Below are 72089 nucleotides of genomic sequence, written 5' to 3'. Positions count from 1 at the left end.
CCGCAAGGTGGCGGTGTTTCAGATTCGAATAATGACTGACAATGCAAACACAACCAAGCGTCGGGAGAAGTTTTTTTGAAAACCGTACCCAAACAAGATCATCATTGACCGTCAAACTTCGTATCAACGTGAATGACAAACCCTGGATACCAGAAATTGCTCCATATCCAGATATGACTCAATACATTTCCTTTACTGAGTAGTAGTATTGAGAAGTATTTAACACCAACTAGTTCAGGTGATGGAGAAACCCTCTGATAGAGATGGCGTATAGACACAGATAACAGAAACCGAAAGGCTAACTTATATTCTTTGTGCAGTGACCAAAAATAGGTTGTCTCTTACTAAAACTCCCACCACCTTTGTCACCCCTAATGGGAGGTCCATGATAAGTTAACAGAAGGTAAATACACAAGCGATGAAGATAAAGTGATCGGGCGGTTGCTACTGAATGTCTAGTGGAGGTTCATGACATGTGTCATCGTGTGTCATCTTTGCAATGGACCATCAGTTCGAATTGGTTTAATAACCACGTCATAGTGATAATGCGTTTAGGTGCTTGTCCAAGGCGGCTGAAATGATCTTTATTTGGTCATGTGACTCCTGATGTGTCGGGGTATATACAGCTTTTGAGGCGAATATGAGACACATACAGACCCATGCACGGTTCAAGTGGGAAAAGTATACATGTTCACGCCATCTCTGTTTCCTTTGTCTTGCCCAGATCATGGAAAGGACAATACGAGTCAATACGCTAGAGACGTCGTACTCATACCCCTACAATTACCACTATAGACGTTTGACAAGACTGCTCTCCAAGTCAGCACTAGGTCACAGCTACTTAGTGTACAGAGCTGAGATCCAAAGGTCACGCCAAGCAATATTAATATCATCAAATGAAATGGTCCGTGTTTTCCTCACAAATGCAAAGACCATCTAACAGAACCTCAGACTTGTGTATGTGATATAACTCGCTGTGCATCAGTAAAGTAAAGTAAAGTAAAGGTCACCAGAACAAGAGACATCGACTGTGTGACGTCAACAGTAACGTCATTCATCACCACTTGCCTCCTTTCCGCAGCCTTCAAGAAGACTCGACCCTCTATCTATCAAGGTTATGTACGAAAATACAACAAATCAGAATTCGCGTAAGGATTCGGGTACGCTGATAAAAATGATACAGGGTGCTTGAATCAATTATGGAAATAAGTGATGAATCAAAACATCGTGAAATTTGTGTAACGTCATACACCGAACTGTATTATATGAATCATAGTTGTTGATAGAAATAGAGTTATCGTTCTTGTTGAAAGTAGTTCTCTTACTAGAAGGGTAAGAGTCGCCATTCGGCTTGTCCCAGAATGGCAAAGGGCTGGTTGTGAATACATTGATAATGTCATATTGAACTGTAACGTTTCAAAAAGTTGCCATGACATTAGCTACTGGAACTGATGCTATACGTCACTCATGTGTGGTCCATCCCCATTCCACACCACGCTAATATCCCCGGGGCGGACCTACATATTGCTAATTTTATATTCCTCAACAAGCCTATTATTTCTCTGAGAGTTTCTTAAAGCTGTCGTATTGTCACGTGATGAAATCAACACCCAGATCTTCTAGTCACAATTGGCTTTGATGGTGAGCATTGGCATTTACTTTTTGGTGGCGTTCCCAGAATCTCAGCAGGAGAGGGAAGGCCTGTGTCAATTAGATAGAGTACGAGGCTCCGGGCGATACTCCATGGTCGGCGCTCTCGGCTCCGTTAATCCTGTCAACGACCTTGAAGGCGTCGAGACCGCCTCGGTCTCAAGTAAATGCTTCATTAGATCAACAGTTCAACTCAACTGTTCGGAAGCAATGTTATCGATTTGAAATGTCCCCTTGAATTCTCAAACCGACTCCATTTACAAGAACCGATTGAAATTCTGTTCTAAGCGAACGCTTTCGAGTTTTCCTTGACGTTTTGGGCCCCGACGGGTGAGCTGTCATGAAAAGTAAAGCTTTAAGCCCAAAGAACGTATCTTGAAGGGAGTAGAGCCACATCCTTTGTTTGACATGACATGAAGATACACAAGCAATGTCGTGACCTCACACCTAAACATGACATGCTCGACTATCAGCACACTGATCACACTGAACCAGGACGCGGCACTGAGCATGCCGCGCATCCACGACAACACCAAGTGATGTCATGACTGAAAGTACCGTGGAACTTACTACCTTAACGTGTGTGTGTGTGTGTGTGTGTGTGTGTGTCCGTTACAGAGGACATAAATCTAACAGTAGAGTATTCACAATCCGTTCCAGAGGACATGAATCTAACAGTAGAGTATTCACAATTCGTTACAGAGGACATGAATCTAACAGTAGAGTATACACTATCCGTTACAGAGGACATGAATCTAACAGTAGAATATTCACTATCCATTCCAGAGGACATGAATCTAACAGTAGAGTATTCACTATCCATTCCAGAGGACATGAATCTAACAGTAGAGTATTCACAATTCGTTTCAGAGGACATGAATCTAACAGTAGAGTATTCACTATCCGTTACAGAGGACATGAATCTAACAGTAGAATATTCACTATCCATTCCAGAGGACATGAATCTAACAGTAGAGTATTCACAAATTCGTTACAGAGGACATACATCTAACAGTAGAATATTCACTATCCATTTCAGATTACGTGAATCTAACAGTAGAGTATTCACTATCCGTTCCAGAGGACATGAATCTAACAGTAGAGTATTCACAAATTCGTTACAGAGGACATAAATCTAACAGTAGAATATTCACTATCCATTTCAGAGGACATGAATCTAACAGTAGAGTATTCACTATCCGTTCCAGAGGATATGAATCTCACAGTAGAGTATTCACTATCCGTTACAGGGGACACGGATGTCACAGTAGAGTATTCACAATCCGTTCCAGAGGACATGAATCTAACAGTAAAGTATTCACAATTCGTTTCAGAGGACATTAATCTAACAGTAGAGTATACACTATCCGTTACAGAGGACACGAATCTCACAGTACAGTATTCACTATCTGTACTAGAGGACATGTAACTCACAGTAGAGTATTCACTATCAGTTACAGGTGAGGTGAGATGAAATGGGGTTTAACGTTGTACTCAAGACTATTGCATTTACATGTACATAGCGACGTGCATGCGCGTGTGTGTATTTTTATACTAGTCCGGATTAATGCCAGTGTTATTGTGCTAGGCCACTGTCGCAGTTTAACATGGATTCTCTGAGCCAATCAGTCCATGTTTATCCCCTTTATGCCGAACGCCAGGCAGGGTAACAACAAGTAACACCTTTTAACGTCTGTTAAAAATACTGCTCCCTTGAGGTTGAATTTCGCTTGATATGAAAGAATTTTGTTGACAATTGTTTCGCCCTTTTTCACCACCTACTTACAATGGCCTTTAGCCACCAGAATGGCAGAAATGTTTCTTGATCAATGATCCAATTAGAAAGTGTTAGATTTTGCGCGTTATATCTACTTAGTTAACCAAACTTGAAAAACTTAAACGCAATTCCTTCGTGTTAGCACCAATTTGTCCAATTTCAATGGGTTGTCGACCTGAATTAAGGAAACATCGATTGCGTTTAAACGAGATCGTGGGCTGTTTCTGCTCAAAGAATACTTTTTTAATCAAACCAGATATTCAAAGCATATAGCACTATTACGAAGCGGGCTCCTCTAACGTTCGACGGCTGATTGACATGCTTTGAACCTCACATAGAAAGACTTGAGTTAATGATATTAATATGATTTCAACACAATCCCCTTTCACATTGATACACTTTTGCCAGAGATGTTGAAGGGATTTCATCCCAGTTTGGTAGGAGTCCTTCTCATGGCTGTCCAAAATGTCCTCAACAGTTGCAATGACATCATCGGGCGAGTCGCAGTGGGTCGCCGGCTAGATCTTCCCTAATGTTTGGGAACTTATAGATGTCTGATCCAACTCGATCAGGAGAGTAAGGTGCTGAAGTAGTCCGAAGCCACCCTCGTGGATTATAGGCATGGCAATGACTGATTTATGTTCTGGCGCATTGTCTCAGCTTCATAGTTTCATCCAGTAATTGCCTGAAAGGTACAGCATAATAGGCTCCGTTTATTGGCTGGCCTTTTGGGCGATAGTCCACCATGATGATACTCTCGGCACCCCAGAACACAGAGGCCATAACCTTTCCAGCTGATGTGACAGTTCCTGTCTTCTTTGGTGGTGGTGATGTCAAATGATTCCACTGTTTACATTGTCGTAGTGAAGCTAGATTTCATCCATAGTCACAAATCATTGCAAGAACGCTTCTGGCTCAGCTTCGAACAGAACTATGATATCATCGTGGTACATCGTGTGCCTGGTGCGTTTTTAATCAGTTGTCAGAAGCTTTGGAACCCAACGAGCTGATACTTTCTTCATTCGCGAAGATTCTGTGATGTTGGAATTTACTCTCTCTCAATAAATGTCAACAGTTACTGATCTAGCAACATGACGCGGATTCGGGAGATTCTCTGGATAATTTCTGATGTTGTTGACATGATAGGCCTTCCAGGACTGGGTCGTCTTCAAGGCTCCACCTGCCACACTTTAACTCTGCTGTCCACCTCTTTACGGTGACATAGGAAGGGGCATGATTCCCTAGTGTACTCATATCTTCATGGATGGCTTTTGGTGTTTAGCCCAAGTTTGTTTATTTTCCAAAGGTCACAGACGCCTACTTATTTTAGTGCCTTGTCACAGCGAACTAATTAGCTCAACGTTCCTTATGAGGTTCAGCACTTTTCCACCAACGCCGTAAATGTAACTTGTGAATGTATATGTGACGTTGTATAGAATAACGCAAAATGTCAAGCTCTCTGTTGTCTCTATTACTTGAAGTACACCCTCTTAATCAAAGTGTATAATGTTTTGTTACAAAGCGTATTACCACACATTCCAAAACAATGTACTTGTTACCCAGCTCGGCATTAGGGAGATGAAACAAGGACTGTTCGGCTTGGAGTCAGTATATTGTGTTCGATGGTTTTGATGTTACACTGCGACATCTCACATAAACTGCTATCTACATAATTATAATAAATGACATTCTTATTTCAAAATACCTTCCGAAAATGAGAGAATAAAGAACTTTACTATAAATATTGACCTATGTGGTGATGTGGCCGTGAAGTCAGCTATTTCAATCAGAAGTGTTTAATGTGATTTGGAAAAAAAATATTGACCAATCACAATAGAGACTTTTCAAATTCCTGGTAGAATCCCGGTGACGTCTGGCAATGTGTGCGTTCAGGATTACATATTATGTACATGTTATAACAAAATCAGCTTCGTACATCATGTTGTATGATCTCTAACAAACGTTGAGTAGCATAATATAGCTGGGGTGTTATATGATCGGACCTACTTGACTTAATGTGTGTGAGATAGTGGCAGCAGACTCCTCACCATACAAGGGACTGTATGTGTGTGATGGTGTGTGTGTTGGTGTGTGATTGTGTATGTGTATGTGTGTGATTGTATGTGTGTAAGTATGTATGTATGTATGTATGTATGTATATATGTGTGTGTATGTATGTATGTATGTATGTATGTATGTATGTATGTATGTATGTGTGTGTGTGTGTGTGTGTGTGTGTGTGTGTGTGTGTGTGTGTGTGTGTGTGTGTGTGTGTGTGTGTGTGTGTGTGTGTGTGCATTATACCTAGTTGAGGTATACTAACGTTTGTCGTCTGCCTAGGTCATGATATATACCTTCTTCATTGTACCACATTGTATCCAGTTGAGGCTCCATGCGTCATCTTCTTGAAACACACTATGCTATTGATCGAGCTCTGTATTCTATTTACATGTTCTCTGCTTTTATATACTGTAGTGCTATTCCAGCTCCATTTCACTGTATTTGCAATAAGCAATCATATATGATGGATAATAAAGGAACGCCGTCCATTCGGGGGATTCAAAAACAGTAAACTACGGTTATAACGAACTCAAATGGGCCACACTAATTTGAGTTCGTTATAAGCATATGTACGGCATATACGCAGTAAATGGTCGGGACCAAACAAATAAGGTCGTCATATCCGTCTGTTCGTTATAAGCATGTTCGTTATGAACGTGGTTTACTGTACATGGAAATCAGCACATGGCTTTGTTGGTCCATTCTGTTGTTCTTGTAAATCAACAAAGGAACATTTCTGTTCAGTTAATACTAATCTACAAGAAACCATTAAATTCATACATGGTTATGCGAAGCAAACTGGTAATTGGGATGGGGACGGTAATCGATAAGCTCCCTTTAACTGTTTCAGCCTATGGAATTGGCTTCTGGTGTGGTAAATTGCTGGTCGGTTAATGTGGTGTTTCGGTGTTCGTGAACACAGCTACTTAGGTCACGTTGCTGCCCCTCTAGCTGAAACACATTCATCGAAAAGGAATCAGTTAAAGCTTACAGTATCGACCGATTCAAACTTGCTCGCAGGATATTAGGTTTGATTGAGACCAGATTTCACCGGTAAATGTTAACGTTTTTATCAGCCTTGCTGTTTTCGGATGTCATACATCTACTCGAGCCCTGTGCTAAACGTGAACTTAAATAATCAAGCGTTTGATGATAACAGTGTGACTGTTGTTTTACGTCGCAATTAATATTGTTCCAAGAGAACCATAACCATGACTGTGTGCTATTGAGCCCATACCACACAACCTGTGGTTCAGGTCATGAGAAGCATCCTATGTCGATGACCCTAAACAATGAAACAGCTGTCTGCCACATATTGTATGGGTGTTATTGTGTACGTCGTAATATGATATTCAAACATCTGGTTCAAATGGTTCATAGAATGATAAACGAACTTTCTGGGTACGATCTCATATAAAGAACACAGTTTCAGGGCCTCACAACCCGATCCCCATTGTAGTTGTTTTTTACCAGGTCATGAGATGCTGGGGGTTAATTGGGTGTCTGTCTCATAGAATAATGAACAATCACTGGATTGCCTTGTCCAGATTCGATTATTTACAGACCGCCGTCATATGGCTGGAATATTGCTGAGTGGGGCGTTAACAACAAAAGAAACCAACCAAAAAACAGAACCCGGTCTTCAGCGAGGTCTACGATGGTTTACAGTGCCCTTTTACAAGAGAGAGATGCATCTACAAGTACATCTACGTCACCATCACACGGTACATAGATGAACGACGTGTTGCCTTCTTCTTGATGATGATAAATGGCGTTAACAACAAACAAACAAAATCGACGAGGGAAATGGCATAACGAATATTTACGGTATGCAATGGTTGACATTGTTTGTGACGGCTGCTACGGGGAGGCAGGATACACTCAACCGTTCGCGAACACGTGGTATCATCACTATTTCATAGTGATTCATAAACACATGTTTATGATAACAGTCGGAATAGTAAAATCGGGATTGCGTATGAATATGGAAAAGGTTCTGTCGCTTTTATATACATTTATACAAATATATTAAAAGAGATTCCTTGGCATTTGATTGGTAATCAATACACCTTCTGCGTTTATGCTTTCATTAACCGACAAAGTCATAGGCCACTAACAGACTATTGTTCCCTGTTTGGCTGTTAATGGAATGGGCGCTGCATTAAACGATGTCATTGATTCCGATTTAATATTTATTTGTAAGAATTGATTTCAATATCTGTTTTCCGTGTGAAGAGTTTCAAAACGTAAAAAAGCGGTGTGCATCCTTTTGTGAACAGTTTAAATATCGATTCAGCCTAAAAAATGTAATTTAAAAATTCTGCATTATATATGATTCGTATTTACTGAAGCATGCTATGTGAGTCAGATAGATTTAACCGTGGTCTCCACAAAATGTCGGTACACGGCACCGAAACGAATGTTATTCATCTGTGACAACAAGGTGTACTTAAATTAAGACTGCATTATTATGGCAAATAGTCTGTATGTTAGATTCAAGGGCTAAATCGATGCAGAACATGTTATTTGAGCGCCGTGTAAGTAAGTGGAATACTGTGATATAACGGCACTTAGACTGTATATGTTAGACACCCGTGAGGATTTCGGGTAAGAATAAGGTTAAAGTATATAGGTTCCCGACAACCTCTGTTTGTCGTAAGAAGCGACTAAATGGATCGGGTGCTCAGAATCGGAGACTTGGTTGGTGTATGTCGTATCCCACTTGTGTGGATCGATGCTCACGATGTCAATCACTGGATTGTATGGTCCAGACGCGGTTAGTTACGGACTGCTGCTATATACGGGTAGTTTTGACGGTGTGCGGAGTCACACACCCAAGCAAACTGTATATTAGACAGTTGCACACAAGATCACCATACATGATTATCACACCTAGCATCCCAACACTAACACTGAGTGTCCATTCCCAATGACTTTGTGAATATGTTATTTTTAATGCCAAGTCCTTGATTCCAGGTCCCAATGTCATTCTTACTACTTCTCAAAGAGAAGTACGGACGACTTGTGCCTTGAAACTGCCTGTCTTTGTAATCACGAATCCAATGTACAAAAACACATTATGACATCAGCTATCGTAATTTTCATACATTTTCTTAAACGATATCAACAAAGTACAATCGTCTCTATAACGAAAACAACTCCTTATACAGCTTACCTTTGGTATCCAGGATTTGAGACGCCTCCAAAGCAACCCGCCCCCTTAATATGCCTCCTGGATGGCAAACTCCGCTGGAATTGGTAACACAAATATCAAAGGTCTGCAGCTTCCCCATCATTTAAAGTATGAAACAGCAGCTGTGACTAGGAGCAACATCAGTTCATCTGCGACCACAGTCGGCGGAGAACTCGGCTGTCCCCGCAACACGGCACTGCGCGTCAGTCTGACCGGCTCATGTTTATAACTGTCTAATGCTGCGGCGCTGTCACGTATAATAACTTTCTCCGGGCTACGTGTGATAGCAGTGATGGTTCCTGTGTGTTGACATTAAACATGTTTACGTAACAAGATGTTTTAAGATGGAGATGACTCCACGGCTAGTATATCATACTATGGGTTAATATTATTGGAAAATCTACTCTCTGAGTATATCTTCGATACGAATGTTCGTGTAGGGAGTCATGCATTACTGTGTGGAATATGTCCATTTTGAAAGTATGGTAACATCTATCAGTCAGAATTTCCTGGTTTATACAGAAAACCCCAAGCCGTTATACCGGAAACCCCACGTCTTTATACCGGAAACCCCACGTCTTCTTACCAGAAACCCCACGCCTTTATACCGGAAACCCCACATCATTATACCGGAAACCCCTACGCCTTTTTATTAGAAACCCCACGACATTATGCTGGAAACCTACGCTTTTATACCGGAAACCCCACACTGTTATGCCGAAAACCCCACCCCTTTATACTAGAAACCCCACGCCTTTATACCGGAAACCCCACGAAATTATACCGGAAACCCCACGAAATTATACCGGAAGTCCCACACCGTTATACCTGAAACCATGTGATTTTATACCAGAAATCCCACGACGTCATACTGAAACCCCTCGCCATTCGGTCAATCTTAATGGGAACGTCTACATCGATACAAACGGTTGTGACTATTGTATTAATCCGTATCCCCAAGTCGTTCAACCAAACAATTTCACTGATTAAGCAATCATCCGGATTGACGGTGTTTCTTCGTATGTAACCGCGGTACAATTGATGATGGATTTGAAAATGAAGCAGATATAAATATGAGTGAGTGAGATGGGTTAAACCCCGTAACAATAGGTTAATAACACCTCGTGTTTGTCAGTAATGACAGCTAACATTGGAACCAGGTGGTCAGGCTCTGTGACCCTCTCTGTGGCTTGACTGATTGCATGTCATCGTTTCACAACGGCCTTGGTTGATGTTCATGCTGTCAATCACTGGTTTTACTCGTTAGTATTATTAAGTGAATATCATTATAGGTCGTAGCAGGAATAGTACTAGCTGTGGAATTAAACAACCCTCGCTCACCCATACACACGTTGCATATAATGTTCCAGCACAGGAAAATGGCTTATTGTTATGTTTTTTTATATCACAACCTTTTATATACTGGTATATTTCCATTTATTTTTGTATTATCATTTCCCATGTAATTATCATTGATATATTAAAAGCAAACAAGGAGGTGTGTTCAACTGGAAGAGAACAACAACAGGATACACCCAAGTGAATTCATTCTCTGTGGGTAAAGTGATTGATTTATGCCACGGTCGGGCGTGTTGTGGACTACAAAAGTTAATACAGCGTTGCTGTAATTGAAATTGACGACCCATGTTCAGCGTCTGGGTCATCTGTGATCCGACCATCCACTGCATGGCAACTATATCACCAGCATCACAGAACTCAGCAGACCCTAGATCACAGAGCTTCAAGGAACGTTTAGTCAGTAGCAACCGTGTAATTCATTGCGCTGCATTATGCATCCAAATAAGCTCTGCGCAAGTCCCAAGTGGCAAGATGTTACATTAACATTTTCAGAATATTTCAAATATGATATGCCATTTATATGATAAAATTATATCAATCTATATTCTCCTCTTCAATTCATAAATCCTTAATATTCCCATTTCAGGAGCCTATTGCTACGGCCTATTGTACCAAGTGGTCCATTATGAGACATGGCTGGACATAGTTTTATAAACGTCTGAATTTTCGAATGTAGAGATGTATAAATCGAGTCTTTCGCAACGCAGAGTGACGTCCCTTATTCGTGATAGGATTCGATGATCGCGGGTTTCAATCGGAGGTTCCCCCTGATCATGATACTCTGTTTGTCAATAGGACAGTCGTTCTCATGAGTGTCACAAAGTAAACGTCAATGCCATCACGTACCCCTCTTCGCGCTATCCGCTACACTTTCAAATACATGAGTCAATTGCTGGTTTAATAATTGGGTTGTATAATGTATGTCAGGTTACAACTGACCATTTGTTCGACATACTTGTAAATAGATATAGGGGCGGTGGGGTAGCCTAGTGGTTAAAGCGTTCGCTTGTCACGCCGAAGGCCTGGGTTTGATTCCCCACATGGGTACAGTGTGTGAAGCCTTGTGTAGTGTCCTTCGCCGTGATATTGCTGGAATATTGCTAAAAGCGGCGTAACCATACTCACCCACTTAATCACTCACTGGAAATACATAAAAGGGATATTTTATTGGGATGGGAACATAGGTTACGAAACACGTCAACCTGAAACGCATATTCAAAGTTAAAGCTTTCCATTTGGGACAAGCATGAGATGCACACATCAACAAGCCAAGTAATGTCAAATGATTAATATTTTTTATGGTTATGACATTACGTGCATGTATTTCTACAAACGCTTATCTTGATGTTGCGTCCTCTGACATCGTATATATTATACATGGTGAGACGAGAGATTTTTAGTTTCAATAACAGTTATTGCTTTCAAAGCCTGAATTTTTCATTTTTTTAGATATGATTTCATTTCTCAAACTGGTGGAATATGAACTTTTGTATGTTAGGTAATTGGATTCTGAAACGGGTAAATCTTGAATTCGAACCCACGAATTTTTTCTCAGCAATATACAGAGACACCGAAAAACAGAAAACATACTTTGACTGAACTGCCTGGCAAAAGAAAGGATACACTCGCTTTTTGAGGTGAGGTGAGGTGAGGTGAAATGGGGTTTAACGTCGCGTCAAAGATTATTGCACTTATATAGCGTCGTGTGACTGCTTGTACTAGTCCGGACTGATGCCGATTTAGAGTGCTAGCCCACTGAGATACCATGCCGCAGTTTAACATGAATACCCCACTCAGTCACAGTATACTGACTCCGAGCCGACCAGTCCTTGTGTTAGCCCCTTAATGCCGAGCGCCAGACAGGGTAACAACAAGTACCATCTTTTAACGTCTTTTGGTATGACGCGGCCGGGGATCGAACCCCGGACCTTCCGCTCTCCGGGCGGACGCTCTACCGCTAGACCACTCGCGTTTTGAAGGTGGCTAAATATGAAGCAAATAAGAAATTAATATTCTATTGAGATGTATTTGATACGGAAATGTTTTGGTGTTTCGGCAACTGTTTTTAGCCAAGTAACGTTTTGGTATTTTTTGGTCAAATCCAATTTTCAAATGAATACTTTCTTTTACCCGGCAGTGTATTTGCATAAACTGGAATGTTTGATTGTGTTAATTCCCCGATATTTTTACAAATCAAAAGTGAAGTAAAGCCAAGAGGAATCCCAAAGAGATGGATGTACAGAACACGACAATGCAGCCACTGGGTCGCACCTTACCCAAATCAATATTCGACTCCCTGGACAGTTCGTTGCAATTTACAACAATGTGAGGAAAATCCTTCTATTTCTCAGAGGATATATATGTCTATGTAAATATTCCATTAAAAACCGTATATTCCGAAACATCATTACACATGAGAATGTTTCTGTCAGACGTTTTAGATCGGCGGAATCCAGTATTCTGTTACGGTCTCAAAAAAGGAAAAAAGGATGTTGGAGTGTCGTTTGTTTAGATGGTATAAAACCATAAAAAATTTAAACCCCGTGAAGTGTCTTTGGAAGTTTAACAAGAGAGCGAACGTCTGTTTCAAAACCCAAATGCTTTCTTCTCTACATTGTCATGTCCGACATCGGACATACGTCGTTCACATGTCACTCGGGAGCGACATTTAACAGATGGACTCCGTTCACATAGCTTTTGAGTACGCAGACCGCTTCTTGTGGTCAAATACGTCGCATGTAGATATTTTGTATGCACAGATGCCAACTGAGAGACATGTATCCGACATAGCTATGTACATTTGATAGCTGAGAGACATGTATCTGACATAGCTATGCACATTTGATAGCTGAGAGACATATGTATCTGACATAGCTATGTACATTTGATAGCTGAAAGACATGTATCTGACATGGCTATGTACATTTGATGGCTGAGAGACATGTATCTGACATAACTATGTACATTTGATAGCTGAGAGACATGTATCTGACATAGCTATGTACATTTGATAGCTGAGAGACATGTATCTGACATAGCTATTTACATTTGATAGCTGAGAGACATGCATCTAACATAGCTATGTACATTTGATAGCTGAGAGACATGTATCTAACATAGCTATGTACATTTGATAGCTGAGAGACATGTATCTAACATAGCTATGTACATTTGATAGCTGAGAGACATGTATCTAACATAGCTATGTACATTTGATAGCTAAGAGACATGTATCTTACACAGATATTTACATTTCACAACTGAGAGACATGTATCTGACAGGCGTTCACATTTCACAACTGAGAGACATGTATCTGACATAGCCGTTCACATGTCACAAATGAGAGACATGTATCTGAAATAGCTGTTCATATGTCACAACTGAGAGACATGTATCTGACATAGCTGTTCACATTTCACAACTGAGAGACATGTATCTGGCATAGCTGTTCACATATCACAACTGAGAGACATGTATCTGACATAGCTGTTCATATGTCACAACTGAGAGACATGTATCTGACATAGCCGTTCACATTTCACAACTGAGAGACATGTATCTGACATAGCCGTTCACATTTCACAACTGAGAGACATGTATCTGGCATAGCTGTTCACATATCACAACTGAAAGACAAAAATCTGGCATAACTATTCACATTTCACAACTGAGAGACACGTATCTGACACCGCTATTCACATCTGTCTTTTCTATTATTTACAGGCCGCCCTGGTATTGCTGTGATGTCGCTGACTACACCGTACTTCAAACGTCGGGTGAATGCAACGTCGGGTCCTAAATCGTGACCCAGATCCCGGTGATCAGTGAAGATCCGGATTAGAATTGGTCTTCAGCAACTCATACTTGTCGAAAGAGACGACTACGGTATCTGGTGGTCAAGCTCGCTGTCTTGGTTGATGCATGTCATCGTATCCCGTTTGCGCAGATCGATGTTCATGATGTCAATCACTGGATTGCCTCGTCCAGATTCGATTATTTACAGACCACCGTCATATGGCTGGAATATTGCTGAGTGGGGCGTTAACAACAAAAGAAACCAACCAAAAAACAGACCCCGGTCTTCAGCGAGGTCTATGATGGTTTACAGTGCCCTTTTACAGGAGAGAGATGCATCTACAAGTACATCTACGGTCAGCATCACAAGGTACATAAATGAACGACGTGTCGCCTTCTTCTTGAAGATGATAAATGGCATAGCGCGATATAAGCCTTTAGTCTGTCACACCCGAGCAATAATTGATTCAGATGGACCAGGTTCCGACTTGTGAGTCGTATATTGCCTTAAACTGCTGTACTTCTCTTTAACCTTAACACACCGACTTGATGTGATGACCAGGTTTTAAGATAGCGCTGTATGACTTAGTTTGTATGACCATGCAACACCGTTCCAAAACCTTACATGAAACATAATTTCGTGTGTTTCGACACGTTTATTTTAGAAGTTATCACTTGTTTTAAGACGGTAACTGTTCTGTATTGGGAATAAACATTGTATTTAATGGCGAGCCTTAGCGAGCCATGGTGTTTATTATGTCTCCACCTCAAAGGGAGGGGTGGGGGACATATTGGTTTTGGCTCGGTTCCAGTTGGCGTCGGTGTTGGCTCCATAACTTGAAATCCTTTCACAAGGAAACTAGTCAAATGCACTGCTCATCGGTTAAAATGGTGCCTTTTGCTTTTTGGAAATTTTGTCAAAATTATATTTTTTATGTTTCCGTGGAAACATTTTCGACTTTGTCTAAAATGAAGGTAGGGTTCGCTTCCGGGCCATGATTTTAAAACCATGTGTATTGGTCATCAGCTCTACTGATGCCTTTTGCTTTTTTGAGTTATTTTCAAAATTTCATTTTTTGTATGTTTCCATGGTACCAATTTCGAGTCTCAAACGAGGGTAGGGCTCGTTTTCGGGACATATCTTGAAAACTGTTAAACGTAATTCAAAGAAATGTGGGATATGCATAACTCATCACCTTCACTGGTGCCTTTTGCTATTTTGAAATTTTTCTGATTTTATTTTGTTACGATTCCATGGAAACAATTCGGACTTACTCTCACACAACTACAGGGTTTGTTTCGTGCTAATGAATATTTTTGCATGGAACTATACATGTGCAATTGCAATGAACTATTACCTTTTCATATTTTTCAATTTGTTGTGTTTCGATGGAAACAATTTGGACTATGTCTCAAACAAGTAGCGTTTGTTTCCCGCCCAAACTCTACAATTAACGAATATTTCGGCAGGAAACCATCATATTTATAGGTCACATTTAGATATGATTGTTATCCGATTTGCAAACACATTTATAGTAACAACTTGTACTAATGTATCAAACAAGGAGGCATAGTCATATGTTTCTGAGTACATTCTAGTTATGCAGGATATTTACCATTCAAAATCACACTCGCGTGATAACCTCTTTATCATATATAATGTAATTAATAAATTATATCATCTATTCTGATTACTCACAAAACGATTCGTAAATATTTCTTGTTTTCCACGAATGTGCTTATTAACATATTACGTCAAGAGGTCAGTTGCTAGTCAGTCGGACTGTGACAACAGTCAATATAGTTCCAGAGACCATGTACCGATATATGGTCTCTGATAGTTCCAACTGAAATCTGTTTGTTTTAGACAGTGAAGTAAATCCGTACACCATACAGGCATTGATGATCTTCCCGTTGAGGATTGGTATATGATTTTATGGTCGCTTCATCTGATAAACACCTCTACATTTAAAATATTTCACAATGTTTCCTGTCGTATTCTTGCTGTTTGTCGAGGTACTTAATTTTTTACTTTCGCACTATATTAAAAAACCGATTACTAGTCAAACATAGACATAACCGTTCGGAAAACTGAAACTAATTACTTCAATATAAGATGGTGATTGTCAGGGACCTATCGATTGTGTGTATTGAAATTTTAGGGCACATCCAACGGATTATGTATTTAGGGGAGACAACTGTCTGATCCTTAAAACTTTTCAGCATCATAAGTGGAGAGTGAAGTGTGGAGAGCCCACGCAGACACAGTATACTGACTCCGAACCGGCCAGTCCTTGTCACATCCCCTTCGTGCTGAGCGCCAGACAGAGTAAACACAAGTACCTTGTTAGCGATATGAGACGGACCCTGGATCGAACCATCGACCCTCCGCTCTTCGGGAAGACACTCTATCCACTGGACCAAGGAGGTAATCAATTGTGTGCGATATAACAGTTGTTTGTGATAGATATTCTGTTATGTGATAAATCATTAGTTGTGTGTTGTAGATCATCCGTTGTGTGTGATAGATCATCACTTGTGTGATAGATCCCCAGTTGTGTGTAATAGATCACCATTTATGTGATAGATCCCCAGTTGTGTGTGATAGATCCTCAGTTGTGTGTTGTAGATCATCCGTTGTGTGTGATAGATCATCCGCTGTGTGTGATAGATCCTCAGTTTTGCGTGATAGATCCTCAGTTGTGTGTGGTAGATCATCCGATGTGTGTGATAGATCATCAGTTTCTGTGTGATAGATCATCACTTGTGTGATAGATCCCCAGTCGTGTGTGATAGATCAACAGTTGTGTGTGATAGATCCTCAGTTGTGTGTGATTGATCCTCAGTTGTGTGTGATAGATCATCTGTTGTGTGTGATAGATCATCCGTTGTGTGTCCTAGATCATCCGTTGTGTGTCCTAGATCATCCGTTGTGAAGCTGGAATATTGCTGAGTGCGGCGTTAAACAACCAAACAACCAAAATTCATCCGTTGTGTGTGATAGATCATCCGTTGTGTGTGATAGATCATCAGTTGCGTGTGATAGATCATCAGTTTTGTGTGATATATCATCAGTTGTGTGTGATAGATCATCGGTTGTGTGTGATAAATCATCAGTTGTGTGTGATAGATCCTCAGTTATGTGTTATAGATATACTGTTATGTGATGGATCAGTTGTGTGTGATAGATCATCAGTTTCGTGTGATACATCATCCGTTGTGTGTGATAGATTATCAGTTGTGTGTGATAGATCCTCAGTTATGTGTTATAGATATACTGTTATGCGATAGATCCTCAGTTTTGTGTGATAGATCATCGGTTGTGTGTGATAGATCATCGGTTGTGTGTGATAGATTATCAGTTGTGTGTGATAGATCATCTGTTATGTGATAGATCATCAGTTGTGTGTGATAGATTATCAGTTGTGATAGATCATCTCTCGTGAGAACGTACCTCTGTTTGAAGCAGATCGAAGTGATTTTGCCCAGCTATTTGTAACCCTCGACGAGTCGTGCTCTCACTTCCATGAACTAGATACTAAATAACAGTCAAAGCAGTGGAGACATCTAACGTCTCCTCCGAAGAAGGAAGTGAAGTATTTTCCATCAGCAAGGTGATGGCGTCGGTTCTCTGGGGAAATCAAAGGAATCAAGGCTAAAAGCCGTGGGAAACTCGCTAAATTTCACAGTGTTTTTCCCACCAAGACAATACACCCCTGCACAAGTCCGTTGTCGGCGTGGCTGCAATACGTGAAACTAGCTTTGAACTCATTGAACATCCTCCGTATTCACAGCTTTGTTTGACACCGTACTGATTTCCAAGTCTTCCCAAACTTGAAGATAGAACTGTCTGGCAAGCTTTACACAAATAATATGACGTCATTTCTGCTGTGGATGACGTTTCACACCACCAGGAGCAAGCTGTGATCCAGACACTCCAGTATCGATCGCAGAACTGTGTGGATCGGATTTGATTGTCACCGTTTGCCCCAAATGTGTGCCACATTGAAATCAAGATGTTTCCGATGTTCTATCCAGCCATCACATTGTGCATTCCAAGCCTCACTTTCAAACCGGAAGTTGCGAAGCGTGAGGGTCAATTACAAACAACAATAACACCGGACCTTTCACAAAATATTCACCAATAGGTGTTTAATCATGCTTTGACCGAGTGTTCCCAGGTGCCTACAGTGATTTACACGGTACAGTTACAAATATGACAAAATATATAATCATGTAAAACAATTTTGGCATTATCATGTAAATTCTGTACATATTGGAGAGAAATAACAAAATGTTCACATGGCGTACAGAAATATCCATTGATATAATAACGCGGAATAATACGTTTGTATTCTTCAACGAATATTACGGAGAAATATTATTTACAGATCCGACTACAAATAAAATCTTATTTCATGAATGTTTGACATCATGTCGTGTTTTTTCTACCGTTGACTAATGTATACTTTGAATCTGTAGCCACTTTTTTATATAACCACAATGCATTTAGATTCGAACCCAAGACACCTTGTTAAAAAGCCGCCTGCTGCTATCACTACTGGACGATGCAGGTGTTTTGCTTGTTCCTCTTGTGTCGTATATCACCTATATATTACACCAAAGGACATTGCGTTTCAACAACTTTTTATTCTTCAACATCTTTTATTCACTCTTATACACATAAATTGGACCAACATAAGCATCACATATAGGCAGGGTTATTCGAAGATGAATAATTAAATGTGAATTTACCCGTCATCATCACTGTGGACAGCTGAGAATATTGGCTCCTGTCACGTCATGGATTAATTAGATTAGCCAGCATCTACTTTCAATCCCCGAATGCGGATCCCCAGACACTGCCGGATCCCCAGGAGTGGTTGTGGTGGTGCTGGGGGTGCGTTCATGTTAACTGCGTCCTCGGCATCGGCCACGTCACCCTTCGGGCGCCCCACACCCTTTTGTGAACTCCTGGGTCTGCATGTGTATACAGTGACCGTCAGACAGCTCCCTTGACAACCCGTGCCGGTTTTCATGCGTGATGCCTCCCCTACGTGTCAACGTCTTATACGCTATTAAGATGCGATTCTAACTGTGCGTATCCGCGTTATAGTGCGATCCGAACAGCACGTGTCCACTTCTGTCTGGATACCTTGCAAAGATGCGTGTGCGCTTCTTTTACGCTAGTACGATGCGATTGAGAAGGCACGTGTATATTTCGCATTCGCACTGAGGATGCGATTTAAAAGAAAAATGTGCACTTATTCGCAGTTTGGATTCGAATCTGACAGCACGTGTCCATTTCTTTTTTGCTGTTACAGATACGGTTTAGTCACTGCGTTTCCGTATCTTGTTTTCCGTATCAGCGTGATGTGTAAAGTGCTTTTATAAGCTCATTCAGCGTTATATTGCAACTCTTACAGTGCCTTTCTGCATCTCATTCACCGCTGTATTGCGGTTCTCCCAGTGTCTTTCAACATTCCATTCGCGGTTACGATGCGATTCTCACAGTCCGCGTCGGTTTCTCTTTTGGCTTCTCGAAGTCGTAGAGCACGTACAACGGTGTGTAGTACTTGTCTCCTTGCGTAAACTCGTCGTCGTCGTCGTCCCGCACGTAACGCTGGCCGAAGAAGTACTCCGAGAGCATGGGTGTGGCTGAAACATCACGTGACATGATCGATATAAACCTTACATGTTTTTAACCATACGATGCTACGTACAAAAGGGTTGAATCCCCAGTAACTAGACTAACATATACACAATGAAATATATTATCACACAATACATTTCTCTCCTCTACAATTAAAATATTTAAATTACCTGATGCTGTTGTGGAAAAGAGCTGGCTGGAGTTGGCTAGACTTACTTTTATATAAATCTAGATTGGTAATTTTGTGTGTGTTTCTGTGCGTGTGTTTCTGTGCGTGTTTGTGTGCGTGTTTGTGCGTGTGTGTGTTTGTGTGTGTATGTGTGTGTGTGTGTGTGTGCGTGCGCGTGTATGCGTGTGCGTGCGTGTGTGTGCTTGTCTTAGTCGGAAATAACCTGGGTTTTATCGTGCTACCCTACTGAGATACCCTACCGCAGTTTAAACCTGTATACCCCACTCAGATATAATATACTGACTCCGAGTCGACCAGTCCTTATTTTATCTCTTTACTTTCGAGCGCCCGTAATGGTAATACGTAGCATATCTTAAATTCGTCAGGTGTGATAGGGCCGGGGATTGACACATAGCAGACACTATTATTGCAACGTACAAATTACTGAAATGAGGGTGGTCGAGGATGGTAAAACGCCGCTTTGACGAGGATTGGAGCATTAGGAAACCTAAACTTGATTTCATAGAACGTTGCCGTGTGGGGATTCGAACAGATTCTGAGACATGACAGACTATAAAGCTAAAAACGTTAGCGACACATCACATATAACGCTAATGGTCATTCCATGTTGCTGTTTGCGCTGTTTTCATGTGTATTCAAATGACGTGTTGCACTTAACACTGAATGTCATGAATGGATGACTGAATGGCTTCAATCCTCCATGGAAAAGTCTAAATGTAGCGTAAAGTAGAGTATCATTACTGGAACATTAGTTTTCCCCCGAGTCTCTTTGAGAGATAAAAGAGCAAAAAGAACATTAATAAAACAAAAATCTTACGCATCCACGTGCTATCTCCCTGTGCATCGGCGGATGCTCCTTGGGGATACGGACCATTTGACAATCGTCCATCTGCACCATGCGAGTACATCTGATGCGACGGCAGCCCTTGAGGATGAGGGTACGGGCGACTTTGTGCATAGCCTTGGCCGTGAACCGGAGGTGGTCCATAGTTTTGACCATGGCCAAAGCCTTGCGCCTGTGACTGCCCATAGCTTTGGCCTTGAAATTGACCATGAGAATTGAGCTGACTGTATCCTGAACTTGGAGGAAAGCCGTAGCCAGGGTTCGCGTAGCTGAAAGCGATGCCAGGAGAGCTGGGTTGACTGAAGGGGTAACCAGGGGATGAAGGACTCTGGCCTTGACTCGATTGGCCGTACGTAGGGTTCAGCACTGAGTTGGTCCAGCCTATGTTATTGTTGGGGCATGATGGCGGTGGTTGTGGAGGCCTATCGACCGGTGGAGTGATCTGATTGTTTCTGATATATCTTTGGACGGCCGAACGAACTGGGATTGTTCCAATGAGGATCTCTATTGGTATCGATAGGTCAAACGCTGGTCCCACGGGGTCTACACGTAACTGCAAAAATACAAGTCAAGAGTAAAATACAGTGTACTGAATTAATTAACACTGTTCACTGAACACATGCAGTATTTCACATTGGTGTAGGGCGATGTTACGCCGGACACCTTGATAAAATAAATAAAAGGGACAAAACCCTTTCCGTGATCATAAGATATAACCATTATATAGAAATATATAGAGTCAATTGTACGTTTACGACTATATCATCAGCATGTGTTGATGTATCACTATCAAATAATGATTATACCAGTTGTTCGCGAAGAGGTGGGCGTATCCCGCCCTACCGGTGGCACCTGCCACAAGCACATGCAAAGACATGTCAATTGTTCACCTGAATAGACACGGGGACATGTGGTACAAGTCAAAAAAGGGAATTGAAATCTTGGTAGAAAATCAAGCAGGGCAAGGAACAGGATCTGGATTTCGAACCAAAGACTAGCAGGATGCAAATGGTAGCAACTATGCAGAGCTAACTGAGGTGCCTTAGGTGACTTGACATATAATTATTATGCACAATGTGGCATTTTTACTTATCTCACCTCGATGATGTATTTGATGTCGATGATGCTGCAGCCGAGCAGGAAGGATGGTGGCAAGGGAGGGATGATCAGCTTCTCGCCGTCCCATATGTCTGTGTCCCCAGTGGCGATTGGTCCCCGCTTCAGTTTCCCGACCTGCTGGGTGACTGCTCGAGTCTTGGTGGTGGAGTGGAATACTGTTGTCTGAGGAAGGACGGCAATTGTTTGAATACGAGAGTATGTTGGTGGTCAATAATTGACACACAACTGTGGACATAGCATGCTTGAAACATAAACGGTTCTGGTGTTGCCATACTTAACAACATATTGTAACAGCTTATTGTCACAATCGCTGTAATCAACTAATCGGAAGAGGAAACAAAGGACCGATCATGATTTTGACATACCAATACTTTGACTACAACGCCCATTTCCAGAGTTGGACAAGACTTTGTCATTAGAACCGTATGTCAAACTGAGGCATTATCCCGGCGTTAGTGTATTGTTTTACGCAGGCAGCCCTGTCTACATGAGACCGCATATGGCGTAAGTCGACTGTAACAGGAGCGGGGTCTTTAGGCTGAGACTTGACCCCGATTGGGTTAACGTTGCTCTAGCTTTCAGACAATGATGTGTGTACAAGCTGCCGTAATAAGTTGGACTACTCCGTTGAATAACCCACATTCACTCAGTGGAATAAATCATTAAATGTTACTTAGCACACAGTGCTAAGTATCCAGGACCGCCAATCGGACGAGGCTTGTCCTCTTAATATAACGATTGAAACAGTTCATATCACGACGTTGCATTGAAAGAATAAAGTCGACATTCTTCATCCCTGTCTTGATAATAAAATGCCAGTAAAAGATATTGGAGTAAGGACATCAAGAATCAGCTCACCATCTTCAGTTCCACCGACGAGCCTCCCATCTTCCTTGAGGACATGTTGTTGACCTCCCCCGTGATTATGATGGCCTCCCCGGGGACATAGCTCTTCTGTTGGAGGCCGAGAACGCCACTGACAGGACCCGACCGGCAACACAGGCAGCACAGACGCTTATTCTTCCTGGACTGAAGAGGATGCTGAAAGAAAATGAGTAGTATGAGTCAGGAGCCCCAGATGAGGCTACAAACACGAAACATGTCTCTTGAATCCGTCAGTCAGATTTATTGCCTATACGAAAAATATTTTTCACGTTTCCAGCGTCACATGAAGCAGACATTGTTATCCAAGCTTGACATTGAAATATAGCCCAGCTCAGTTAGTGTCCAGTTTGGCTTGTTGGCATTTTTGGTTGAAAAAGATAGAAATGTGTTCCTCCCTCATCACTTTTGTTTCCAAGAAATGATATTTTATAAGTCTACCTCTTTCCGTCATATCTTATGCAGCTATAAATATTGAAACACATTTCAGTTGTAAATATTATCTAATTATTCTGAATTACAATCTTGGTGAGGAAATAGATGCATTTATTTCACAGTATCCAAGCGCAACTAAGGATTTTCCATAGAAATTATGTTTTTTCCAGCTTCTGTACGAAGCTAAAGGAAGTCATTGCGCGATTCCAATTGACTGGAAGACTTAAAGCAACATGTGACATTATAAGGTCATAATGGCATTCCCTTCTGCGCACAACACCAGTAACATAACTACAATTATTGACAGTGACGCTGAAAGTGAAACGAAAATGCAAGCCTCGTTTTTGGGACTAAACAGCGCATGGAATGAGCGCTCAATGACAAGGTGGTAAAATACATATAACGATATTTGGATAGGAAGAGGCCTGAAAGAAGTCATACTTTTGGTTCCCTTCTGATTACAGCATGAGACACGAGTAGCCCAATTGCCAAAGTCACCGCATTTCGCCGTGAAGAGCTGCTTCCCTTATGTGCACCAGGGTAATCTGATTGTGGATTCAGATCCCAGAGGGTTCGCCCCGATTATGATCCTTGAAGCTTACCACGCCCTCCCAAACAGACTGAAGTCATGGATTTTATATGTTCCACTTAACACGTAATTCAGTGCTATGAAAACACTGCGACACTCGGGTAATCTTCATAAATCTTGTTGCAATTTTGAGATGCTGTCAAAAGTCAGGCTGTTCATCATCCATGTCCGTCAGAGGAGATTCCATATAACCATAATGTAATTGAATATTCATCATGATTAAATGTAAGACGCATGTAACTTCTAAAAAGATAAGGAACTGGTTGAAACTAGGTCATATGCATTTAGGTGAGAGAAACATGTCTTACTTCTGGCTTAGGTGGGGCTGAGTAACATTACTGATACCTAAATCAAGCTTACGTGTCGAAAAGAGACTAAAATAGACCATATAACGTATTTATCAGAGCCGCAACAAAAAGCGTTGCTGAGTGATAAATCAGAGGCACCTGCCGTGCCAACAATTTATTTCTCAGTGTTAGCTCGCTAACGAGAAACTTGGGATCGCTTTGGCACATACCACCGTCAGGTTCCGATCTGTCCAGCACAGCAGCAATTAGCTACAGGAAGACGTTGGGTAAATGTGAACTTGATGCTGCGGACGCAGATGAAACAAGTCGACTAGATGATTACTTGGTGTTTATTAGATATGGACTTACAACACTTATTTGAAGAGTTTTTCTCAAGTACATTTCTGTCTCCGGTGGGGGTTACACGCATTGAATAATTTTCTAAGCGCCTCGTTCGTGAAGGATGAGCATTGAAATCCAAAGACACGTGCTCCATCTAAAGTTGAAAAAACTACATATAGGGTTTGTACCATTTCAAAGAAACGACGTCGTGTTTAACGGCCTTCATTATATTCAATCCAGCGCTAGCGTCCTGGGCCACACTTCTGTATGCGACGAATGATTAACAGAGTATCCTTGGGTTATCATATGAAATAGAACTGATATAATATGTGTGTATGCGTGCGTGTGCTTGCGTATCCGTGCGTGTGTTTGCGTGTGTATGTGCGTGTTTGTGTGGGTTTTTGGGAGAGGAGGGGTAGGGGTGTACGCTTGGCGCAGTTGTCTAAGATTCCTCAATGCGCTGTGCAGAGTTGCGTCTCTTGGAGGTGCCAGAATCCGTTGGTTCGAATGCCAGATTCCCCATGATACTCATTCTCAGAGTGTCAGCCCCATATCGTGTTCGTGGGTCTCATCAAATTTGTAAACAACTAAACATGTTTTAAAGGGGTAGTGTGTTGATACCTGCCTGGTATTAAGAGTGATAAAACAAGGACTGGTCGGATCGGAGTGATTATACTGTGCGCATGCCCGTCGCTATAAATGTGCAATATCTTGAATGTGGCGCTAAACTTTCACCTTATCTCACCTAAACGGATATTGTGAGTATAGTTCGTCAATCTAACATATGAATCAATTGCTAAGACATACTCACGGAACTATCCACATGATTTTCATTTTGTTCAGGAATAGGAACTTTCGCTATCGAAATCTGATCAATTAAAAACAGAATCATGTGTCTCTTGATCTATGGTCGATCAATTACCACGCTTCTTTGAGAGTGGCGATAATTCGAGGAATTACACTTTTTTATTTGCCAAACATTCGAGCAACTTGGAATATTGACGTCCCCTCTCTATCATACCAACAATTCTCCTTTTTGTCTGTTCATTGAGATACTGTCTCGGTGGCATTTTTATGCGTGTGAATTTGAATTCCCAAAAGGCGCACACTCTTTGGATTTTGCGTACACGTGCTCCACGTGATGTTCATGCATGATGTGACATTTCATTGTGATCAGATGTTACGTTCAGACACATGTTTGATTCACCAAGGACAGACAAAGATCACTTCCTCTGATTCACCAAGGACAGACAAAGATCACTTCCTCTGATTCACCAAGGACAGACGAAGATCACTTGCTTTGAGTCACCGAGGACAGATGAAGATCACTTGCTTTGAGTCACCGAGGACAGACGAAGATCACTTCCTTTGAATCACCGAGGTCAGACGAAGATCACTTCCTCTGATTCACCAAGGTCAGACGAAGATCACTTGCTTTGAGTCACCGAGGACAGACGAAGATCACTTACTTTGAGTCACAAAGGACAGACGAAGATCACTTCCTCTGATCCACCGAGCACAGACGGAGATCGCTTGCTTTGAGTGGCCGAGGAAAGACGAAGATCACTTCCTTTGAGTGACCAAGGACAGACGAAGATCACTTCCTCTGATCCACCGAGGACTTCCTCTGATCCATCGAGGACAGACGAAGATCACTTGCTTTGAGTCGCCGAAGACAGACGAAGATCACGTTCTATTATCCACCAAGGACAGACAAAGATCACTTCCTGTGATCCACTGAGGACAGACGAAGATCACTTCCTTTGACTCATCGCGGACAGACGAAGATCACTTCCTTTGACTCATCGCGGACAGACGAAGATCACTTCCTCTGATCCACCGAGGACAGACGAACATCACTTGCATTGAGTCACCGAGGACAGACGAAGATCATCTCCTTTGAGTCACCAAGGACAGACGAAGATCACTTCCCTTGAGTCACACTTTCCACTGATTTGAAGACAAGCGAAGTACCTTTAACACACTATTGATTCCCACAGTACAATAATCTGCAGTTCGTAATAGCTCGTTATCTAGTCTCATTATCTTAAGTCCTGAAACCCATTGTGTGATTACATTCCACAAATAGCTTTGTTTAGAACCACAGACGATGCCGACGATCTATAAGTACACGTGTATCGGTATGCGTGGAGTTTGTAGCTGTCGGGAAACATTAGGTGTAACTTCACAGACATACATATAATTTGTTTTATTGTTTTTCAGTTTTCAGTTATTGTGCAGTGACAAAGAACAGACCATGTGATATGGTGATGAACATGCTAGGAATGCGTTCCAAGTAAACACCATAGACAACTGCAACGTCTTGAGATACGCTTGTCTGGCAGTTTGAAAGTAAGTTACATAAATCTCAGTCTTAACTAGATCTGCGTGAAACTGACAGTGAGTGATAGAAGATACCATATCTTTTCGGTGATACATATCACAGTGTACCTGGTGACTAAAACAAATTGGAGAAATACAAGTCTATGAAAACAGGAACAAACTGGGAAGCGGCTTAGACGCAGATCTTGTGCTTATCTGACATAGTGTTCCAGTGTTCGTGTGCACTCGTATCTTTGTGATTAATAAGGACGTAAGGGAGCATGAGACGACATCCTTTAACTCTCATGAAGTGAAAACAGCTAAAGGTAATCGGATGATTACATTCCCAGATAGTAAATGATTATGTCCCGATCTCTACAACTCTTAACCATAACTTTCCATAACCAAATATTTGTTTTCATGTTTGCTCACAAAAACATGTGGTTCTACATATGATTTACTGTTAACACTACAAGAAGAAAACGATTCTTTAGAGTGATAATAGCGTTATGGTGGGAAGCACCACAACATTGTATATACGTTGTTATCAAGGGGAATACAGGATCAACCATTTCATCTAAATGTTACTCGGCTCAGGGCAAATTGAAAAAAAGGTTTAGTTCCGCTTTTGGACAAAATAAATAACTGTCAGATGAAAGGTTAGATTTGTGATCTATGATAGATGCCTGAATAGAAAGTCTGTCGGTCCTAATCGATAACTCTCATCCATAAATTTTAAGCCTGTGTTTCTGAAACAGATTGTTATAGTTGCCGTCAAAGAGACATGATTGCCCAGGGATATGTCAGGAAATTTATGATGTTGTCGCTCACTTCTATCGTTGACATTCCCTGTGAGGCTGGGTTTAAGTGTAGACATGTCATCTTGCCCTTGTTATACAAAGACAGCATGATGGACGCTAATCGCAAATAATGCTGGCACATCAGGGTAATTGTAACCCGATTGCCGACAATTTAACTTCAAAGATCTTTGACCACTTTGAAGTTTATGCATCAAAGCAACGCCAAATGACGTGTGCACCTTGTGTGATGTTAAACAATTTTGTTTGTTTAGTAAAAATTGGTGATGATGACAACATATCATACGCTCAGTGAAACGAAAACCATTACAAAGATGACATATGTTTTGCATTTTCTTTGCTTTTCAGTGATCCATTCTTATAGTTTTCACCGCTATTTTGCCTCTTACGCCCAATGGAATCTGTTCGGGCAAATAATCGAGACCGATTGTTCTCTGGCGTTTGTTGTTAGTCCGTAAATGCGGACCGCCACCGTGGTCTAGAGGTAGAGCGTCTGGCCGGAGGTTTCATCGGGGTTTGATCTCCGCGGCCGCGTCATACCAAAGGACGTTAAAAGATGGTACTTGTTGTTACCCGTCTGGCGCTCGGCATTAAGGGGTTTAAACAAGGACTGGTTGGCTTGGAGTCAGTATTTATGTTAAACAGTGACATGGTATCTCAGAAGTCTAGCATTATAAAATCGGCATCAGTCCGGACTAGGTGCAAGCAGGATCGCGTGAATATTCGCCATTCATGTCCGTTCTTTCAACAGAGCACAACCGTCATTGATAATGATGGAGATGTGACGCATAAAGCTCTACTTAGAGATATAAACGACATCTTAAATATCCTCCTTACTACATTACAGTAAGATGTAACTTTTGCCTAAGGTACAAGTATCGTTTTTAGTAAGTTTATCCTACACACATGGAATGGACAAACATGCTGTGGTTTAAGTTTTATCCCGAGAGCCATAGTGCTTCTGAGCATGCAGTGTGATTGTTCATGGTTGTACGTATAGGATATATGTTATCATAGAGATGACTTTGTCCACCCCTCCTACATTCCGTGTATGTATACCATTTGGAACATGCATACCAGGCATCAAGATTTAACCCACTTGTTTTATATACAGTACAAAAACACAGTTCTTAAACATCGCGATGTTATTGAAAGATGACGGGGTGCTATAACTGTTCGCGTGTGTAATCGTCATTCCAGTCGAAGCAGGGCCTCCATTACTGAGCTTGTACATGGACATCCGACTCAGAAGGGTTTGCTCAGAAACTAGTATGTATGCGGCTTCTGAAGGAGCAAGGACGATGGGGTAGTTGATAAAGATTTCGCTCGTCACGCCGACGACCCGGGTTCGATTCCCCACATTGATACAATGTGTCAAGCCCATTTCATGTTTATATAGCGGCGTAAAACCATACTCACTCTAAAGGAGCTATCTAACGGTTTTGCATTAAATATTACCTCAACCTCAGTGCATTTCATGTTTCTCTTAACGACATGACAAGTATATGCCACATATAGGGCCAGTGTGTTAAATGAGGATTCCGAAGAAATCTGACAAAACCACACATCACTTTTATCAACATTTTGACTTGACTATAAAACATGAAGATACGCCCGTTCCTGTTTTGTACTGGATTCCAAAGCTCCGCACAAGGAGATATATATATATTGCAGGGTCAAGCAAATGTACTACAAAATCTATAACCATGATCCTTAATATTATCAAAGGACTTTCGTTATAACCACACACAGTTATTACCATGTGAACCCTCATCAAGGATTTGCTTCATCGTTTGCTATAACAGAAAAGGGCCACGTTTAATTATGTCAAAACATTTGAATTTTTAACTTTGCACACCATTGTGGCACACGACAAACTTAACGGAAAGCTTCATTCCTCGGTCCATAGATCTAGTGCTGATCATAGATATAGTTACATCTATCTTCAGGTTCAGGACAATTTGTCCAAAACAAATGAAAGCAGCTGTCATCGAAAGGTTTCTGAGAAAACAATATGTGAAATGCTGGACTTCCTCATTGAGAAATGGGAGATTTGGGGATAAGACATTCAGGCATCCCCTTGTGCACCAACTGTGCTACTCTTCTTGCTGATCTGTTTCTTTATGTATCTGAACTTCTGCTCAGATCGGCAAAATCAAAACAAGGTATATGGCCAGGAAGTTTGACTTTCGCTTCAGGTGTATCAGTGATCCGATATCGTTCGTAATGGTCAAATAGCCAAATCCCTTCCACTCATTAACCCACCTGTACTAGAACCGCCAGTGAAACCGGCTCATAAACTGTTGATATGTATCTATGCATAAAGATTCAGAGTGACAAAAAATTCTTCACAAAACTTAGATGATTTAACTTTGCCTTTACGTCTAGCAGTATCCCGGCAGCTGCAGCCTTTGGTGTCTACATTTCACAACTTTTGAGGTACGATCTTACATGTCCGTTCTACGAAGAAGCGCAACATGCAGCATCTATGGCCTTGATAAGGCTTTCAAAAGGTGTTAGTGCAGACACGTGGACGACGACCAGTGACAAAACAGATGTCCGATGCAATTCCCTATTTTTACTCGTAGTATATGTTTCCATGTGTTTTTCAAGTGACCAATTGACTTGTCTTTGTAAGTGTTCGTGACGGGTGCCAGAGGTGGGGCATAAACAATACCTGTTTTTTACGAACACCTGGTATCATCACTACTTGATGGTGATTCATAAGCACTTGCTTAAGATGAATTTTGAATCGTACAATGGACTTTTTGCTTATAATTTTATTCGATTATGGAATGGTTAAGTCGCTTTTAACATCTATCGAAAACAGTTCGTTATGTTAGTCACATTACAGCATTGCGGCGTTATATCATTGAACTGAAACCTGTCCTAAAGAACCTGTCGTATTTACTGAACACCACGAACGACATCTCTGCAAAACATTCTGCTTCCGCCATGAAATGCATTAACATTGATTGGAAGGGGATATAAAATTAGCATACATACACAGCAGATAGGAATTTCATAGGTTGGACGGTGTAATAGGATAAAAAACCGACATTCGAGTAATCTATATGTTCCATACAAATTGTTTAGTATTGAATATTTATATTGCCTACTATGACTATTCTCTCATTTGGTTTCACCGAGATGTACAATAGTCACAACCATAAAGAGGCACTGAAACATAGCCAGATCCATCAATGTCCCTTGTAAATTAACAAGGGTATTTCAAGGGTGAACAATCTCTTGTAATTTAAGTGTTTCTCCCCATGCTGTCGTCCCAGATGAGCTCCCTGAACAACGGGAAAACATAATTCCCCAAAGAAATTCTATTCTCTGCACTTACCAATATAACAATAGCTATCTGTAGGTTACGTTGTGCCAAATACACAACAAGGCACCAGTACGGGGCATACATGTTATTCTCTTTGAGCAGGGGTTGAGTACAAGAAGGAACGCTGTTTGCTTCAAGGCAGCTTGTGGTTGCTATCTCCACAGCAGCTGACGTGCATTAATAAATGAAGCAGCGGTCTTGTAACTCAGGTAGCCGTGGACTAGGGGGCCTATCATTTAAATGTTCAGTCAGCCGACCTCATTGCTGTACGAGGTGATGGTGAAGACACGTGTTGTTGGCGTTAAGGTTTAAAGATAGGAATGGTATCTTGTATACCGGTCCAGTACAGATGGGTTAGTGTAGCGGCAAATGTTGAAAAAACACACTCGTTTGGATAATGCTGCCCAACAGATGTTGCTATTGCCAGTATCTTTGGCTTAGTTGTTCGTATAATTATAAGATAAGGATATCTCTTTTGTGATCGGAGAGAGAGAGAGAGAGAGAGAGAGAGAGAGAGAGAGAGAGAGAGAGAGAGAGAGAGAACGTGTAAATAGGATGAGGGTTAAGTCACAGAGTGGTATATTCAATGTGTCTTAATGTTTTCTGAAAATTGAATTCGGGTGTGAAAGTGTTACTCGGGATAAATAAAAGATGATGTGGGTTTCAATCCATTCTGCATCATGATCGGGGGAATCAGTTGAATTAGAGGGGATTTAAAATATTAGTTTTTCTATCATACAGCTAAGAATGGCATGTTTACCGCCCGAAAACAACCTCATCAACAAATCAAGGATTTCGAGTGTTCAAGGTGGTAACGTAGGAAGTGCAGTCGGCAGGACATGCCCGCCATGACACGAGTGTCACGAGTGTCTGGCACCTTGTTTATATACACACAACCACGCGCGTTGCCTGGGGTGTTAGTGGCCTCAGGATGTACTGCTTCAAAGACTCCCGATCCCCGTCCACTAGCATAAACCATCTTCTATTTGTGTCCTGCTACATGCGTTCCGTACGTTCACGTATCCCGCTGGAAGGAGAATCCCAGTAATGAGACACACCATGTTACATCATCAGACTTGTGCAGATAAACGTGCGTGACGGTCTTTGGAAAATCTTAAACATACTGGTGTCTGGTTAATTTATTAAATGTTGACAGTTTTCCATCTCCAGCACTAGTTCACACGGATATTAAACGTCCACGCAAGAGAACAACCACTCTCGCTGTTTAGCGTAAAAGACAAAATGGTAGTGAAAATTATATGAATTGATAACTTAAAATCAGTTCTGACACCAGGTGTTCGCGATTAGTGTAAGCATGGCCCGCTCTACCGGTAACACCCGCCACCCACTGAATCTGCACTGTCAGTAAGTGTTTGTTTGTTGCCTAACGCTGTACGTCAGTGCTCCTTCCACACAGGACCCGTGAAGATCCGGGATAGAATAGGTCTTCAGCAACCCATGCTTGTAAGAGATGACTAACGGGATCGGGTGGTCAGGCTCGCTGACTTGGTCGAAGCAGGTCATCGTATCCCAATTGCGTGGATCGATGCTCATGATATCAATCACTGGATTGTCTAGTCCAGACTCGATTTTTACAGACCGCCGCCATACAGCTGGAATATTGCTGAGTGCGGTGTAAAACAACAAACCAAACCAACCTCCCACACAGCGGCATGTAATCATTCACGCCTTGACCAGATAACCAAGTACAAGTGGACCAGACATTGACTCACTCAAGGAGTGTGATCCCACGAAGCTAGGGCAATATACTTCTATACTCATTTATAAGTCGTGTATTACGTTCGACGTCATACAATAGCCTATACATGCAACAATCTGAACTCACACTGCATGATTGATACTCGGCATTTCAGTTTATGTTAGAATCTGAATTGTATATTATGGATCCTTCATTTGATTTTTATCGTCGTGAATTGACAAAAGTCTTAAAGGTATGTCCAAGTAAGCTGTGGAACAAGGACGATATGCCGGTGTAATTAAAAGTCTGTGGTTATATGTCACATGGGATTTACACTTACTGGAGGATAAGTTTCATTTTGTTATCCCTAACCGGATATATTAATATAAAATGTACTTTCGTCAGTGTATAACGATGATTAATATCATACACAAGTACCAGCCTGATTTCTATGGTCTCTCATTGCTGTTATATTAGTATTCTTGTGTATGAGTCACGAGTACAGAAATACAGAATTGAATACGACGGAGCCACTGCGAGTAATCGATGAACCAAGAGGTCTGGGTTCGCTTCCCTGCGCGTGTCAGGCATAGCGTGACATACAACAATACACGTCGTAACGCATTCTCACCCGTCTGTACACGGACGCAATGATGCCCCTGGAAGGCATACCGCAGTGAAGTACACGTGCTGCGACCGCGGTCAGAAAAGGTTCTCCAGGAATTTGTGTTATTTCTCATATCATTTTCTGGAGTTCATGCACTGGAGTCCATTTGGATCCCACATCACGTCAATCTCGGTCGTCGGTAAATGAGCTCCAATAGATTTATGCTGCTGGTACGAGACACGTGTATCAAAAAGGCAAACTGAACTAATGAAGTCTTTCACAATTGACAAAACTGATAATTATGATGATCTGGACCAGGTAGCTGTAGATAATAACAATCTGGTATCGACACAACAACCCAACTTTGAATGCGTATAGGGTAGTACAGAAAGTCCTACATAATATGTCTTCCGTATATCCCTATTGAGAACTGAAAATAATCAAATATTTCATCACAACGCCACACTCATCAATATTACAGCTATCTGTAAATAATCGCGTCTGGGCCAGACAATCTGCTGATTGACATCATGAGCATCGGTCCGCGCAATTGGGATACGATGAATGGATCAACCAAGCCAGCAAGTCTGACCACCCGATCCCTTTAGTCGATCCCTTTAACAAGCATGGGTTGCTGAAGACATATTCTACCCCGCATCCTCACGGGTCAACTTGTTGAAATTCTTGTATACATTTAAATCTGACGATTTACGTCTTCAACTTCATTAATACACTGTGAATATTCATGAAAGAGACAAGACTTCCCGGAATATCACAAGACAATGAATATAAGCATGACACATAGAGTTTACATGATATGCCATAGTATATGACGGTACATTTGAAACATGAAGTCACATTCTTGAGAGCAGCCAGTACCTACCCCCGATGACGGCTCTCTGTTCAGATCCATGGGGCAGACTACCGTGAAGACTTTCTTTGTAGAGTAGTCGTTCTTCCAGGGTTTCTCCATTGTGACCTTGACCCAGTAACGGAGGAAGCCGTGTTGACCTTCAAATGAACTTGGTAGATTGCCCGGTAGCTCAAACTGGAAGGGGTACGTGTACTGACCAGGGGCTAGGATCTTCTTTTCGTCATTGTTACCAGACCCTGAAAGAATGTTGAAGCATTGGGGTTATAACGTATTCACGAAGGTTATTGTTTAAGCCCAGGGTTACGCTCCACAAAGCGATCGTAGCGCTACGGCTGACTTACGTCTATGTAAAACTGTGTGTTACGATCGTCTTCGCGCTACGATCGGTTTTTGGTCCTGGGAACCGGTCCCTTTGTTTTAATGATGTCTCTGTGTGTGTGTGTGTGCGTGCGTGCGTGTGTGTGTGCGCGCGCATTAATTTTATAGACGAGGAGTCACACCATTCAATAATTTGGGGGATGGGCTTTTTGTTTGAAAGGAATATTTTTCTAGTCAGCGCAACATACAATTTATTCTCTTAATTAAGGAGGAGGAGAGAATCTTATCTTGAGAATAGTCTATTTTTTCCTCATTTGAATCCAACAAACTGTTCATTTGCTGAACACCATCAAACAATCTATTAACGTTCACCATTAACACAAAAAAAAGTACGTTTAGGCATTTTCCACCAAAGGAACTATTCATTTTGTCACCGCTGACAACAAACAATTCATTTTTGGCATATTTCTGAAAAAACAACATTATTCGTTTAAAGAATCTGCACGTCTAATTAAAAACAAAAGGATGCTCCCCAACACAACATCTTTTCTGTAAAGAAAATCCAGTTTCACACAGACTCCCATAGTGGCAAGTAGCATCGATCAGAACTAACTTCACAACTGTTCTCTAAATATGTTCCTTAAAAATGAGATGTGTGGTCTGTTCCATATTGAGTAAAGACAAATGCCGAAAGGCTTGTCTTAGTTCATGTTGAATTTCGGTATGATAAATTACTGAATGTCAGTCAGTCTCGTTCGTAACGCGCAAGACTCCATATGGTTTAGCATTGCACACAACAGACAAGGAATTTTAAAATCTAGAATCGATTTATTTTAAAAATGTGACATGGGGTCAACCTCGACTGTTGATCACGGAAGCAAATTATGCAGGGCGTTTGTTTACTGCGGTAGAAGTAGACATGATGTGTTTTTTTATAAATCGGAATAACAACTGCCAAGATTCCGAACGCCTGCTCCTGTGACCCGTGGTTATTACATGTTAAATTTCATGTATTGTTTCGGGCAGACAGAATCTAGATCACCCATCAAGGCTAGCTTCAGACAAAAACAGTTAAAGAACAAGAAAAGAACAGTTTATCCCCAAAACCTTGCTCCAGGATACCTTAAATTGTGACCTTTATATCCCTGAAATCATTATTCACGAACCTAATAGCAGTAATTATCATCGCTGCGGGGTAGAAATTAGGGTCATTATTTCCGAAACTATACACGACTCCGTTATACATAATGCATGTATGAGGAAAGTGGACAGGGTATTAGGAATTACTTTTAACAGGAAATATACCAGCCACCTGATATAGGCCTTGTGTCAATGTGCTGGTGACAAATCAGAGAAAGGCGTGGCTCGTATGGTTAATCCGTGAAGATTAAGGACAGCGGACAGGCAATCAGACTTAGTCCTTCAAGTCACCCCATCAGGCAACCTTTCCGACAGATCCACGTTATCCCATGAACCGACGAAAATCCCCCAGGGTGTCACGATATGGGACCTGGTTCATAGTGTGGACTGTTGATCATGCTGTCGACCACTGGTTTGATTGGTCCAGACATGAAAAAGGACAGATTGCTGTGATATAGCTGCAACATTGCCCATCCACACTCCTGGGCCACCATTGACAGTTATGAGTGCACTAGAGGACCAAGGATAATAGTCTTATAATATACTAATGATGGAGATCGGTGGTCACAGCATCAACCAGTGGTTAACCTTTAGACTGACACTTTGTCTGTAAAACATTTCTTTAATATACTTGTACTATTTTTTCTTTCATAAGAATCTTTCCTCCTCTTCTGTTTCCATCAGGGAAACTAGACTTGGTTTAGTTTGACCTAGACTTGCCTCCCAACAACCCCAAAATATATATACAAATTCGGCAGTCATGGCGCAGTCATGGCAAACAGTTTGAACACTGCTGATTGCTTAAAACACGAACAACTTCAGTCACCCAAAGCGCGAGCCAAATGCATAATAGGAGTAAATATAAATGCATTGTGAAATATTTGAGGAGACTGGAGACAGTGTAGCAATAAGTAAGATATGCAGGTAGGTTAGGATGTGATGGAGACGGGAACGGGGCCTTGACTAGACGCGGGACCCGGCTCCACGAGATTATCAGAGTTTATTCTGTCGCCGATTTATCGCATTTTCATGCAAAAGCAGACAAATGGCAAAGCTATGTTTTGTATATCGGTGGCGTCCTTGTCGCTAAGAAAACTGTTGTAAACAGACGCAGTACTGTAAGAAGCTGTAAGATGGACAAGCCAAGCTTTAGACAAGTATCCTCATTACGTGTTTAACATACATTGCGAGCATTCCGATGTACGAAACATTGGCATTATTGTGTAAACACGCAATCATGTCAGACAGAATATAGACAGAACAATGCTGCCTGATAATTATCTAGTTAGAGATATGCTTGGCATTAACTATTGCTTAGATCCACGGTGACATAAGTAGATGTTGGCTCATTGCCAGGATTCATGACATGTCCTTGTGACGTAGCATTCTTTTAGGACTTGTTTCCGTGACAATATGCAGCAAACATCCTCCCGCCTGCACTATATTTCTTTAAAAGGGTAGGGAGAGGTGACACAGTGATTAAAGTGTTCGCTCGCCACTCCGAAGGCCCGGGTTCGATTCCCACATTAGCACAATGTGTGAAGCCCATTTCTCGTGTCCCCCGTCCTGATATTACTAGAAAAGTGCTAAAAATCTACGTAAAACCATGCTCGCATTAAAAGGTGAGATGGGGTGGGGGTGGTCACGTGCGGGTTCTCCCCGTGGTCTGGAGTCCATTTTAGACTGACAGTGTGTAAATAGGGTAATATGTGAAACCGACACATTGTCTCTGGGTTCGTCCGGTAATCATTAACTATAAGACCGATAGACGTAATAAAATGTCACCCGGAAGACACCCAACGTGGTGTGTGAAAAATCTGAATAAAATTTGTGATGATTGCCTTTTTGCCGAGCCAAGGCCTATTTAAAGTATATCCTTATAGGCACCCTGAAGTGTACATACAAAATATAAAATAGAACGCCGCATCGGGTTTATGTCCTATCGAAATATGCCGAAGGGTAGTTGGATTCAGTTACGTTTATTGCAGTGGAGATGGGTATGAAGGGCGGCCATGTTTGCGCTACGCTGGTTGGATTTGAGACCAGTTCGTGCAATCAGATGACATAACAAAGATGGAGAGGAAGAGTTAATTCTACGCCGTGCATCAAATCAATAAAGTCATGTCATGAACACCACTCTCTTCACAACCCCACAGCTGTCGTAAATTAAGCCGCTTATATATTTAGACAAATTCGGTATTTATAGTCTAAATAATCATTGCAAGTGTTTCCACTCTAGATTAAAGAGAACACCTTCATGGGTCTCCTCCTGCCGTCTGACTGCATTTTCAATTGTCTCGTCTTTAGTGCACTAATCAACAAGTGACCTTTCACCCTGACATTTCCATAACCATGGCAACCGGAAACAAATCATACGCACCGTAAATCTGAATAACCTAGCCATGTCCCTATCAGATGGCTTTGACCAGAGAAAGAGATTTTAGTGATAATATAACGAACACAACGCCCCCCTCGCGCGCTCCTTCAACTCCGACAAGTACCCAATGGGTAATTATGTTGTAAAGCCTCGCACCAAGGCGAATGAAGTTTTAATCTAATTATCCCGTAGCAAATGGAGTGTTCCATGGAATCAGGTGGTAAATTTAACATGAGACGGTAAAGACGACACATGGTGGCACCGGGGGTCAGTGCGGTAATGAAAACGAGGCAACGACTGCTATGATTGAAATGGAACGGTAAAGATCGGGTCAGCATGTTCTTGCACATAATTTCAAGGAATCGTGTAATTCTGTCGATGGTTATACAGACTCTGGTTGTATAATCAGAGTAAAATCGTAGGCTTTTGAAACAGTGAGTGAGTTGGGTTTAACGCCGCTTTTAGCAATATTCAAGCAATATCACAGCCGGGGACACACGAAATGGGCTTCACACTTTTACCTTTGTGGGGAATCGAACCCGGGTCTTCGGCGTGAAGAACGAACGCTTTAACAACGAGACTAGCCCAACGCCCTTTTGAAACATGGAATTCAAAATATTGTCGGACAGTAACATTATATTTATCAACATATGAGTGGGTTGGGCTGACGTTCGCAACAGCAGATCTACATGTATTTCAGTTATAACAATGCTTGTCGGAAGAAAGTTCAAAGTGGCATTTTGATCACAGACGTGTGTTCCATCCAGAACAATAGATGACACAAGGATCATATACGGGGTGAAAATGGGATTCGAATCCCTCCTATAGCTAAGGGACACAACTCTGCCCAACAAACTGCAGCGTCAGTGGCCGCTGATCTCCCATTTTAATCTCATCATGCATCCTCCTTCGGAATGGAAGAGCTCCCCAGCAACCTATGCTGGTCGTACGAAGTGGATTAGGTTCGGTGGCCTGATTGATTGCGTGTCCTCGTACCCCTACAGCATAGAACGCTGCTCACAATATCAATCACTGGTTCGTCTGGTCCAGACTCGAATATTTACAGGTCGCCGTCATATATCCGGAATATTGCTGAGTTAAAGTATTCCGGCGTTAAACAACAAACAAACCATGTTAATCACCGTTTGACTGTATAACTATCACTGTTTATTCATAAACAATTTCGACGTTTGAAACATCAACTTTTATATTTAGATTTGTATTAACCAAATATGAAAATACTACATTTTCAGTGATTAATCATACCAATTTCCACAATATAAAACAGAGTAAATTCTTAGAAAAAATCCATTTTGTCTATAATACATGTACCCTTTTAACTTCACGGACAAAATCTAAATAAATTGACGTCAATTACAAATCTACACTATATCCCATATAGAAGGTCAATATGCAAGTCATAGGTGTGAATATTTTATCACAGCTCGGAGAAATGACCCTACACATTTCCTCCATGAATTTGAAGGAGCCTCCCGGATGGAAGCTGTTTTTAACGACATTGCATAGCTGTGTTATCTTGCCGCACAATTATAGACCAATACTTTCAATAGCATCTTCCAAATTTACGACTTCACTGTGCGTTAATTGAAATAGATAAACCCCTGTGGGTACAGTTGGGACATATTTAATGGGAGAAAACAATCAAATTGGTGAGAAGTCTACGAAGCTGTCGGGGACGGGGGATGACGGATGCGTCTATTTCTGTTCCAGTAGTACTGGGCGCTAATGCCGAGCGCAGAAGGTGTTGATGCACGCCTTGAAATCGCCAGTCTGTTTCTAACGTGGGTATGAATGATAGGTCTAATAGAGGTTCTGTGTAAACTGGGCGATGGATGTAGAAGAAAGTGTTGACACGAAAAGTAATGAGAAGTCTTAAAAGGGAAGCTAATTGGTAAAGGTATTCCAAGAATTGTGTTGTCAGAATGTACAGCGCCTAATGCAATACTGAGTGAATGAAGATTGATATTGCAGTCAGCAACTCTATTACGTGAAATGTAAATGATCTAGTCCGTGTCAGAGGAACCAGTGGTTATAGCATGAGCAACGTTCCGAGGCGTCGTGGAACGATGGTACATAATCAGACATACATTGGTGTCACATTGTATGTAAGTTCCATGTCAAAATAACCAACTGATCGCTAAGTGTAAACATCGTCTAAATGAGATTCCTACTGGCTGAGGTAACAGAAGCTAGACGTTACCGCCAACTGTAATTATTCATTACACACCTTCATTGAGTGAGAAGTGTAAGCCCGCTTTGCATAGAGTTCTAGTTAAATCACAGCGTGTCTGAGTAATGTGGCGGTGAGTGGAGGGGAGGTGTGTGGGGTGTGTGGGGTGGGAGGGGTGGGTGGGCATCTCCAAAGGGATGCAATTCTGAAACATCGAATTGCGGCCCTTAGACGACTGGGAAACCAGTAGTCCCATCATATCCAAAGATATACAATAAAACACTGCATGGCATAGTGGCATATGGTTAGCCTCGTGGTTACAGTGTTTGCCTTGCCACGCTGTCAGATCTAGTCCCACACTGGGATTCTTGTCTTCACGTCCGTTTACATAAGCGTCGGCGTAAAACCACTGTGACCTAACATTTTTTGTTTGTTTGTTGTTAAACGCCGCACACAGCAATATTCCAGCTATATGACGGTTATCTGTAAATAATGGAGTCAAGCAATTGGGATATGATGACATCTAGCATCAACCAAGTCCGCTAGCCTGACCGTTAGTCGCCTCTTACAAACAAGCACAGTCGGCTTTTACGGCAAGCATGGGTTGCTGAAGACCTAATCTGACCCAAAACTTCACGGGACCTAAGGTCGGACCATTTGATTCAATGAAAAAAAACCCAGCTCATAATTTTGTGTAAATGAAAAAGTAACTAAAAATTAAATAACTCAGCCCCAATCAAAAGTCTCGACCACAATTTGGCCGCCCTCATCAACACAGAATATTTCGTGAGCAAAGCCATAATGTTTGACAGAGAGACATGACCATGAGAGACTGTGATGGGAAATGACCCTTAAGCATCATATACTTGCTTGGTCTTAGAGCGAGTCCTGCTTCTTAGATCTTTTGGAATACGGCCTTGGGGTGACTCAAATGTTCCAAAAACGTTTTAGAAAATAGAACGTCATCTACATATATTGGTATGTAACGCCAGATCATTTCTTTATTGCCTGTGGTTTGCAGACATGCCATAGGCGCATTTTTTAGGCCAAAAGGGGGGTCGATTCCAGCCAAAAACACCATCGGGTGTAATTTAGGCCGCCTTGTGTTTTGCATCTGGATGCAGTGTTTTTTTGTCAAAAGCCACTAGCACAATCGAGCACACTTAAGATATTGGCTGAGGTGGTAGAGGGAAAAATATAGGTTTGGTAACTGCATTTAGGCGTCTATAGCCTACGGCAAAGCCGTAAGAACTATCACGTTTTTTTAACCATGACAATGGGGGTGTGACATTCAGAAGAACTGGGCTTGAAACATTTCTTGCACCTGTCTGGAACATTCTTTCCTAATGGGTGCGTTATGCTTATTAAAAGGGAGTCTTATGGGCCAGGTGTCACCTGCTTCTATTTTGTGTTGATGTAAGTGAATGTGTCCTAATTCTGAGGCAAAACCTGATCTTTGTGATTGTAGAAATGCATTTTACTGTGTACTTGGACTTTCAATATTTTAAAAATGCTTTTGGCCAAAGCCGCATCACCAACGACATCGTCCATCCAATGTGCCTGTAAATGACCATCAGCCTGGTGACTGTCATTCGGCTACAGCCACGTGGGCATGCGTTGCTTCTTGATGTATCATACCAATACTTTTTCTTTAAGCAGTACCATCAATCACAGCATGTTAATTGTCACTGTCCCACGGTTTGGGCGTGATGAACAGAGTATCGTTCCTTCTATACCCATATCTTTGTAGGCTGGCATGCAGCAAGTACAGCAATAGTTTCCATTTAAACTCAAGTTCCACTGACCTGGGTATTGTAGCACGTGCATTACTCAGCACACTGTTGTGCTTATGTTTGGGCGTTTGATTCTCAACCATTTTGTAACACTATTCGGGGTTTGGATGTGTCCAACTTTCAGTTTGGTATTTTTTAATTTTTATTTGTTTACATCCAAAGTTATGCCACTTAAGCCTATCGCCCACATCATTTTAGTAATTGAAAAGTATATTCCTCCTGTGTATGCGAGTACAAACATGTCAAGTTGACTGGGTTTTGCTACACATGATGTTGTAAAATGTGGTCTTTTATGTTGTATTTTATCAAATGCTTTATCATAATGTTATTTTTATTGTTCTGTTTCAAAATCATCTACATGTGTATAGTTATTATGTTTTAGCGAAGAATAAGAACATTTTAACACAGTCCATGGGTTGAAAAATCCAAGAATACCAGCTCTCTTTTCAGAAGAAAAAAACTCAGCCCCTAAATAAACAAACCATGGTACCCCCCCCCCCCCCCCCCCCCCACACACACACACACACACATATTTGATAGATGCAGCGATGCGATGGTCTTACTAAATTATTATGATTATTTATTTATTTAATTTTTTTCGGGGGGGAGGAGTGGGGGGTGGGGGGGTGGGGGTGGGGGGGGGGGGTGGGGTGGGGGGGAGGGAACCACTCCCCTCCCTACAACACTTAGATATGACTCAACACAAAGTTGTTACAAGCGAGATTTTCAGAATGTTCGAGAATGTTGTTCGTTACAAGATAAAAGAGTCTCAATAATGCTCTATGTTTGGCATCACCTGTGTCTATCTTTAACCCTTCAGTTTAGAATTGGAAACAGGTGAAAGCAGACACGACTTTAAAGGCCAAAAAATATCCTTACACCTCCCAAGCAGCGAGCCTCGGGGGCACACGTGTTTCAAATTCAGTTCGAGGCTGTGATTGCGCCCATGTCACAGAGTTGCGAGAACCGTGCAACAGTGGGTATATAATGTACGGGTCATACGTCAGCGTTCTCCGTCCTACACTGATACAGCGCAAGGTGAATAGCCTGACATTTGTGTTGGTGGAATATCTAGGTATAGAGTGTCATATGGCTTTGATAGGATGGGAAGAACATCATAGTAAAAGGCGCTGGGCTTTGTGATCCTGGGGGCATGGAGTTAGTGGTCCCTCCCCCCTTCACAGGAGGTGATGCTTCACAGATGTGGCTCCCTCGAACAAGGCGAGATGTAGGTGGATTGCTACCCTTTGTACACGTGGATAAATAACCACCGAATTACCCTAATGTCAGTTTACATAAGTGGAAATCCGGTTATATGCAAATGTCGAAGCTTATAAATATATTATTGAATATGAACCTGAACATCAGCAAGCCTGTCGAACAGCAACCGTTTGATCATCGAGGAATGATGAATGAGAAATATAATGTTCTTATTTGGTCTCCGTCTACAAAGTTGAAAGTCTTCTATAAAAGAAAACATATTAATTCTTACAGCCGACACGTTTTCTCAAGAATGGAATGTATGCCGGGTGCACCCAACTCCAAACGAGATATCTGGTTATACGGAAACCCCCAACCCGAACCCCAACACACACACACACACACACACACACACACACACACACACACACACACACACACACACACACACACACACACACACACACACACACACACACACACACACACACACACACACACAGAGGCACAGACTCACTAATACAGGCACACCACACACATAAACACATCACCAATAGGTTTTTATATCATTTCTCTCCACATATCTAGTTTCGTAAAGCTCTCCAATTATTCAAAATTAAATCATATTTTGCGCTATATATTTCAGTTACAGTTATTCATGAATCGGAAGCTATCTTTATTGCCTGACAGTAAATTCAAAACGTTTTGGTCGTTGCTTTCACCGATTTAGAGATAAAACAGCAGTAGATGAAAGCAGGGGTCGTTTCAAACTGAGAAAGATTCTAATTGAAGAAAACATTAAAAAACCCGCAACCACACAGGTCAAAGTAGACTTGCACAAGTCTTTAAGGCAATAATTATTAGTTTAAGTCATAATTTCTAGATTATGTCAATAATAAGAACAAGTTGTTCCTATAAGAGACTGGAGTCCTCAGATACTGCCCGCATATCTTGGCATGCCTGTTATAAGTATATAGTCACTACACATCCATGAACTTTTCTTTCAGTACAGAATTGGAGCAGGGCTAAGGTACAAGGTGTAGCAGGGATCTGAACGACGAAGTATCGCCGGATTCTGGCCCCAGAACATTGCAGCGCCACACATTGCTTGGGGGACCGGTGACGCCATGAATAGTATTGGTAACATTCATGGACTACTGAGCATGTATCCTTGACAGGGTTAGAAAGGAAACAATTTATGATTTCTATTTTATAAATGAGATAAATCAGGCTCGGTGGTAACAAAAAAACCTTTTATTTTATTTTAATTTATTTTACCACATTCCTAAAATTTAAATTATGGTGGGGGATTAGTAAACAAAGTAAAACGCCTCACCAACGGGTGGTATGAACGAGACTAACATGTTAACTGTGTTTACATTTTCTATCAGTTTTATTCAGTTCAAAGTTGTAGCAAAGATTGAAGCTTGGAGAACTGACTCAGAATTAGAGCCCTCAATTGCGACAAGCCAATGAGGACTACCATCATTGGTTTTTACTCAGTACAATTTAGTAGAGCGATGGGCTAAATCGAAGTCAGAAGGCCGATAATTCATTATGACGGAATCGCATTAAAGATTGCAGGGGACATTTAATACTAAAATATGATGGTTTGGAGATTAGATTTAATCAAAATGTTTTACATTAAACGTTTCCACGATCACACAAGCGAGAATCCAATATCAATCAAAAATCAAATAAATGTTTTTATGACTTTTGATACAGCCCCGTCGAGACATATTTTCTCTGTTCTCTTCAGGCCGCTAAATAGATACACACGGAGTAAAGTGATACTGCCATATCTTTCAACATAACAGACACAGCTATTTCAGACAGAAAGATAAACACAAAATAAATCCTCTCCAGAGAGCTCTATCTTTACTTTTGCAAAGAGCTTCAGACACAGTATTGCAACCGGGTAGGGAATTCGAGTGCCAAACCCATATCAACGAAATCCCGTATTTTTTGGTGTCCTTTAAATAATTAATCCGTAGCATAGCTTCTTGATGATATTGGTTCCATGCCGAGAGACTGATTCGCGTAATGGGCCAACACGTTCGATAAGTTACTGATGGGTCTTTATTAAGTCTTCATGCTGCTAAATATAGAGAACTCTGACAGTTAGCACGGTGGCTAATGAACAGCTTGGTTAAAGTGGAATGCTTGATAAGCGAGAAGACTGTGAAATGTGCAGTCAAATACATGATTGAAATAAATAGCTTTTCCAATAACTGAAATAGATGTCAGGCACATTGGGCTGTTGCAACCCTTTCGACACCATTTTAGGGACAGTGTGTTCTTGCAACTTCGTCGACAGGTTTTTAGGTACAGTCCGTTGTTGCAACTCCGTCGACAGGTTTTAAGAGACGGCGTGTTGTTGCAACTTCAACAGGTTTTTAGGGACACTCCGTTGTTGCAACTCCATCGACACCTTTTAAGGACATAGACCAGTTACAACTCCGTCGATAGTTTTTTAGAGACATTGTGCTGCTGCAACAGCGTCGACAACTTTTAGGGACAGTGCGCTGTTGCAATTCCGTCGACAGGTTTAGGGACATGTCGCTGTGGATCTCCACCGACAGTTATCGGGGACACTGGGCTGTTGCAACGCGGGTTGCGACCATAATTAATATTCCGGATTCGCTGTTCCATCTATGTACACAATTGTTAGGCACACTGCGTTGTTGCAGTTCGGGCCTCACCGAGACAGTTGGTATGGGCATGCACAATAACAGGTCGTCTTTGTAACTTTAGGTGTAGCGATGTGGCCTTGTTTTGAGGATACATTTACTTGGACCTGGAGCTGTTTAGATACAGAAAAAAAGCGTTGATAATAAGTTCGAATGCTGTAAGTAGTCAGGCCTGTGACAAGGAGTCTACTTACCCCTAGATTCAAGGAACCAGGCCGACAAGCGAGTCTACTTACCCCTAGATTCGGGGAACCAGGCCGACATGAGAGTCTACTTACGCCTGTGGATGGGTCAACTTACGCCAAGGGGTACAAGGAGTAACGCCTATTGACGACAACTTACCCCTGGGGATGAGGGGATGTGACACGTCGAAATATTCCTCCTTGGCAGCGTGGTGGCGGATTTCCCGGAAACGACTCTCACCCGGCCCCCTCATCAGCTGTTCCGTCCAGTGCACGAACGCCCGTCCCCGAAACGTTATCCGGATGCCTGGGGACAGAAGAGTGAGTTAGTGAGGGTGATGATCAGTTTGAAGACAAGTATTTCAATCATGATGAACAGTCAGAGGTGGCACAGGATGTGGACATGTGAAATCCTCGAGCCACTAACCCGTTGACCAAGTATTATAGATAAAGAAGTTTATTGTACATAAACACCCACAGGGGGCAGGGTACAAAGCATGAACATGACTAATTATAACGGAAAGTTAATATACACAACGTAATACAAATATTGCTATTAGTAAAGGCTAAGGAGGAGATGCAGATTTTCTTTGCATGTCCATTTTGGAAATGAAATAGGCAGATACATGTACTTTTGGCAGAAGGCGATGGTGGATTTCGTAGTATTTAAAGTGATATTGGGTGCATAACTAAGGCTTGTGATTATATCAGTTCCTGTCTCAGATCTTTGAAGATCAGTCTGAAAGTCATGAGCACTGAGTCTTAGCCTTTAACTGCTTTGCGGTGTTCTAATAAGGTGCTTACTTTCAGATATGGTTTAATTTCGAATTTGTTTCCTATTTTCCCGAGATGTCTGACCTTATTTCAACTGGTTTAGTCTTGAGGAGGAAGCATCTATTCATATCGGTAGATTGACTACCAAACTATCTTATTTTTTACCTATTGATATAAACACACGCGCACACGTGTGTGTGTGTGTGTGTGTGTGTGTGTGTGTGTGTGTGTGTGTGTGTGTGTGTGTGTGTGTGTGTGTGTGTGTGTGTGTGTGTGTGTGTGTGTGTGTGTGTTTATCCAATCCACAGCTCAAACAGCATCACATTCTTAAATATACACACCTTTATATCGTATACTAATTTCGGGGTTAACCGAAAGTTCTGTAGTACATAAGTTGTAGGTTACTATCCTTTCTAACTTTAATGTAATGTATTTTTACGAACCCACCAGAGAGGGATCAAAGGACCCCATCAGAACAGGCACCTTTGAATCACGGCACTCGGTATGTATTTATCACACGTTCGAACCTCAAATCAGATTATGTGATTTAATCACCCACACGGAAATATCGGAAATACGGTCAACGGAGCATTGTGTAAATCCAGTAGATACTATATAAGGTGTTAATGAAATTACAGCCTCTGTGAAGCTTCTCAGCGTTATCCACGCTCGTCATCTGGGATATTTATTGCAGCTGGTGGTCACATTGGCATCTATGAGGTCGGCATGGTGAGAAAGGATAACACACTTAATACATGCAGAATCAAATTGTCCAACCCTTGAAGTTATGGGCAAGCCATGGTCGAGACAGAATTGGCTCAATTAGAGACACGGACATTGCAAATTTCGTTAATTTAATTTTCAAATAAATTTACCTTTGAAACATGGTTGTATGGACAAAGGATGTAGACATAATCCGTATGTTTGTCTGTAAGTCTACTCACGGGTCCGTGGTCTACTCAAACGTAGATTATTTGATGCATTAAGACGTTTAGCCAGGCTGTCTTGTGCGTTGTATGTAAACATGATCAAACTGAAAATGTTCCACTGATGTACAATGATACCCAAAACAGTAGCCTTTTTGGAGAAATTATTCAGTGAGACCCCCAGACCGTACTCCTCTTGATAAAATATCCAATGAGACCCCGATCGCGACAGTACCGTTCTCGGAGACGTTATCCAATGAAATCACAGGACAGTACCGTTCTTTGAAAGGCATTTAGAAGTGATACACATAAGGACGAAAATCTGTGGATGTCAACTTCTTTGTTATGAAGAACAAAACGTTTCGGAGTATATACTTATACCTTCATATATATATATATATATATATATATATATATATATATATGTACATGTAAGAACAACAAAAGTAATAAGATAACAAAGGTGGAGACTTATTGAAACCCAAGGACAGTACCGTTCCCGGAGACATTATCCAATCACACACGAAATAGTACCGTTCTCGGAGACATTATCCAATGACACCCGAAATAGTACCGTTCTCTGAGACATTATCAAATGACACCTCAGACAGTACCGTTCTCGGAGACATTATCCAATGACACCCCAGATAGTACCATTCTCGGAGACATTATCAAATGACACCTTAGACAGTGCCGTTCTCGGAGACATTATCCAATGACACCCCAGATAGTACCGTTCTCGGGGACATTATCAAATGACACCTCAGACTGTACCGTTCTCGGAGACATTATCAAATGACACCTTAGACTGTACCGATCTCGGAGACATTATCCAGTCACACCCCCAGACAGTACCGTTCTCGGAGACATTATCAAATGACACCTTAGACTGTACCGTTCTCGGAGACATTATCAAATGACACCTCAGACTGTACCGTTCTCGGAGACATTATCAAATGACACCTTAGACTGTACCGATCTCGGAGACATTATCCAATGACACCTCAGACTGTACCGGTCTCGGAGACATTATCCAGTGACACCCGAAATAGTACCGTTCTCGGAGACATTATCAAATGACACCTCAGACAGTACCGTTCTCGGAGACATTATCCAATGACACCCCAGACTGTACCGTTCTCGGTTACATTATCCAATGACACCTCAGACTGTACCGTTCTCGGAGGACATTATCCAATGACACCCCAGACTGTACCGTTCTCGGAGACATTATGAAATGACATCCCAGACTGTACCGTTCTCGGAGACATTATCAAATGACACCTCAGACTGTACCGTTCTCGGAGACATTATCAATGACACCCTCAGACTATACCGATCTCGGAGACATTATCCAATCACACCCCAGGCAGTACCGTTCTCGGAGACATTATCCAATGACACCTTAGACTGTACTGTTCTCGGAGACATTATCCAATGACACCTCATACTGTACCGTTCTCGGAGACATTATCCAATGACACCCGAAATAGTACCGATCTCGGAGACATTATTCAAATGACATCTCAGACTGTACCGATCTCGGAGACATTATCAAATGACTTCTCAGACTGTACCCTTCTCGGAGACATTATCAAATGACACCTTAGACTGTACCGTTCTCGGAGACATTATCCAATGACATCTCAGACTGTACCGATCTCGGAGACATTATCAAATGATATCTCAGACTGTACCGTTCTCGGAGACATTATCCAATGACACCCCAGACTGTACCGTTCTCGGAGACATTATCCAATGACACCCGAAATAGTACCGATCTCGGAGACATTATCAAATGACATCTCAGACTGTACCGTTCTCGGAGACATTATCCAATGACACCCCAGACTGTACCATTCTCGGTTACATTATCCAATGACACCTTAGACTGTACCGTTCTCGGAGACATTATCAAATGACACCTTAGACTGTACCGTTCCCGGAGACATTATCAAATGACAACTCAGACTGTACCGATCTCGGAGACATTATCCAATGACACCCCAGACTGTCCCGTTCTCGGAGACATTATCAAATGACACCTCAGACTGTACCGTTCTCGGACACATTATCCAATGACACCTCAGACTGTACCGTTCTCGGAGACTTTATCAAATGACACCTCATACTGTACCGTTCTCGAAGACATTATCCAATGACACCTCAGACTGTACCGTTCATGGAGAAATTATCCACTGAAACCCCAGATCATAACAAGATATAAAAACCGAGCAGAGAACATTTTCATCCTCGGAAAAATCACTTGTGTTCAAATGAACGTTCAATAATCATTATTAGCACATGTGTGCGAATGATTGATATTCTCGTTTGGCGAGGAATGGCATTATAAGTTCCTGTCCGACTTCCTTAGAGACGCCAGCCATTATTCCTCATAAAGACTGACATCTGTAAGGTCAGCCAATCAGCGCCTATGTGTCAGCTCGTGCACTCGCGTCTATCACATCGCGAGATGAACATGGGCGAACTTCATTCATTTGATGCGAGAATTAAATTTCTTATATTGATTAAGAAATATTAACATACGTTCCACAACCTTCAGTTATTAGTAGTGCAGATGTATGGAAATCCTAAAATGAAAATATGAATGGTGTATTTCGCCGATAAATGGTCACTGCCACGTTAATCAGTTTCTGAGTAAGACATATTTGGTATAGAACAGAAAAAGGATGTCAGGATTTACAGAAAACATTCGGTCTACATATCACCGTAGGAACGGAACTATACATCAGTTTAATTTAGTTTTAAATTACAATATCCACTGGGTCCACATCCACATGCTCCGGGCATGCTGGCTCTGTTCTTATGTCTATCAAACTGTAATTTAAATAACATCAATCATTTATAGATAGTAATAATATATATTTATCGGAGGACATGAGAAGAAACATTCTACAAAATCGAAGCCGGAGCTTTACCCTTAGACTTCCCTCGTTCTCTGAGATATAATTATTTGAGTAAATCCTAACTTCTAGATTATATAAATAACAGGAACAAGTCGTCCCTATAAGAGACAGGCTTCCTTAGATTGTACACTCATCTAGACTATTGCCAATTATAAGGATAGAATTATTCTACATCCATGGAATTATTATTCAGTACAGTCTGGGTGCAAGGCTACTTTACCCGGTAAGATAGGTTTTAATCAGACCTGCCTGCCCCCACCCCACACTCCAGATAATCACGATTTATTACGGTTCCAGGAAGATGTTCATTAGTACATTTTTAAAGTACGCCATCTTACGTTATGATAAATCAAATTTGTCCTTGTGTAGCCCCTCTCTATGAAGCTGTTACGAGTAATTGACTGTAATTATAGCATGTACTGTTTACCATGTGAACACATCTACTTTGGTACGCCTGGCACCAGTGTCCGCCGTGCTGTTTAAACGTGGGACCAAGCATTACTACGGGTTACATGGTTATTAACGGTCTTGTCAAATTGATTTGATAAATGGAAGGCATTATTGGGAATCACGCTATCTGGAGCGACCATCGTTTGTGTAGGAGATTAGTCAGAGCTGGGGCAAGGGTAATTGCTTATGACAAATAAGACACGATAGGCTCAACAGCCCAGATACAGTCTTTCCTCAGCCATCGGTACACTTCACACTGAGATTTATTTTCGTTTCTGGACTCCATCAATATTTGATTCAGCTTCGGGAATTTCGGAGAAAGTACTTACTTTACACGAGCTAAGACAGACTTGCACAAGTCTCTAAGGCAAAAAATATTACAATTTCTAGATCATATAAACAATCAGAACAAGTTGTCCCTATACGATCCGCTTTTCAAGACTTGCCTAATCTAAGGAAAGGATTTTCATACACCCATGGACTTATCATTTAGTGCACCCTTGGAGCAAGGCAGGAGCTGGAGTAGTCTTGCATCATAACCATGGAATATGTTTTCACTCAACCAAAACCAGATTATATTATACAAAAGCAAGTCTAGCCAGCTCTAGTCCACATGGAGTCAACATCAGGAAAAACAAATCTGAGGAGAGACATTTTGTGTCTTCCCCAGCTGGTGAGTTGGATGTCTCTCCGGTGGATGAAGTCACATGGTTTGGAACGGCAACTTAGGGAGGATGTTTTGTCTAATTTATATCGCGAACGCTTTCTTGTGGCAGAAAATAAATGAGTAATGTGTGCGGATATTATTTCAATTACGCAGTAAGTGTGTCTGGACAACAGGTGCATTTTCTCAAGGCGATATTATCTCTACGACTGAGCTAATACTTTATATATGATGTCGGCCATGTTAATCTCTGCCCGGGGCCCCGCTCCACAAGATGTTGGAAGCCCTACGAGTGTCCTAAAGAATTACACTCGACGTAGCACTAAGATCGCTTTGTGCAAAGGAGCCCAGGAACATAAAACGAATTCAGCACTAAATATATATTTCACAAACGGATCTATATATATTTACTGTAGCGTAGCACCAGGATCCGTTTGTGACACTGAGCCCGGGACTATGCTTATAGTGTAAGCCGGATGGTGTGGATTTCTACAAATAAAGTTACAAAACTATTTCTGCAATCAAAAGAAATCGCTGCTAAAAGCTATGTTTGTATGTTTGTTTGTTGTTTAACGCCGGGCTCAGCAATATTCCAGCTATATGACGGAGGTCTGTAAATCATAGAGTTTGTTTAGATTAGTGACAATTGGGATGGTTTCATTTTGTAACGTGAATACAGATATCGTAATACATTTGATTTAGAAAACAACAACATGACACAAGCTGAGAACATGGCACTACAACGTATCTAGAACATGCCGTACGATTTGGTTCAAATGCAAGTCCTATAAATCTAGAACAGCCTTAATAGCTGATATACATGCACCTTTAACATCAAGGTGGAACATAAATACAAATATGCACTGATATTTTTCACTATAATGACACGTGGCGATCTCGCGAGTGAGATTTGTTTAACGCCGCTTTTAACAGTATTTCAGTTATAGCTTTATGTGAGAAAAGCGCGAAGTAATGCAGGTCTCACGTTTACCACTCTGGTGAAAACCACGAGCACGGGTATGGTCCTGACAAGCCTAGAAACATAATCGGAGCGAATCGGGTTTCGAACCCACAATGATAGTATTCTGGCGTGCCCAAGCGACGCAACTCTGCACATCGAATTGCGGCGCCAGACGACTGGGCCATCCGTGCCCCCAAACAACATGGGCCATCGACGAGGCCGGATTGGTGACTAAAACGTGTCATTACTCTTATGACAAAATTTTACTTGTTGATGGCACGGTTGTTGCAGCATTTTAAAATATGTTTTAATGCATATACTGTACTTGGTGCTTTTACTGTTTCACAAAATGTGACACGTTAATAAACTATTTTTCATCTTCTATCTTATATCAAGGGTAAATTCAGCTACAATATATTTGTAACGTTCTTGTTATAGAATGACGATGGTCGATGCAAGAATTACGACCCTTAAGTCAGAACATGGTACCTTTGTATACACCGACAAGTTGCATCATGTATCGTGATAGGTAAAGCAGTGGTAACCAAGAGAAATCAGGGTAAGAATTCATACAGAATTCTCCTGATGGGAAGGTCTTTCTATGATATCATCAGTTAAAACCGGCCATTGGAGTTATGTATTTAGCTCGTCACATCAAATACACGGGATCAAGTTCCATAATAGGCATACTGTGTGAGCTCCATTCTTGACGCGACGCCTAGTGTGCACATGTTAACTTTGTGGTTAAAGTATTGGCAAGTCAAGCCGAGCATCCGGGTTCGATTCCCGGCAATGTACTCCGTGAAACCCGTTTTTCACAAGCAGTGTATACGTAAAACAATGTGATAATATCCTCCCAGTTGATTAAAGGTGACATGGGTGTAGGAAGCCAAGACCAACGTTTAAGTCCCTGAACAAACTATATCTTAACTTGGCTTTTAATATATAATAGGAAGGAGACTAAAAATTCTCTTCATTTTGTGGATGAAAGATGAAATCAAGATTTGTTGACCTGTACGTGTCTGATATTACAAAACACACGGGTACAACAAACCTTGTGTTCTCATATGTCCCTATACTGTATAGGCGTAGTTATCAATTCGCTGTGCAGAGTTACGTCCCTTGGTCACACCAGAAACCTATGATCGTGGGAATCGCGATCGTCGCTGAACATGTTACCACTGAATGGCAATTCGTCAGTGTCAGTCAACAACCACACAACCAGCTGAGCGCTGGGCACACACCATTAAAGCCCCATCTGCAAATCAAATACAATCCTTGCCATATGGGGATCAAATACACAGTTTTAAAATGTCATTAATCATGTTTTTGTAATGCAACCGTGTAACAGCTATTAAAGGGGGAATCCCCTGGGAGCCGGTCGGCCTGGTTCCCTGGTTGAGTTGCTTGGCGCTATATTCCCACTGCTGTTACCATTACCCCCCGTTCAAGATAGGACACGTGCTCGCCTAGACTAACACATCGTCTCCAGAATAAAGCCGTGTATATGAGTAAATAAAAATAATGCAATAAACAGGGAACCCTTGGTATCCAGGAACCCTCAAGCCTCTTAATCTCAGGCTGGGACTGACACAAGGATGAGTAAAAAGCTGATAGACCTGAAAAGTGGATAAGTATGGCTGCTTGAGTTGGAAAGTGGATAAGTGTGGCAGCTAGACAAGGAGATGAGAATGGAGTCGGGATGGTTGTTTCATTAAATATGTATGTTCTGTGGTATGTAGGAAGGACCAGTGCTCTTACTGTAAGGCCGATCATGGTTGATCAACTTTTAACTCGTTTGTGTAACATCCGAGAACATTTCAACTTGATTTTCAAGATATTGACGCATCCAGTATGTCTGTAATACGGCCAAATACTGCTAGTCTTTTTCCCAAGCACAACTTGGTATCTATTAATATTTCTAAAACATACTTCATCATCGTAGGTGTTATCACGGACCTATATACAAGTCAGTGGTGTTATGCAGTAGTAATAGTATCAACCACTCTTCCCCGTGGATGCAGGAGTTAATATCCCCACATAGTTTCCGTTACAGATCCCAGATCATACATTTAATTAAACACCCCATTCTACTCTCATCCCCCTTCTCAGCTCTGATGGCTTAATTCCATCCCCTGAATTAAGAGACGTGTGGGATCCTAAATACTAGTACTTGAGGTTATCGTAGAATCAATTGTACATAACCTTGGGCATAGCTTTATTATATTGACTGTATGTTTGCCCAATCCTCACAGAGCATGTCGAAATGGTGAAGTTAACTAACACTACATCACTGGAATGGCAACACTCTGTCTATCTAATACAACACTTCTGTGTTTTCTTTAGTGGATACTGTTTTGCCAATCATGTTCACTGGGCGCTCAGTGCCGGTCTATGTTGGAGAAGCATTGTAATGTAATGAATCATGGTGTATTAAACACTGAGCAGGTGTCGTCTTACAAACCACAGCCCAGATCTCCGTTAAGTATATCCATAGTTAATATTAGCCGTGCTACGTGGCAGTGATCATTATAAGGAATGGTGTCTACAATACGATGTATTTTTGCCCTGTCCTGAGGAAACTGCGGTGTCACGGTGACATAGTAAACATATACTGGCACAAAGGAAATAGTTTCACTATTTAAATAAAGCATGCTTAAAGGTGACTGGTTTGGAAATCAGCTTTATTTAATCCTGTGCCAGTTTGCCAAATGGTATTTACATCGTTGGGTCACATTAACATCGTTGCATCGTGTTAACAGTACTGAAGGTTGGCTTGGCCGACAGCGGTGGGTTTAGGGGTCTCGACGACGTAATCGATTCACCTTTCAACGTACACGGCCGCTGTCCTCACGAACGTAAACACGATGTCGGGTCAAATGATGTGTGTTCGCTAGGACTGTGTTCGATTCTCCATGTCGGTCTTTTTGATTGATGCTTGTCTTCACGTGTCTGTGGGGGGCACGGGAGGTCCAGTCGTCTAAGGCGCAGCGATTTGCTGTGCAGTGTTGCGTCCCTTGGGCACGCCAGAAACCTATGAGTGTGGGTTCGAATCCCGGGTCGCCCGGATTATGTTTCTAGGTTTGTCAGCCCCATACTCGTGCTCGTGGGTTTCACCGGAGTGGTAAACGTCTGAGACCTGCATCACTTCAGACTTTCCTCCCAAGCTGACACGCCGTGATATAACTGGAATACTGTTAAAAGCGGCGTTAAACTCACTCACTCACGCGTGTCTGTGTGACATCGGTATTCCATATACATTAATACGGTGCCTCTGATACAGATGTTCTGTACATCAATTGTGTTCTTATTATGTGCGCATATATGCGCGTTTGAATATGCGTGGTGTGCTCTCGTGCATGCGTTATCCATTCTTGACTTAAGAAAACTGCTACTATCAACAGTCTCAGTAATACAATTCACGTAAGTGTAAACGCTAAATCATAATAAACGCTGGAAAATTAACATGCATTTACTTCAGGCACTCACTGTATTTATTCATACATAAGGTTGTATCTAAGGGCCGCCTCCGTGGTCTAGTGGTAGAGCCTCCTCCCGGAGAGCTGAAGGCCCAAGGTTCGATCCCCGGCCGCGTCATACCAAAAGACGTTAAAATATGGTACTTGTTGTTACCCTGTCTGGCGCTCGGCATTAAGAGGCTAAAACAAAGACTGGTCGGCTCGGAGTCAGTAGACTGTGTCTGAGTGTCGGGTATTCATGTTAAACAATGGCATGGTATCTCAGTGGGCTAGCACTACAAATCGGCATCAGTCCGGACTAGTACAAGCAGCCACACACACAAACGTGCATGCACGTCGCTATATAAGTGCAAAAATCTTGGACGCGACGTTAAACCCAATTTCACCTCTCCTATTCATACATAAACTTAGTGGGGTTGGTGGCTTTGTGTGTCTTCCAAGTTCAATATTTAATTTATGGTGACTTAATCTTAGTTTAGAAAAGTGAACTCGATATTTTTTTTACTTTACAGTGACTGAGATAGGGTTCTAATTTTATTTCATTTTTAACTATCCTATATGTCCTAAGTTTGTTTCCTGTGCCTCTTGTTGTATTTACATCTTGGAGAGATTCCTTGAAGAGGGAGTTGAATTTAGATTTGATTGTCTCTTTGAATATTGGTGATAGGAAAGCTGAAATACTCTAATTGTGTTTTCCTAAGAATAGAATTAGCTGGTAAACCCATCCTAATCGTTTTTTCACCAAATATGTACTTTCTGTAAAAGCGTTCTGAAGTATTATGTTTTTGGAAGAACAGACATGGTGATAAAAATTTGCTATTTTGATTAATACTGTGTAGATAAGGGGGTAGAGTCCTAGTTCGGCTCGGCTTGCCCAGTTATGTGTTGTTTTTGTCTCCTTTGATCATAATGAGTAAATAACGTTGTTTCAAAACACGCTGAACAATCTTAATTTCATTTCAACAAAATAAAATCCTTAATGCGTCCAGTCAGGCAAACACTCACAACCATTACGAAGAAAATGAGGTTAGGTTTACTGTTACAAGTCTAAATGATTAGCTTATAACATCAAAAGACAGTAGCGACAACCGCGTAATTGACATGGACGTTTAGGCTATCATTTTCTTTCAATCGTTTAATGCGTTAAATGACTTCGGTATACGCTGAGTGAAGAAACCCGAACCATTTGTCCGTAATATGCCCAAGCCGGGTCTAAACATGTAATTATTTGGAAAGGACTTTGCACAAATTGCTCCCGGTTGCATACAGATGTACAAACGCAGCTTCCCCATCCAAAAACTCGCCTGCTACATGTAAACACATGAAAGTTCCATCAGTAAACAGAGTACGGCGTAGGATGTTAGTTCAGGAACGACGTCGGCTTGGGGCCGCTACAAGGAGGTTAGAACGCTAGCCAGAGACAATAATTTCCAGCATGTTTGTTGCCACTAGTAGGAGAGGGAAGAAGTCGACGGGTGCTCCTGGCACTCAAGTGTGCACGTAAATCTGGACAAGAGTGGTATTGTTTACGTACCATAACTAGGGCAGGAAAGGTTGTTATGGGTAGGTAGTGACATTTAATGGCGGATCGCGGAGGGCGTGATACGTTCTGACACAAATGTCATGAAAGGCCTTCTGTTTTATAATTAGTTCCTGTCAGAGCTCTTGTATCTGAAAGGGGTATTCTGTCTTAGCAAGTTTGATTCAAGTTTTTCAGATGCCAGTTTTCGTTCAGTTAACTGACATTATGTGATGTAGATCAATATAGCCATATATGATTCTCTTTCTACAGCGAGAAAATGCCTCATTCCAGACATGGCAATGATTTCAACATCTAAACCAAACTGGAAATTGGCTTCCGACATTGAAGTCTCTCTAACTGACTACCGCAAACAGATGAAAGATGTTTGATACACTGTGAGACACCACCTTATCTCGGAAGATATTTACTTTTATTTCTGCATTGATTTTAACATAATTATAGAATTACTCTTTTTAAATCAACCTCTCATACTAATATTGTCACCGCAAGTAATGCTTACACGTTTTACCTACATATACGAAAAAAAGTAGTAAGTAAAGACCTGATTACATATAAAACGTTATCGTTGGCTTCAGGTTTTTTTAAACATGTCTGCATACCACCAATAACTGAAGGGAAGCTTTGCTTATTTTCTCTCTCTTGTTGTACACACACTGTTATTATTACCTGTGGAAAACTCTTTAGCTAAGAGAACACAATAACAAACAGCTCGTGTGAACGTAACAAATCGACATAGTCTCTGACAGGCCTAGGTCTAAAGCCGCGGAAATGTGGATAAAAACCTTCTTAACGCGCACCTTTGAGTGGCTTTCATTACAATATAATGTAAAACGCACGGTGTGCTTAAACCTTCGGAGTACAGAAAACCTGCTGTATAATTGTGAACATACCAGAAATGGTCTCTTTGAGTCTTAAGATGGACAGAGCCACGGGGGTATAAAACAAGCGTGCATCTGGAGACCCACTGGCGCCTTCATACCCCCCCTCCACCCCCCCCCCCCCCCCCCCCCCCACCGCCCCTCCAGCGGTTGCCCCCACCCAACCCGACTCCGTCCATGTGCTTTACAGCTGTGCAGCCGAGCGCGCCACTAATTTATGACCAACTGCACGATGTGCACGTGTTGCTGGAAGAAGGAATTCGCTATGATTCAAAGGCATTCTTGCACATATCAGTACACATTTTACGTGTCATAAAACTGCCCAGTAATTTGGGAGAAGATAATTCTTTTCATATTGTTGGGAGTGTATACCTTCACTGAGATAAATGATATTTGAAATCTTTCTACTCATGAATTCAATTGCGGAAATGATTCAGAGCTTGTTTAAAATATAGTTCATTTGGTTGTCACATTTTACACTTTATGTTAATCTCATTAATGCAGACTACACAAACAAATACAATTATTCAAATAAGTGTTGGTTAACATGTTATTAAATTACCGGTAAACATACCTTTTAACTTTACAGGTTCATTTAGCTCCAAGATCACGTGACCCTGCAGCATCTGTCCCGCAAAATAGACGCCTTGGACATTGCTCAAGGCTATCTTAAACACACTGAGTTTCCCCATTCTGCCTTGACGTCTTCAGTAAGTTGGTGAAATGTTGGTATTCCACTGATAAAACACGTAAGCAGTTCAGTCACTTGCACCAAGGTTTCGTGTTGCACAATTTAAGTGACATGAACTTTTGAAGAATGACATCACTTGTAAATTGTTTCCGGTGAAAGAGTAGCTTTAATGCCTAATTGGCGACTTGATCGGTAGATATCTGCCAAATGAACAGGCGGTAATAACATTAGATGGCACCTTAAGTGGATCCTCTTGTGTTGTTTATGGTGTTGACAAATGGTCCACTGAATAACTAGGCTATACCACTGAATGAAGAATGGAGCAACTTTGACAGTATTGCACTTGCAGGTAGTTCCGTTAATGTATATCCACGTCTTCACATTGAATCCACATTCATATTTCATCCAATGACTTTTCTTCTCAAAACTTTCTGTTGCTGAAGAGTTGTGGTAATTAGGCACTTGTGTGAGCTCTTACCGTTATTCTCTCAGTATTGAAATATCTAAACCAGATTCCTTTGAAAGTTTGCTACTTCGTGAAGTAGCAGGCAATTAATCCATATATTTCCTCGTATTCCGCCGATCTTGATTGAAAATTATCGTCTGCTCTCGTGCACGAAAATACTCTCGAAGCCGGTGTGTAATCTCTACTCCTCACTGAAACTCCCCTGATCTGTACCCCTTTTTGTAGGCGAGAAGTGGTGGTGTTAGAAGCATTATCACCTAGACTGCTCAGCCCCCGGTCGACATAACAGCCTCCACAGATTATTCCCCTGCCATGGCTTGCAGCTTTGTGGTCAACCAGCCGCGGGGAATTTAGATCACTTTCGCTGCTTGCAATCTACAGCCAATCAGATGCGCCGCTGGGAGGTTTTGACAAATTCCATTGGCTTGTTCACTTCAAGACATCTGATGCCTCGTACCTTTGTGTTTCATGGTAAATTTATTGCACTCCCGCTCCGGTTAACTGACAAAGAAAGGACTTTCAGATGGTACAGAGCTGTTGTGCAAGCGAATAAATGTAGGTATGACAGGATAAAGTTCTTAAGCTATCGACCCGATGAAAGACGGGGGACATAATACAGAAGATGAAACGTTCCCAAGTGATTTTCGCACATGTCGAAATTTCAAGATGTTTGGCAAGGAACGCTGACCTGAGAAGATTGCCACCACAAGGTCTTTTGACAAATTTGGAACGGTTAAGGAACATATTCTAAAATTAAATTTACAGTTTATACATTGTTACCTCACCTGTAGTCAGAACGTGTTCCAAAGGATCAGTATGATGTTGAACAAGTTTCTGTATGATATATTGTTAGATCTTACTTTCTGAACTGCAGGGATGTTTGGAGAAATCACTTGTTAGCTGCGATTACAGAATAGTATAAGGGACTGTTCATGTTCATCAGAACTAGTGATTATAGTTGACAACTGGTCCATACGGTTATGAAGATGTGGTAGTAATTTCTAATTCTAAGAACGATCGTATGTATTTCAACTTGATGAAACACATCCGCAAAATCCAGGTATGATATATATGTTCTGCTAAGATCATCCTCCCCGAAACACAGTTGTGTGATATGACGCTTGGATCCACATATATGCCTGGTAAACTCACCCTCCCCGAAACACAGTTGTGTGATATCACGCTTAGAGTAAACTCACCCTCCCCGAAATATAATTGTGTGATATCACGCTTGGATCCAAATATATGCCTGGTAAACTCACCCTCCCCGAAACACAGTTGTGTGATATCACGCTTAGAGTAAACTCACCCTCCCCGAAACACAGTTGTGTGATATCACGCTTAGAGTAAACTCACCCTCCCCGAAACACTGTTGTTTGATATGACGCTTGGATCCACATATATGCCTGGTTAACTCACCCTCCCCGAAACACAGTTGTGTTATATCACGCTTAGAGTAAACTCACCCTCCCCGAAACACAGTTGTTTGATATCACGCTTGGATCCACATATATGCCTGGTATACTCACCCTCCCCGAAACACAGTTGTGTGATATCACGCTTAGAGTAAACTCACCCTCCCCGAAACACAGTTGTGTGATATCACGCTTAGAATAAACTCACCCTCCCCGAAACACAGTTGTGTGATATCACGCTTAGAGTAAACTCACCCTCCCCGAAATATAATTGTGTGATATCACGCTTGGATCCACATATATGCCTGGTTAACTCACCCTCCCCGAAACACAGTTGTGTGATATCATGCTTAGAGTAAACTCACCCTCCCCGAAACACAATTGTGTGATATCATGCGTAGCGTAAACTCACCTTCCCCGAAACATAGTTGTGTGATATCACGCTTAGAGTAAACTCACCCTCCCCGAAACACAGTTGTGTGATATGACGCTTGGATCCACATATATGCCTGGTAAACTCCCCCTCCCCCGAAACACAGTTGTGTGATATCACGCTTAGAGTTAACTCACCCTCCCCCAATCACAGTTCTGTGATATCAGTGTAGAAGCTGAAGACAAGAGATGTAAAGCTACCAGAAAATATCAACACATTTCACTGAGATACCATTACGTTGTTGACGAGTGAACTCCGTTTTTATAAAAATATCAAGCTTCTTTCGTAATAGCATACTTCATTAACCATAGTAATGTCATAATGATTACGGATATGAAGATATGACTTCACTGACAAGAGATCATGAGGCAATCTCATTAAAATCAGATCTTAGTTCTCGCTATTACTAAACAAAGATCTGAGGACATCCCATTACGGATCACGTCAGAACGACCTTTCATCCGACCAATCAAAGCGTCGCTTACCAGGTCATGAAAGTGACAGTCGGAATGAGTTTTCTAATCATGCAACCTCGAAAACGTTAACACGGGGTATTCCGTTACGGACTGATTCCGTCAAAATTATCGTCTATCTCTCGCTTCCGCGGGATAAACATTTGAACGAAGCAGGCGTTGCACAGTACGCGGGAAATTCTGCAATACAATCGCAACAATATATTTGACATTCCGGAATGTTCGTTGGTTCAGTTTTGAAACTTTTAATCGAAAACTGTGTCAACATATTTTTCAAGCGTAGTCTGAAATGGAAGTCGCCAGGTTGATACGAGTAGCGTAAAGCTCGAGAGAGCTGCAATCCCATTAGCTGATACCGACTTCTGTTTATTCGTTTCAGTGGTCGGTGAAAGTTCGAGAAAGGTCATTCTGACGTGACCCGTAATGGGATGTCCTCAGATCATTGTTTTGCGGAAGCGAGAACATAGATTCTGATTTTAATGAGATTGATTATGAGGTGATATCACACTACAGGGCAATCTGAAAGGATGCCCAGAATATGAACATGTACATAGACCACTGACATTTGAGACATTTGATCAAAATCAATACCAAGTCGGTAGTACGTAAGGTGCCATTGACGAAACGGAACGAACGTAATAAAATGACGAGATGTGTCATCGTGTACATGTACATACAATACTGCTCAAAGCGGCCTTAAACCAAACCCACTCACTCACTTGTACTCAGCTATATGAGTAATAGTGAGTGAGTGTGGTTTTACGCCGCTTTTAGCAATATTCCAGCAACATCACGGCGGGGGACACCTGAATGGGCTTCACACATTGTACCCATGTGGGAAATCGAGACCGGGTCTTCAGCGCGACGAGCGAACGCTTTAACCCACATGGCCACGGATAGCCATACTATACTGACTGTACTGATTACATTCTTTTTTTAATGTAATCAGTACAGTCAGTATAGTATGGCTATCCGTGCCCTGTGCTTTAACCACTAGGCTACCCGACCGCCCCATATGAGTAATAGGGGAGAGCTGAACTATTGGTGCAGTAGTCTTGCGATAGTTTAAACACTGCCGGGGCCATATCGTCATACTTGTACCATTATTTAACCATATCGCAATACTAAGTTCATCTTCCCGAGGCAAGGAAGTTAACTGACTTTAAAAGACTTTTATAGTCAGTTAACGCCCTTGTTTCGAGAAGATGTAATGAGTTGTGTCTGCAGATATCTCATGACTCTCTCAAATTGGATACCACAAAGGCAGACTTTCAATTTCATGAACAGACCATGGTAACCAAGGCTAGGTGCTGCGAGGCCGACAGCCGACAGCCGACAGCCGAGTACGGGTCGGAAGGAAGTGGGAACAGGCAAACAGTGGCTGGTAGTTACTCGGTGCTCGTGGGGCGTGATTCTTGAAGGTCTCCGTGCTCTCTCCCACATCTTTCAACCAACATTTTCTTTCATTATCTTTATTATCTATTTATTCTATACATAATTATCTCATAAACTATCGATTTGTATTCTGCAGTCAATACTTGCCTCGGTGTTCACACGAACACTGTCACAACCTTCCTGCCAACCTTCGTAGGGATGTCCAGCAGGACAAGTGTTGACCACACATTCCCATGTCTGCCAGGTATGTGTCTTCGTATTTCCTTTGAACATGTTTGTTTGTTTTTGTGTTGTTTAACGCCGCATTCAGCATTCCACCTATTTTGTGGCGGCCTGTAAATAATCGGGACCGCCTCTGTGGTCTAGAGGTGGAGCGTCCGCCCGGAGAGCGGAAGGTCCGGGGTTCGATCCCCGGCCGCGTCATACCAAAAAACGTTAAAAGATGGTACTTGTTGTTACCCTGTCTGGCGTTCGGCATTTAGGGACTAAAACAAGGACTGGTCGTCTCGGATTCAGTATACTGTGTCTGAGTTGGGTATTCACGTTAAACAACGGCACATGGTATCTCAGTAGGCTTGCACTGTAAATCGGCATCAGTGTGGACTAGTACAAGCAGCCAAACACACACACACACACAGACACACACACACACACACACACACGCATGGTGCATGCACGTCGCTATATAAGTGCAATAATCTTGGACGCGACGTTAAATTCAATTTCAACTCACCTCACCTGTAAATAATCGAGTTTGGACAAGAAAATCCAATGAATGACAATGAACATCGATCTACGCAATTGGTTTCCCCGAAGTGGTAAACGTCTGAGACCTGCATCACTTCGGGCTTTCCCTCCCACATTAAGCTGACACGCTTATATAATTGGAATACTGTTAAAAACGGCGTTTAACCAAACTCATTCACTCTACGCAATTGGGATACGATGACATGCATCAACCGAGTCACCGAGCCTGACCGCACAATCCCGTTTGTCACCTCTTACGAAAAGCATGAGCTGCCGAAGATCAGTTCTAACCAATTGTAAAAAATTTGAACATGTACCCTTAAAATCAAGAGTCTACCTCCACGGTGAGAGGGAATGGACTCTAGATTTACTTGTGCGTTTGACTTGTCTGTAAGTGAGATGTCATTCTCTGACACGTTACTTATTATACCAAATAATGAAGTAAATAATTAATTAGTGTTCACGGGTTGAAATTTACTTGTTATTCATTGGAAAGGGATTGGAACTCACTCAAAGTGTAGGCAAGCACATGCTCACATGACAAATGTGAACTCAAGTTCATTGCAGTCTAAAATTTTAGCAACATTAATTGATGACACGGTCCCTATATTAACAAAACAAAGATAAAATCCGTATCTGCATGAACCTGTCTGCATCTCTTAATCCCATTGATATCGGCCTAGTCCTGCACCATGAGTGTGGAATATATTTATTTCAAGAAAACATTCTAGACACGCATACAAAAGCAAGTCTAGCCAGCTCTAGCTAGCTCTAATCCATATGTGAAATCAGCACAGGGATTTTTTTTATATTTAGAGTCAAGAAGGATATTGTGTAATATATCGGCCCGGCAGCATGCTCATGTATCACTACATGATAATTCTATTTCATGTAGCCGAGACTGACATTACATCAAGCAAGACAAGAACTGGTATAATACGTTACTGATAAACATAAATGTACAATACATACAAATTAACCTTAACCGGAACACAAAATTCTAACAAAACGTTCAACCACTGCGAAAAGCTGTCTAACAGTTTATTTGCCATATTGAAAATGATACTGCCCGCCAGTATTTTGATTGTACTTATTATACAATATATAGAATGTGAGTGAATGAATGCGAACACCTTTTGAATTATTACACGGCCGGTTGGCATGAAGTGTGAGGAAGGTCCAAAGTGTTTCAGGTAATAGACGCTTACCCGTTTGATGGAACAACAACACGGGTAGGTGTTGTCTAACAAACACAACCAGGGCGAACCTAAGGTTCAAACATAGGATCCGGTCTCTCCTAAGTGGGGGCGGTCGGGTAGCCTAGTGGTTAAAGCGTTCGCTCATCACGCGAAGACCCGGGCTCGATTCCCGACATGCGTACAATGTGTGAAGCCCATTTCTGGTGACCCCCGTCGTGATATTGCTGGAATACTGCTAAAAGCGGCGTAAAACCATACTCACTCACTCACTCTCCTAAGTGAGACCGCTATGCGATCATCTGCCTGGAGGCCCCGGAGAATCATAACTAGCGGGTTTTAATGGGAGAGTAGACTAACAGTGCATTAGCAACTGCAAAGATGAAAGTATCGATCGTCTCGTAGCTCATCCTTGTATATTGTGCTCAAAATAAAAGTCGTAATGGTTATGGCTGTGATGATATTGTGTCGCCCCAACTTCAAACGGCGGTAACTTTCATTAACGTCACATCGCGTGTGCTAAACTGAAGTTCACAGAAACAGTAGGTTTATGGTGTCATTATAACCCAATAGGACCCCTCAGACTGTTTTCTTGGATTTAGTTACATTATTTCCGGACTGAGCTCTTTGAAGGTTTCACTGGTCTCTTTCGTACATTCAACAATGAACGCTTGTATGTACGCAGGGATATCAGGCGGTTTTGAGCCTCGCATACCCAGGTTGTACTGATGCTCATGTGACATATATAATTTTGAATTAACGTGTTTTTGTTGATGGCATGCTTCAGATAGCGTGCTTCACAATATGGCATGCTTCAGTCTAGAAACTTGCTGATATTTGACTTCGACTCTGAGGTATATTCCTCCTTAGCATTAAAATGTGCAACACCGAGTGTAGAGCAGCCATCAATTACTTTTCCCCTAGAGGTTCAATCCCTAGAGAAACTTGATGAACGGATGTATAGTACCAATCATATGCCGCACTGGGTGAAGGAATTTCAGCGTAGGAGACAAGTTTGGAAAACCTACCACCACTACAAAACCCATTGAAGCTGTCCACAACCTGGTTCTGAACAAAAGACGCATTATCCTCCGTGAGTTAGTGGAGGCCATTGGCATGCTTCTTGTAAACAATCCTTCATGAATATACATCTATACCTATGTCAAAGGTTTGTGCCCGACTCATTTTAGACTAGTGACAGGCGATGAGACCTGCATCCATCACTATGATCCCGAGAGCCAACAAGGATCCGTGGACTGGAAATACTTCGGGTCTCCCCAAACCAAGCGCTTTAAAGCAACCAGATACACGTAATGGCCATCTTCGTTAGGGACAGGAAAGCATAATACACGTCAAATTGTTTACCATGGGTAGCAACTGTGACTGTTAAATACTTTGCAATGTCTTTTTAAAAATTATTACGCGAGTCTATCACAGAAACGTCCAAGCCATTCGGTTAAAAAATACAAAGTTAAAAAAAAAAGGACAAAAGGACACAATAAAGGTCAAATATTACGAATAAAGAACTAAATGTTACTAATAAAGGTCAAAATACAAAACAAAGAGACGCCGGTTAAAATAAAGAACGTCAGTGAGCACGAAAGGACGTTGACAATAAAGAACGTCAGTGAGCACGAGAGGACGTTGACAATAAAGAACGTCAGTGAGCACGAAAGGACGTTGACAATAAAGAATGTCTGTGAGCACGAAAGGACGTTGACAATAAAGAATGTCAGTGAGCACGAAAGGACGTTGACAATAAAGAACGTCAGTGAGCTGAAAGGACGTTGACAATAAAGAACGTCAGTGAGCTGAAAGGACGTTGACAATAAAGAACGTCTGTGAGCACGAGAGGACGTTTACAACAAAGAACATCTGTGAGCACGAAAGGACGTTGACAATAAAGAACGTCTGTGGGCACGAAAGGACGTTGACTATAAAGAACGTCAGTGAGCACGAAAGGACGTTGACAATAAAGAACGTCTGTGAGCACGAAAGGACGTTGACTATAAAGAACGTCAGTGAGCACGAAAGGACGTTGACAATAAAGAACGTCTGTGAGCACGAGAGGACGTTGACAATAAAGAATGTCAGTGAGCACGAAAGGACGTTGACAATAAAGAACGTCAGTGAGCACGAAAGGACGTTGACAATAAAGAATGTCTGTGAGCACGAAAGGACGTTGACAATAAAGAATGTCAGTGAGCACGAAAGGACGTTGACAATAAAGAACGTCAGTGAGCTGAAAGGACGTTGACAATAAAGAACGTCTGTGAGCACGAGAGGACGTTTACAACAAAGAACATCTGTGAGCACGAAAGGACGTTGACAATAAAGAACGTCTGTGGGCACGAAAGGACGTTGACTATAAAGAACGTCAGTGAGCACGAAAGGACGTTGACAATAAAGAACGTCTGTGAGCACGAAAGGACGTTGACAATAAAGAACGTCAGTGAGCACGAAAGGACGTTGACAATAAAGAACGTCTGTGAGCACGAACGGACGTTTACAATAAAGAACGTCAGTGAGCACGAGAGGACGTTGACAATAAAGAACGTCTGTGAGCACGAAAGGACGTTGACAATAAAGAACGTCTGTGAGCACGAAAGGACGTTGACAATAAAGAACGTCAGTGAGCACGAGAGGACGTTGACAATAAAGAACGTCTGTGAGCATGAAAGGACGTTGACAATAAAGAACGTCAGTGAGCACGAAAGGACGTTGACAATAAAGAAAGTCAGTAAACATGAGAGGACGTTGACAATAAAGAACGTCAGTGAGCACGAGAGACGTTGACAAAAAAGAACGTCAGTGAACACGAGAGGGCGTTGACAATAAAGAACGTCAGTGAGCACGAGAGGACGTTGACAATAAAGAACGTCAGTGAGCACGAGAGGACGTTGACAATAAAGAACGTCAGTGAGCTGAAAGGACGTTGACAATAAAGAACGTCTGTGAGCACGAAAGGACGTTGACAATAAAGAACGCCAGATGGCGCTGCAATTTGTAAAACATTCCGAGTTGAATCGGCTTGTTCCGCCGTGTAGATTTTATATGATAACTGAATGCATGCCGAGGTGCGCAGTGTATTACGTCGCTCCTCGTGCACTCGCCGTTGACGTCATATATATACATAATATATAATGTATAATGTACACATTGTGTATATACATGTTGCGTTTAAGCATCGTCACCGGCCAAGGGCCTTTTCATAAATACAGTATACTGTGTAATCCGACATCTGCCTAATTAGTACATGTATTTTGTATACAACCTTCAATATACACTCATTTGACGCTAAACTAGGATTAATCTACAATGATCCAATTAACTGTTCATGCACGGTGCTATGATGACGAGCCTTGTTTCAGACGCATATATTGTCATAACATCTGAAAAGTGAACTTTGTGCGAGAATTTGTTTTATTTAACAGCTTTTCGGAAACTGTGTGCGAACAAAATGCTGCCTAATATCTGAACGTCAAAAATAAATATCAAATACATTTGTATGCATAAGTATAGCGTTACACATTCGTTTACAAAATCGATTTTCCTTTGTGACACCAGCGTTTGTTTTCAAACCAAATTTATTTCGCTGGTTTATATTTGTGACAAAGACAAGTTGTAAGTTGATGCCGAAATGTACGCGTAATTCAGGATGTATGTATCGCAGCTGTGTGTGAAATATTAGTGATGTCACAGGCGTCTCATAACCGGCATACGTGAAACGTGACTTTGTAGTGAGTGAGTGAGTGAGTATGGTTTTACGCCGCTTTTAGCAATATTCCAGCAATATCACGGCGGGGGACACCAGAAATGGGCTTCACACATTGTACCCATGTTGGTAATCGAACCCGGGTCTTCAGCGTGACGACCGAACGCTTTAACCACTGGGCTACCCGACCGACTTTGTAAACACTATCCAATATGGCGGAATGTGCGCTTCGGCGTTCGTGATTGCTTATTTTCTAAAACAATTTAAACGATTCTACTGATATAACGTATATATATTATATATACTACACACAAAAATTATGGAAACACCAAAATATTCCGTTATAAAAAAGAACATTTAATGATATGTGATCGTATCATTACAACTGTGCATTAGCAGATTATCAAGCTTTAAACAAAAACATTTACAGGTAGCTGTCATTGAAAAGCACACACGAACAAGTCGAATAAGAAAGTGGGGGTCAAAAATGGAAATCACAATGTCAATAGCGAGTGTGTCCTCCACGTTGATTGATGCATTCGGTGCATCTTCGCCTCATGGATCTTGCAAGGGTGCGAAGGGTAGCCTGTGGAATCGCCTGCCATTCCATTTGGAGCCACTGAACCAGAACCTGAAGAGCTGGTGCAACTCCATGATTGTCCCTGACACGTCGTCCCAGAACATGCCAAAGATGCTCAATTGGAGCCAAATCCGGTGAATATGCTGGCCACTGCATCATAGTCACATTGTTGTTGCAGGAAATCTCTAACGACTCTATCCCGATGTGGTCTGGCATTGTCATCTTGCAGGATTGCTCCTGGACCAATGTTGTTCAATTGTGGTAGGACAAGAAGGCGCAAAATCTCGTCACGATACCTCATTCCATTCAAATTGCCTTGAACAAGATAGAAAGGTGTTCGGTGATGCAAACTGAAGCCTCCCCATACCATCACAGAGCCACCGCCAAACCTGTTTCTTTCTCGTACAGTGGCATCATCATAACGTTCTCCAGGACGTCTCATAACCCTTACCATTCCATCATTATGCTCAAGACAGAAACGGGACTCGTCAGTGAAGAGATCTCTGGACCATTGTTGATTATCCCATCTCAAATGTGCCCTGGCCCAGGCAAGTCTTGCAGCTCGGTGATGAGGACGAAGATGAGGACGTACAGCTGGACGACGTGACCTTAAATGAGCAGCTCTGATGCGGTTCCTGATGGTTGATACGCTTGCGTTGGTGTGTGTTGCTTGTCGGAGTTGCAGTCTCAAAGCACTGGCTGTTGTGAACAGGTTCCGAAGGGCTTGCAGCACAACGTATCGGTCATCTGCCCTAGATATTACTCTGGGTCTACCAGAACGCGGTCTGTCCTGCACTCTCCCTGTTGTCTGGAACCGTTCCCTCAGTCTGTGAATGACAGACGGTGACACTTGAAGACGACGGGCAACATTCCTTATGGATGCACCATCTTGTAGCCACGCTATGGCCCTACTCTTGTCGTGAATGCTGAACGGTCTTCGCTGGGGCATGTTTAAGGAAATGTGTAACTTCACAGTGTCTGAAGCTTCTTTATAATGAAAAGTTCCCATGGACTGCATGGGAATTCTGACTTTCACGTGCACTAGGTTGTTGTGTTTTGGCGTTTGAATCTGACATGGCGAGGGAGTCTTTCTGCACCCAAGTTTTTTCCTGTTTTAGCATTTAATCAATATGACCAAATTCTTCAAAAAATGAAGCTCTTGCAAAAATGCATGACTCACCACGTCATTTAAAGTGCCCTCAGTGATCACAAAAAGTTGCATTTACTGAAGTTCATAAATGACCAAGCCACGTTAAGTTTTATACATGGCTATGAAATTTAGGGGTGTTCCCATAATATTTGTGTGTAGTATATATATACTGAACAGCATTGAAAACGCACCAGCAATAAATCTTGAAATATTACAAAAACATCTTGAGCAATGATCGATTTTGATTAGAACAGACATAGACGGATTATTAAGAAAGACGACAAAGGAAACAGGAATACCACACAGTAATTACAATTACGTCCATAGTGTAAGGAAGACACATAGGGTTAAAATGAAAAGTCAATATCTGGTATGTCCGCCATTGACGGCAACACAGGCCATGCAACGTCTTCTCATTGATCGAATAAGTCTGCGAATAATGTTCTGGGGCATTCAACTCTTGACGTAGTGTATCTTCACGTTCTCTCAGGTTCTGTACTTGCGGACGACGTGAGAGGCGTTGACCCAGGTAATCCCATAGATGTTCAATTGGCGATAGATCGGGTGACAGGGCTGGCCATGGAAGCAGAGGCACATTATTGTTCGCTAGGTACTGTGTTGAAACACGTGCTGTGTGCGCTCTTGCATTATCTTGCTGGAAGGTGTGCATATCCTGATGCTGATGAAAGAATGGGATGACGTGATTTGCAAATATGTTATTCCTGTATTAAAGGGCATTAACTCTTCTACAACAAACATGGAGCTCTGTTCGACGGTTATGACTGATGCCGCCCCTCACCATGAAACTCCCACATGACACATGATGGCATTGAAACCGTTGTGCAACGACTCTACTTGACGTACCAACTTGAAGCATGCCCAAGGCATGTTCACGTTCCTCTGCTGTTAATCTTGGCATTTCTTGTGTCAGTACCCTTTACGTCTGCAGCAACAAGTGATGTGGCTTTTAAAAGTCTTTCATAGCCCTATTCTGCATGCTTCCCGTGAAACGAAACACGTTTTCCATGATGTGTACGCAATTTGTTGCGTTTTGGCGATTTCGCTCACAAAAAATTTAGGAATGTGTTTTGACGAGCTGTTCTTATACATGCTTCGTCCAGAACGTCGTATATTACTCATTCACTTATATATTTTTATATGACTTAAGCCCCGATAACAATGCATCCATTTTCATGGTGGTGCGTTTTCAATGCTGTTCAGTATATATAGATATATATATATATATATATATGTGTGTGTGTGTGTGTGTGTGTGTGTGTGTGTTCGACGTCAAACGGTGAGTGCACAAGGAGTGATTAAACTCGGAATGTCTTACAAATTGCAGCGCTATATCTGGCGTTCTTTATTGTAAATGTCCTTTCGCGCTTACTGACGTTCTTTCGAACACATTGTTTTTTCTTTTCTTATGACGTCTTTTCGTAACATTTGACTATTGATATTAATACTTTCGACCTTTGTTTCAAATTTTTATTTGTTTAAC

General features: G+C 41.7%; 2 protein-coding genes across 2 annotated transcripts in view; both read right to left on the bottom strand.

Moving 5' to 3' along the window:
* Nucleotides 1-8862, bottom strand: part of LOC139468986 (arrestin domain-containing protein 17-like) — a 17085-nt gene extending 8223 nt beyond the window's left edge. Inside the window, exon 1 of the mRNA XM_071251127.1 lies at nt 8664-8862. Within this exon, the coding sequence (XP_071107228.1) occupies nt 8664-8784 (121 nt within the window). The 5' untranslated portion in view covers nt 8785-8862. The remainder of the gene's footprint in view (nt 1-8663) is intronic.
* Nucleotides 8863-17983: 9121 nt separating this feature from the next.
* On the bottom strand, nt 17984-59832 carry LOC139475616 (arrestin domain-containing protein 3-like). Its single transcript, XM_071258838.1, has 7 exons — nt 58902-59832; nt 45886-46032; nt 33844-34070; nt 22501-22683; nt 21622-21804; nt 20497-21076; nt 17984-19494 (listed from the first exon to the last, which is right to left on the bottom strand). The coding sequence occupies exons 1-7, from the start codon at nt 59017-59019 to the stop codon at nt 19331-19333; spliced, it is 1602 nt and encodes a 533-aa protein (XP_071114939.1). The 5' UTR covers nt 59020-59832; the 3' UTR covers nt 17984-19330.
* Nucleotides 59833-72089: the final 12257 nt, after the last annotated feature.

Source organism: Haliotis cracherodii, unplaced genomic scaffold (genome assembly GCF_022045235.1).
Source record: "Haliotis cracherodii isolate W230 unplaced genomic scaffold, xgHalCrac1.p SCAF_1, whole genome shotgun sequence".
Taxonomy (NCBI): Eukaryota; Metazoa; Mollusca; class Gastropoda; order Lepetellida; family Haliotidae; genus Haliotis; species Haliotis cracherodii.
This window is presented reverse-complemented; position numbering and strand designations above follow the sequence as displayed.

What these genes read in the sequence shown, in the direction of transcription:
- LOC139475616 (XM_071258838.1), bottom strand. Translation starts at nt 59,019, where the DNA reads ATGGGGAAACTCAGTGTGTTTAAGATAGCCTTGAGCAATGTCCAAGGC. An exon ending in ACATCCCCTCATCCCCAGGG is followed by an intron (nt 34,071 to 45,885) that starts GTAAGTTGTCGT and finishes ACATTCTTTCAG; the next exon opens with GGTCTGGTAACAATGACGAA. An exon ending in GGGAGATAGCACGTGGATGC is followed by an intron (nt 19,495 to 20,496) that starts GTAAGATTTTTG and finishes GTGATGTTTCAG; the next exon opens with CCACACCCATGCTCTCGGAG.